This window comes from Ovis aries, chromosome 2, assembly GCF_016772045.2.
Source record: "Ovis aries strain OAR_USU_Benz2616 breed Rambouillet chromosome 2, ARS-UI_Ramb_v3.0, whole genome shotgun sequence".
NCBI classification, from domain to species: Eukaryota; Metazoa; Chordata; class Mammalia; order Artiodactyla; family Bovidae; genus Ovis; species Ovis aries.
In genome coordinates this window covers 117,175,641-117,246,062 of record NC_056055.1, presented here as the reverse complement: position 1 = coordinate 117,246,062, position 70,422 = coordinate 117,175,641, and the positions used below count along the sequence as shown (strand labels likewise).

Genomic DNA, 70,422 nt, shown 5'->3' with positions numbered 1-70,422 from the left:
CTTGTTATGTACAAATAAATAATACCAATATTCACTAGAGAATTATTTAGCTAACTTCCAACATACTAACATTAAAAGAAAAGGTAAGTAGAAACAGCAGAGGATACATCAGCAAATTTTTGACCAGCATCCAGACTTCAACAGCGCTGGGAAGTCTGGTGTCCTGGTACAACTGGAGGAACGTCCTAGGCAGCACGTCCACTCTCAGCACGTCTCTTTTGAAGACACTTCAGAAATTACGGTTCAGGGTTCCTCTTATAATTCTAGGACCAGGACTCAAACTGATATCATCATCAATCTGTGAGCAAATTGCCGCTCTGGTTTCACGTTAATGCTGCTTGTTTTGTCATGTACAACTTGGAATGTTGTTAAGCCTGGGGCTTGGTTGGCCTGACCTCCCCCAGGGGCTCAACAGTCTCAAGAGTCTTCCCCTATCTTATCTTTTCCAGTAGTCATGTATTGTGAGAGTTGGACCATAAAGAAGGTTGAGTGACAATCGATGCTTTTGAACTGTGGCGCTGGAGAAGACTCTTGAGAGTTTCTCTGACAGCAAGGAGATCCAACCAGTCCATCCTAAAGGAAATCAGGCCTGAATGTTCACTGGAAGGACTGATGCTGAAGCTGAAGCTCCAGTGCTTTGGCCACCTGATGTGAAAAGCCAGTTTGTTGGAAAAGACTCTGATGCTGGGAAAGATTGAGGGCAAGAAGAGAAGGGGGTGACAGAGGATGAGATGGTTGGATGATATCATTGACTCAACGGACATGAGTCTGAGCAAACTCCAGGAGATGGAGAAAGACAGTGAGGCCTGTCATGTTGCAGTGCATGGGGTTGCAAAGAGTCGGACACAACGGAGCAACTCAACAACAAAATCATAGCTGTGGTGCTGCAAGGCTTGCTCTCCTAGCAGACAGTCAGAACACTCACAGTCTATCTCATACAGAAGTCAGGAAGTAGACAGGTTTAGGGCCAGTGTGGTGCTTTCGTGGTGTCTCAGGCTCCGTCTCTCTGTGGCTCCTATTCTCAAAATCGCTTCATTGTCTGAGATGGCGGCTGGGGCTCCAGCCATCACATTTGTGTTCTAGATACAACCTTTCTAGAGGAAAGAAAGATGAAGGGCTCTGTCCTTTTAAAGGAGGCTTCCTGGAAGTCACGTATAACATTTATGCTTACATTTATTTGGCCAAAAATCACTAACCACAAAACCAACAAAAATTTAATGATTTAGACTTCATTAAAATTGAGATGTTGTTGTCAGCAAAAGAGTGAACAGTCAAGCCAAAGGCTTAGAGAAGATATCCAGAATTCATACATCTGGCAAAGGATTCCTATCAAGAAGACATAAATAATTCTGACAGATTAAAAAGAAAAAGGCAACACAAATTTTGAAAATGAGCAAAAGAGACATTTTACAAAAGAAGATTCTTATCCCACAAGCATATGAAAAGGTACTCCACATCATTTTTTATCTGGGTAATAAAAAGTAAAAGCCACATGAGATATCACTATTCCGCTGCTAAAATGATCAAAATGGAAATGATTGACATCAACAAAGGTTGGCAAGATGTGGAATGTGTGGGGGAAATTAGTTCAAAAATTTTGAAAACTGAAAGCTTTTTTAAGAAAAGAAACTGGAAGTTTGTTATAAAGTTAAAATGCACTTTTATATGGCTCAGAAATACCACTCTTTGGTATTTACCCAAGAGAAATAGAATCACGTAAGTAATTTAACAGCAAGTGCATTTATAAATAATTAAAGCTTAGAAACAACTCAGTGTTCTAAAATAGGAGAATGGATGAAGAAATGATGTACTTTCCTTTGTCACTGATCTACAAAAGCAGAGCGGGGACTTGCTGTGGGCCGGGTTCTCCCCAGGCCCAGCTAGGAGCAGGCAGCCCCTGCGGGCCTGAGCGGTTGTCATGTGACAGTACCTTGGCCGGCAGAGTTGGGAGTAAAGGGGTCTCAGCGTCAGGGAGGGCACGGTAGGCAGCAGCCTGTGGCCCCTCCTCCGGGGAGACTGGAGGACACTACCAGTGTCTGTGAGGAGTTGCATATTAACACACATGGTGTACAATGTGCAGATCACACAGCACACGTCACATATAACACACAGTGAAAACATGCAGAGCCGCACATGTGTAAGACGTAGCATGCCCTTACTGCATGTAAAATAGGTGACTGATAAGGACCTCCTGTAGAGCACAGGGAACTCTGCTTAATGGTATGTAATGACCTGCCTGGGAAGAGAGCCTGAAAGAGAATGGGCATATGCATACGCGTAACTGACTCACCTTGCTGTACGCCCGAAGCTGACAGGACACTGTAAATCAGCTATGCTCCAGCAAAAACCAGAAAAACACGTGCCATGCAACACATACTGTAATCATGCATAATGTGTGGCTCAGTGTGTGCATATGTGGAGCACGCAACACGGAACATGTAGCAGGGTATGGTGTATAGCACGTGACATGTGGGGTGGAACACAGTGAGCGATACACGGCAGGAAACACACAGAGCGGCCATGCGTGGGGCTCCCTGCGGCTCAGGTGGTAACGAACCTGCCTGCAGTGCAGGAGTCCTGGGTTCAGTCCCTGGGTTGGGAAGATCCTCTGGAGACGGAACGGCAGCCTAATCCGGTATTCTTGCCTGGAGAATTCCATGGACAGAGGAGCCTGGGGGCTACAGTCCATGGGGCCAAAAAAAGTCAGACATGGCTGAGCGACTCACAGTTTCACTTCTCATAACATGTAACACATATAGCCGGAGAAGGCGATGGCGCCCCCTCCAGTACTCCTGGCTGGAAAACCCCATGGCGGAGGGGCCTGCTGGGCTGCCGTCCATGGGCTCGCACAGAGTCGGACACCACTGAGCGACTTCACGTTCACTCTTCACTTTCATGCATTGGAGAGGGAAATGGGCAGCCCACTCCAGTGTTCTTGCCTGGAGAATCCCAGGAACGGCGGAGCCTGGAGGGCTGCCTTCTACGAGGTCGCACAGAGTCGGACACGGCTGAGCGACGCAGCAGCAGCAGCAGCAGCAGCACCTATAGCACATAGGGCGTAGCACACAGCACATACAGTACATGACACACATTACCGTACATGCTGCACAGCACACACGGTGTACAACACGCCTCGGGTGTAACACATGGCATGCGACAAACACACGCAGCATGCAGCAAACACACGTGCTCACGTGTTTAACATGCAACAGAGGGCATCCAGGATGCATGGCATATGCCACGTACAGCATGTAACGTACGTGGCACGAACCACTCGGCCTATAGCAGAAACCGCACGCACACACGGCGTGCAAGGCACCTGGCCCAGCCCCCCATGTGGCTTGCCCCCCACGAGGTACCTCCCCTGGGGGTCTGGCCTAAGGCAGAGTCACGTTTCTGTTGGGGGTAACTAGGCTTGTTTTGCCCCACCGCTCGCCCTCTACCCTTTATTTTGCCCTGGCCCGAATAAGCTGGGATAAAGAAGGGGGCATCTGTAACGTGGCTACAAGCAAGGGAGGCACGTCTGTCCTAGTCCCTGAAGCCGTGTGAGGTGGTCACTCTCAGAAGTGCCAGACCTCTGGCTGCCTTGCAGACCGCACCCCCGGGCTGGCCTACTCCCCCCAGCCCCCTTGGGGTTCCACCCAGGGAGAAGCAACGTGGAGAGAGGCCTTTGGCGGATGGCCTTGGAAGCAGGGTCTCGGCATGAAGAGGCAGGCCCGAAGCAAGGATTCCAGTGCAAGCAGCGTGGTCAGCAGGTGCTTCCAGGAAGCCCCAGTATGTGGAGGAGGGCGTGGCCTGGACAGAGAATGGGCTATGGGCCCGCTGGGACCTCGGGGCTGATCTTCTCTGTCCCAGAGCCACTGGTTCTCCAGCTGCAAACAGCATCTCACAGGGAGCTCCGGGCAGCCACTGCCTGCCTGTGTCTCAGCGCCACTCTGAGCCCTCATCTTAGAGCAAAAGGACAGGCACAGTGAGAGCTTCAGTCGTGTCTGCTTCTTTGCGACCCTGTGGACTCCGATGTCCACAGGGTTCTCCAGGCAAGAATACTGGAGTGGGTTGCCATGCCCTCCTCCAGGGGATCTTCCCGACCCAGGGATTGAACTTGGGTCTTTATGTCCCCTGCTTTGGCGGGCAGGTTCTTTGCCACCCGTGCTTCCTTGGAAGCCCAGTGAGAGCAGCGTTCTGCCCCAAAGCTGGCAGGCAATGTCTATACTGTTTCCTAGGCTGGTGGGTTCAGAACCAGAGTCATGGGCAAGGGTAGGCGTGGAAGGGGGGCGTGTGAGGAGAGGCCGGGGGTGGGAGGATAGGGGCACACTCAGGGGAGCCCCTTTCTTACCAACCTATGAGCAGGTGAGTTGAGCTGGAGCTGAGGGGTAAGCCTGTCATGCCCACGTCCTGGCTTAGTGCCCTCTCCCGTCACTTGGTCCTGCCCAGCCCTGAAGGGGAGCCAGGGCCTCTGCAGGGAGGCCCGGCGTGTGCAGCTCCCCTCGTCAGGGACGGGCAGCCAAACCAGCGGGAAGCAGAGGTAACTGGGCAGGTTCTGCTTCTCACCTGGGCCTGCTGAGGGCAGAGCTGACTTGGGAGGGAGTCAGGTCTCTCTTGTGCTTGGGAAAGTGAAAAACACTCAGCTCAGGAGGGCCTGAGCCAAGCTGGCTCCCGGCGCCGACCTAGGTCTGGGCAGCAAGGGTGCCAGGTGGTCGCTGCTCTGCCCTCATACCCACTTTCTCAGGGCCCGAGGCCCTTCTTGTGGAGCCCCTCTGAACACCGGCCAGAGGAAACACCGTTGCCTGTTCTGGGTTAAAAATAATCACTCCCAAAGGCAGCTTGGTTACGGTTACGTCTTCTAGACAGGAAGCTTCTGCTCTGGGAATATGGAGCAGACATGCTTTCCCCTATTCCTCCTGCTAAGTTAAACCATATCTACGTGTATATATGGAAAAATCTATCTATAGTATATATTATACACAACATACATCATCTATGTATCTTTCTATTATATCTAGCTATCATGCATGCATGCTAAGTTGCTTTTTGTGACCCCATGGACTGTAGCCTGCCAGGCTCCTCTGTCCATGGAATTCTCCAGGCAGGAATACTGGAGTTGGTTGCCTTGTCCCCTTGCAGGGGATCTTCTCAACCCAGGGATTAAACCCGCATCGCCTGTGGCTCCTGCTTTGCAGGCAGATTCTTCATCACTGAGCCAGTGGGGAAGCGCGTCTGTCTCCCATATGTTTCTATCTATCGAGGCTCTAAATGGCCAATAAAAGAAGACACAAGAGCTAAGGACTTTGAAACCCAAGGAGTGACATGGTAGTGAGTTCCTGAATTTCCTTTTTGCCTCACATATCCCAGAGTTGGAGCAGAAACCGCCAGGAACCCAGAAATACCACTGGGCATAGGCAGCAGAGTCCTAAGGAAACCTGCTGTTATAGTCAAAAGGCCAGGAAAGGGGCAGCCTCGCAGAAGGGAAAACCCTCAGGCGATAACCACCCCGTTCCGGCCAATCCTCACGGAAGAACCTGCGGCCCTGCCCCCGCCACCACTGGCCAAGGCCAAGTGGGGATCCTAGTTTACTCAAGGCCCCTGCCGGGAGGCAGGAGAAAAGGAAGGCCACGCAGGGAGCCAGGACTGTTTTTATCCCCATAGGCTGGTGATAAGCCCCCTCACGAGGGTCAGTAGTGAGGAGCCCCCTGACTCCAAGTGTCAAGAGAGGCCAGTGGGGGGACACTTGGCGCTTCAGTGAAAGGGACAAACGGATGTGTGGGCAGGCTGGGCCCACACCAGGGGCCATCGCGACCGCTCCGTGAATCATCCAGCAAGATGATGTGAAGCAAAGTTTCCAAGCCCCACATCCCTCAGCCCCACATCTCAGCTGGGAGTCCTCGGCCTTGCCTGTCTCCCTGGCTCCTTCCTGCATCAGGAGTCTGAAGCCTGAGTTACCTGAGCTCGGTGCCTGCTTGAGTGCAGGCTTTTCACGATGATGACTTCATTTTGAGACATAAATCATTCAGAGAATACCAGGGAATAGCTTGACAACCTCCCTGCCCTGTGCCCACCACCCAGAAGTGACAACTGGTATTCTTTGATACGCCTTGTTTTCTATCTGTAACACATAAAATCTTACAGACAAACTCGAAATTCCCTTATTCCTCCAGAGTCCTACCTGCTCCCTGCTCTGTCAACTCTGGGAAAATCACAGTTTTGAATTGTTTATCTCTCATTTCACTTTTGTTTTTATTTCAGCCATCTCTATTTTGACTAGGTAATTCATTCACATGTTTCAAAATTCAGAAGGTACCAAAGTATATACAGGAAAGAGGCCCGCTCCACCTGCGGAACAGATCCACGTGGGTGAAGGCAGGGCAGCCTTGGGGTGGCACACCTTCAGCTGCTGGTGAAGTGGCTGTGTTGCCCTTGGCTGGTGGCTTCAGCTGGCTCCCTCTGCAGGAATACCACCTTCAGTGGTCATGCCGTGTGGCCTGCTGTAGATAGGACCAGGTTCAGTCGAGGGTGGAGGAGTTCCATCTCTCTCTTACATGGAGTGGGCAGCTCAGAGCTTGTAGGGCAGTTCTGTAATCATCAGAGACCAGCCTTGTTGCTCTTTTGTCTTCAGCACAGGCTTCTCCCTCATGGGCTAAGATGGCTGCTTGACCTCCAGACATCGTATCTTCATCGTAGCCAATCTGTAGGAGGAAGGGTCCACTGCTTCCTCCAGTATTATTTCCTAAAACTGCGCACGTCGTCTCCTCTTGCATACCATCAGTCAGCGTGACGTGGTAGAGCCACGTGTCATCGTAAAGGGCTGGGAGGTGTAGTCTTGACCCTGGCTGGTTATGCTCCCACTGATCCATGGAGGCTGTCTTGCTTAGGAAGGAGGGGAGGAGCACAAATATTAAGGGGTAACCAGCAGGCTCTGATGACCGTGTCTGAAAATCTTATGGTGTGGAGATCACTTCCTGTGTGGAGTGCCAGCTGACAAGGGGCAAAGTCCAGGCCGTGGCAGGCGTAGGAAGTGCAAGGGCACGCCGCACCTTAAAGTCCTTCTTAGAGAGCAATGTGTGAGTTGCACAAGCCAGCTTCCACTGCATGGAAAGCCCTCTGGCCAGAGCCCCCTTGAGGCACCCCCCTGGAGACGGCATTGAGAAAGTGCCAAGCTGACGCTTCAGCACACAATATCGTCTGGAGCCCTGAGTCCTGAATCTGGGCCTGTGGCTTCTGGGGAAGGGCACGCGCCACACAGAACAAAGTGACCCGCGGAGCCCCAGCCACGAGGCTCCAGGCCGGCTCCCTGAGTCTCGGAGAGGCTGTGCCTTGAATGCTTGGCTTTTTGTTTGTTAAAGAAGTGTTTTACAGTCTCTTCCTTTCACAGAGAAATCTCAGGGTCCCGTGACAGGTCGAAGAGGGGTGGGGTGTAAGGTGGGGTGGGGTGGGGGGTAGGTGAGGACAGGCCCTTCAAAGGGAGAAGCTGATGGGGCCTGGGGTGGGGGTCCTCTTAGCTGGAGATAAAGGGGAGGCCCAGTGGGCCTCAGTGCCCCACGCCCGTGGCCTAGGCCGGGCCAGGTACTAGAGACGGAGTGGCTGGGCTGAGAGGGAGGAGAAGGAAAGGGGGCGTTGCATGACCTGTCTGGGGCCTTGGAGCTGTGTGTTTGCTGGACGGGTCAGCTGAGGTGGCCTGCCGGGATAGCCAGGGCAGTGAGCTGGCCTCCCATGACTGGTGGGCTGGGGATACCCGTCTGAGGGAGTTTAAGAACCCTGTGCCTGCTGGTGTAGGGGTCCCTGTGGCAGGGGGGAGGGGCTAGAGGGCCAGACTTGGGGGAGATCTCTGTGCCTTGTCCAAGCTAAGGGGATCACCCCAAGTTCAGGCTGCTCTGGACACCTCACAGTGGAGCTGGTGAGGACAGAAGCTGGTGGTCCTGGCCGGGCCCTGATGGCCTTCTTGACAAGGTGTTGTGGGGACAGCAGGGGGCATGCGTGAGCACCTTGCCACCCATCACTGGGGGATAGGAAAGTCCCCTGTGCCTAGACGCTTCCCAGAAGGGTGGGAAAGCAGGAGAGGATCCCTACGCACTGGTTCTAACTGGGAGAGTCTGTTAACTTGAATGGACATATTTAAAAAATTCAATCATACTTCGAAGGGAATGGGAGTTTAAAGTGAGTATATGAACAATTTCTTTAAAAAGGGCCTGTTTGGGAGCAAGTTGGGCAGTGCTGTGTATTCAGACCCCTCCTCTGGGCCTACCAGGAAACTGGGTCCCACCTGCAGCCCGAGCAGAGGAGCCCAGGGGCTGGGTGGGCTGGGCTGGAGGTGCAGGAAGTGGGGCGCCCAGCAGGGGTGGGGCCAGGAGTCCAGGTGGCGCTGACAAGGTACAGATGGATGGTGCTGTGGGCAGGGGACCTGGAAACTCATCTTGGTCCTTTGAGTGGAAGAAAGCAAGAGGACCATCCTTGGATGTTTCTGGAGCAGACCCTCAGCCCACGTGGCTTCACTCCTTGTGGGGGCAGTGTAGTGGGTGAGACTGAGTTGGTCCTGGGGAGGGTCAGGAGTCCCCAGTGGCTGGCCACTGGTCAGGGCTGACTTGTGGTTCGGCGTGGCCCCACTCTGGTGTCTTCTCTTCCAGAAGCAGGTGAGCCCTTTCAGCAACCCTCCCTGTATGGAGAGTGGCCGACAGCGGCCACTTGAATCTAAACCTGGCCTGACAACAGGCTGCTGCAGCACGGAGGGGAGCCAGACCCAGCCCCCATGCCAAGGGCAGGCCCTCTGAGCCACACCTGCTAGGGCAGGAGCTTGTGCGTAGGGGGCCTGGCCTACAGAGGTGTTAGTCAGGGGTGCTGGCCAAGGCTCCCTGTGATCTTCCCAAGGCCTCTGGTCTTGGAGGTTCCCAAGACCAGATGCGCGCTCTGGGAGGGGTCTCTCAGGGTTGGTGATGGCTCCCAAGGACCCCCGGTGCTCTGGGCGGGGAGGAAGTGAAGTGACTCAGTCATGTCCGACTCTTTGCGACCCCATGGACTGTAGCCCACCAGGCTCCTCCGTCCATGGGATTCTCCAGGCAAGAGTACTGGAGTGGGGTGCCCCTCTCATTCCCATGCAAATTGCCTGGGCAGGTCAGTCAGCACTTCCTCCCCAGCAGGAACCTCGCTCGGAGTGAGCTTGCCCCGAGGTTGGGGCTGAGGATCCACAGCTGGGGTGTCTGATGTGAAGAGGAAACAGCAAGGGATGCAGGGGTGGGAGGCTGGGCTGGGGGGCAGTGGGCTGTGGGGGTGAGGGAAGGGGAGAATGTCGGGGGGTGAGACTGAGGAGGAGCAAGGTCAGAGGGGAGGGTTGGGGGACCAGAGAGGTGGAGGGACTCGCAGGCTGCAGCCAGTGCAGGAAGACCTGGGCGTGGCCTTCACCTTCAAACAGAAAGTGAAGATACCTCTGTGGGGAGGTGTCTTCAGGACTGATCCGGCCTCTGTCTTTTCACACTCTGGCCCTGCGGGGCTGCGTGGAGCTGCCGCAGTGGGAGGAGCCCCTTGGGTTTGCTGAGGGAGGTATCCGGGTGGGCTGGAGCTGGGGCTACACAGGCCATCCACTCTGGGCTTCCTATGGGTGGGCGGGGGGCGGCAGGCTCTGCCCCTCCCCAACACTCTGTGCTTTGCTCTGCGAAGACACTTCCTCGCAGGCTCACGTGGCTGAGAGCACACGCTGTATTTGGGTCTTAAGGCACAGCTGTGTCTGCTCCCCTCTCTACCTCTCCCACGTAGGAGAGGGAGCTCGGGGGCCAGGAGGTGGCCACCTGTGCCCACTGGCACCTCCGTGGTCTCAGCTGTGACTGTCTTGTTCTCCTCGCTGCCGGCAGGGGTGGGGAGGAAGCCTGGGCCACCGGCCTTTCTCCTGCACGCACAAGGCAGGAGTACCCAGATACAGACTGGGGAAAGGGGAGGGAGGGGGGTCCTGGCCAGGGGTCAGGACACAGCCCTTCTAGAGTCTGCATGTGGTTACGCCTGCGGGGGAAAGTGCAGGGGCTGGTTTCCTGGCCCTACGCCCTCCGGCAACAGCCAGCCCCACATCTAAACCCAACGGATCCATGTCCACGGAGAAAAAGCCAGTGGGGCCTGTGAGCACATTGGGACCCAGAGATGCAGCAAGGGCCTTCCTCCCCATCCTGTGGGATTGAGAACTAAAATTTACCCGTGCTGGCAGCCAGGGAGTCACCACATCTGTGCAGCAGTGATGCCCCAAACCTTTCACTCAATCTGATCGTGAGAAAACACGCTCAGACCTTGTAAGAGACAACTGGCCTATGTTAAAACGTCAAGGCTGAGACAGATGCAGAAGAGGGCTGGGTGGGACTCTGCCCAGCTTAAGGACACAGGAGAGGCAAGACAGACAGCGCCATAAGGATCACACAAACATTCTGGACACAGCGTGGGGATAATCAGAAAATCTGGATGCGGCCTGCATATCAGCTAATATTACTATATGTTCAATTTTAGGAATATGATGTCTGTGTATGTGTGGAAGAATGTCATTTTTAGGAGGTACATACTGAAGAATTTAGAAATATTCTGGGGGTATTTTATAATGTTAAAGTGTATTTTATAACGTTAAATTTTATTTTCTAATGTTTTGAAAAAACGTCCCTGTGAATGTGCGTGATGCATGTCACACAGAAGGTGAGTGGGAGCGCAGGGTAATAAGTCATGACACAGTGTTAACCCAGGCGAATCTTGGGCAAGGTTTCATGATGTCCATGAACCACTTTTTCAATGTCACTTGCAATCTTTTAAAATTAAAAGTTGAGGGGAAATAGGCACTGAGAAATAAACACACGGTGCGGGCCTTCCTTTAAGCTGGGCTCATCTTTTCAATGGAGAAGGAAATGGCAACCCACCCCAGTATTCTTGCCTGGAGAATCCCAGGGGCAGAGGAGCCTGGGGGGCTGCCGTCGCAGAATTGGACATGACTGAAGCGACTTAGCAGCAGCAGCTTTTCAAGTCCTATAATTAATGAGCTTTTTTTGGCCATGTTGCGAGGCTTGTGGAATCTTAGTTCCCCAACCAGAGAACAACTCTGAGCCCTTGGCAGTGAGAGTGTTGAGTCCTAACCACTGGACCCCAGGGAATTCCCCAAGTTATTCTTTGCGGTGATGACAGTCACCTCTCTTACTTTCACAAAGCGAGGCGTCGTGACGCAGTGTGTTAACTCCTCTTACTGGGCCTCCTGCCCCCGAGGGAAGCCCGTCTGCTCCTGCGATTCCTGGCTCACAGACACATTTCAAAAATCAAACTGGGATGGGCACCACGCCACATGCGCGGCTATGTGACCACAGACCACACATACCGTGCTCCTTTTCAGGGTTTATTTCATCTGCTAACATTCATCTTGACCTAGACAAAAACAGTTAGATGATTATGACTTGCGTTTCCATCAACTCATTGTTTTGTATGAGTCACCAAAAGGCTTCTTCTCAACACTTTTTTTTTTTTTTAATAAGAAGCTATAAATAAATAAAGCTTTAAACGCTCCTGGGTTCAAGTTAAAGACTTCCAGTTCCCAAAAGAGTTCACAGACTCACTGCTTGGACAGTACTGCTGTCCCTGAGTCCTCCTCCGAGAAAGGGTGCTGCAGGCTGGCATGGGGCAGCCGTCCGCGCACTGCATGCTTGCCTCTGTTCCTCGGCCCTGGGAAGAGGCCAGGGGCCACCCTTTCCTGAAGCCCCAGCCCATGGCGTCGGAGGAGATGCTGCAGGCATGAGAAGCCTTCGCCTCAGAGCGGGTGTCCTGAGCAGGCAGCGATGGACGGGAGACCCCAGCAGCTGAGGGTGATGCCAGCTGGGACCCTCACTGGCACCCATCAAGGTGTTGGCTGGAGCCGGGACCACCTCCTGGATGCAGCGGGGAAGCCGAGGAGACCGTATGACTTGGGACAACAGGCCATAAGCTACAACGTTCCATTATGTACAAACAGATCCTGCACTCAGGCCCTCACACTCAGGAGCCCGCCTTGAGGAGAGTTGATGCAGCCAGGTTACTGGCTGGGTGCCAGGGGCTCAGGCAGAACAGGGCTGAGCTCTCCTCCTAGTGGGAGGCCACTGCGCAGGCTTGTGTGAGCCTCAGGGCGCTTGTGAACCTGGAGTAGGCCCACCGCATGTAAGTATCAGCAGATCCCCACGCTGACCTCACATCCCTTCAGAAGAGCCACTGAGTCACCTGGCGCTCACCTCCTCAGCATGATGTGTCCACTCTGGAGGGCTGCTGACTGCTCTGCCCTTGAACTGCAGGACGAAGTGGCCAGTGGCATAGGAAGCCCCTGTGCCAGATAAGCGGTAACGATTCTGCCTCCTGGGTAGCCACCTCATTTGACAACACCCTAACTTTCCCGGTGCTCTGGAAGGGTCCCCGCTCCCACTCTCTCACTCCACAGTAGGGCGGCTAGGGGAGCCTGGGGTGGAGAACCCCAGGGGATCTGCCCAGGAGGCTGCGGTGGCCCGTGGCCCTCACCTCCTAGAGTCCCGTATGAGTCCTCTATTGGACAGAAGAGGAGCCTGTCCACCTCAGGTATGGGGCTCACACTCAGCTCCCCAGACCTCATGTCTTACATGGACAGGGGTACATCCAGAGGTGATGCTGGCCTGGCCCCCTCGAGTATTGGAGGGATGGGAATGGGGCAAGCATTTGCAACGGACTGAACATGGCTTCTCCAATCGGCAGGGCCGTGGGGACGGGCCTGACCAGCTGGTGTGGGCAAGGGCGCAGGAAAATGCGGGGAGAGGCTGGGATGGGGGTTTGTGTATCCGGGCACAAGGAAGCCACCCAGAACTGTTTCTTCCAGCTCTTAGCTGAGAATCTGGAAGAACTATGTACCCTATCCTGGCTGTGCTGAGCCACCACGGCCCCAAGCTAGTGCTTGTGGGCACGGCCACTGCTTGCAGTGTTCTAGCCAATGGAGCTCTGACTGAAATTTATACACAGGGTTGCAGGGTGTAACCTCAAATAAATGTCCAAGTGGTGGGCTTGGAGCCAGGGGCAGTCCACTAACAAAGCCCAGAGGGTCAGGAGGGAGACCGGGGTTAGGTGGATCTCCGGATTTCCACCCGCTTCCTGTCTGAGCTGCAGGCTGGGTGGTCTGCTCAGTCATAGGCAGCACCGTCCTCAGCCACGGCCTTCCTACTCCTGGGATGCCCTCTGCCCGTGCGAGGGGGCACTGCAGTGTGGGGCTATCTCCCCGCAGCTCCCCTCAGTCTAGGGACTGTGGACAGTGGGGTGGGGGACCCCAGGAGATGTGCTTTGATCTCCTCACCCAAAGCATGAGGCCACACTGGGTTTTGACCTTGGGCTAGAGAGGGGAGTGGGCTGCCCAGGGGCTAGACTAGAAATGTCTTGGCTTTACACGAGGTGGGCCCTGACCTTGAAGACGGGTGAGCTGAGAGCTCCATTCCTGAGGCCACTTCAGAGGGCTGCCTGTGTCCCTTGAAGGCCCTCGGGCAAGGGTTTCCCTGGAGGCTGAGGGGCTGCTGGGTGGCCTGAGGCTGGGGGAGGCGGCCGTGTGCCTGGCGGGCATGCCACACACCTGACCTAGCAGGGCCGCCTTCCACCACCACACGGGCCTTTTAGTCTTCAAACCTGTGGCTTTTGTCACCATGAGGTGGGGGTCAGGAGAGTGGGTCCCCGCTCGCTCCCAGCCCTGCAGGCCAGGTGGGGTGTCCTTCCACACACTTCCCACGCTGATTTCGCCGACCCCAGCCTGGCAGAGCGGGAAGAACCCGCCCGCCTGGCTTACCCCGCGCCGCTCAGGGCGCCTCTGCCCTCCGGCTAGCGGATGCGGTCCTCCTCCCCGCGTTCCGGGGGCCGTGCGCGCCGGCCAGCCTGCCCAGCCCCGCTGCGCCCGCCAGCCGCCACTACCACTTCTCCAGGATGTGGCTCATGTAGTCCTCCGTGGGCACGCGGCCGGGCTCCTCGGCGTCCCCCCGCGGCGGCGCCTCCTTGGCCCGGTGCAGCAGGCGCTCCTCGCGGCTGCGGAGGCGCTGCTGCCGGCGCTCCAGCTGCCGCTTGTACTGGTAGCGCTGCTGGAAGAGGTCCCGCGCATAGTCGTACAGCTGCATGTCCAGGTCGTTGAGCTCCTCGATGCGCCGGATGGTGTCCTCGCCCACCTCCACGCCGCCCGCCCGCGTGCTGTTGTACTGCATGAAGGGCCGGATGAACTTGAGGTTGAACGTCCGCTCGAACAGGTACTGCGTCTTGCGCTGGAACTCGGTCAGGCCGAAGAAGGCCATGCCCCGCAGGTTCTTCTTGGCGCTGTCCAGCAGCAGCTGGGCCCGCTTGCCCTCGGGGATGAAAGACAGGTTGTAGCAGCCCACCAGGCTCAGGTCGGCCAGCATGCGCACTTGGCGGTTGTTGGCCAGGTTGTAGGGGCAGTCCATGAACTCCTGCAGCGTGCAGCCCGACCAGTCCGTGCCCTCGTAGCAGGGCGGCAGCTCCTCCGGCGTGGGCGTGCGCCCGTCGCACATGTGCAGCGACGTCTTCCACGTGGCCCCCCGCTGCACGTGCCGCCACTCGCTCAGGTAGCGCGACACAGGGTCACGCAGCAAGGTGATGTAGTAGAACTTCCTGCAACGAGACGGGGACGGGGAGGTGAGGCTGGGGTGCCCGGCAGGGGCTGGAAACACAGACACCGTCTAGGGGTGAAAGAGGGGGCAGGCTGCAGTCCTAAGTCTGACTGCTCGGCGTCTATACTGTAGGACCTCCAGGGAGTGCTGGCCCCCACATCTCACTTCTCTAACGGCCATGGCCAGATGAGAAACCCAGGTGTGAAATGTGTCATGACCTGGAAAGATTATGGACCACCACCTCTGATGCAGAGTGTGACCACCGCAGCGTCTTGTAGAGTCCAGCCCTGGTGCCCTCTTGAACCCTGGTCCAGGGTCCTCTCTAGGACCTTCTCCTGAGCCCCAGGCATCATGCCTTGCTAGGGACAACCTGACTCTGCCCCCCAGGGGGTGGAGCGTGGTCCCAAAGCCATGTGGATCCAGCAGTTTAAAGGAGCTGTTCATGGGGGCAGGCTTGGTGCCACACGGAAGGCCACTCAGAAGTCACTCACAGACCCCCTAGGTCAGGGGCTCCCATTGTGCCCACTCCATTTGGCTCCTGCAGCGGTCCAGTGGGGGAGGGTTACCAGGAGATCACCCAGCTCAGGACCCACTGGGTGAGCCATAACTTATCATTTGTATCATCTCCCAGCAACTGTTGCAACCCCCACGTCCTTCAAGATGCCATCTGCCCAAACTGGAAGGAAGGGGCATCTGTGCCACAGGCCCGTGCCTGGCCACCTGCTGTCCTGAGCCCCCACTCCCATCTCTGCCCTCCTTTGCCCATTATACCTATCAGCAGACACGTCAGCTGTTTATGTGCTGGCTTACCATCTTCGGAAAGGGGGAGCGAGGGCACTAATCAAAGTGAGCAGAGGGCAGAAGACCCCCAGATGACCCACCCCCCACATCCAGGCAGCTGCCTGCCCAGGATGAGACTGGATGTGTGTTTTCTGGAGGTGCTCATGGCTCAGAGACACGAGGAACTGGGCAGGCCACACGTTCATGGGAGGCCAGCCCCTGCCGCTGAGTGCCCAGGCTAAGCCGGCCCTGCCCCAGCCCCACACTGGAGGAAACTGTGGAGTCTCTGCCCAGAGCGAAGGTCCTCTTGCACTCACATCTGGGGTCCCTCACAAACGGGGCATCCTGCCTCTCACCCGCCAGCAGGATCTGCCCATCCAGGCCGTCCAAGCGCTAGCCTGTAAGAGTCCAGAGGAGGGGAGAAAGGACACAGGGGAGGAGGTGACGAGAGGACCAGCGAGAAGTAGAGCACTCAATCCATCTCGAGAGAAATGGCTCACCCACTGCCTTGCGAATGAATGTGGAGACCAGACCCAGGATCACAGAGACGACCCATGAAGCACGTGTTCAGAAAACCAGAATACGTAGAGAGGACTGGCTGTCAGAATGGCACTCAGTTTCTCTGTGGACCACCAGATGCTGAGTCAACGGAACAATGGCTTCAAAATGCTGGCAGGAAATGACCAAATCTCAGGTCTAGCCAAGCCATTGTCACACCAGTGAAGGCTTGGGAAATGTATTTTCTGTGACTCCTGCTCTAAGAAGACACTGGAATGAGTAGTTCATTTAGTAAATTAAAAAAAACAGTGTAGGAGACAGGAGCTGGAACCCAGGGAGATCCTAGATATCCCCTGGGCGTCCTGCTCGGCCTGTCAGGAGTAGAGGGACGGGGTTCTAGAAACAGGGGCACGGACAGATCGCCTCACACCACAGAGCACTTGTGGAAAAAAACACATGGTATGGTAGATACAGGGCAGGTCTTTGAGATCATGCGGACAAAACCAAGTCTATGAAGATGGAAGACAAACTAGGTAAAAAGTAGGGCAATCATTACATCCAGGAAAAATGAAAAGTTACATAAAAAAGAAAACTAAGTGTACTACTGGACTCAGAAGAAAAACACTGGTTTTTGAGATATTAGGATGTAAACGGTGGTTACCAATAAAAACTTGAGCTTTAACTCTCCTTGGAGGATGGGTGGGGGTGTGGAGAAGGATAAGGCGTAAGAACCTACCTCATTCACCAGAACAGAAAGCGCACCGATAATGCCTAAAGTAGCCAATCAAGAAACAGCACTACAGGACTTCCTGGGCGGTCCAGCGCCGAAGACGCCCAACTCCCAACGCGGGAGGCCTGGCTTTGATCTCTGGTCAGGGAACTAGATCCCACGTGCCACAACTGAAGATTTTACATGCTGCGACGAAGATCCCGCGTGCTGCAACTGAACATCCTGCGTGCCGCAATGAACATGGAAGGCCCTGCGACCAAGAGCAGCTAAACAAATAAGTATTAAACAAAAGAAACCGCACTAAACGTTATTTAGAAGCATGAGAGTAAAAACGTGCAGGCCATTCTCTGTCTACTCATTTATTTTCGGTTGCACTTGGTCTTCGCTGCTGTGCTCAGGTTTTCTGTGGTTGAAGGGGTGGGGCTCCTCTCGCACGGCAGTGCGCACGCTTCTCGCTGCAGTCGCTTCTCTCGCTGCCGAGCACAGGCTCTGGGCGCGTGGGCTGGCACCTGTGGCGAATGGGCTCAGCTACCCTGCGGCATGTGCAATCTTCCCAGACGGGGAATCAAACCTGTGTCCCCTGCATCGGCAGGTGGATTTCTAACCTCTTTACCACAAGGGGAGTCTGACAGGAGACTAGTGAAGAGAGCTGCAAGAGGTCCTTTGGGGAAGGTGGAAAGGAAAAGCAGACCTGTTGGTTTTTATCATAAACCTCCTGGAGCTATTTGTCTTTAAGCATGTGTGTGAATTCTTATAACTAAAACCATTGAAGTAAAACAATGAGGAAACTGGCTATAAAGACATATGGAGAGATGCTCCCCTTCATTAGGCATCGAGGAAAACAGCACCCTCAACTACAGTGGGGTACCTGCTGGAATGGCACATCAGAAGTGGGGCAATGACAACTTTCAACCACTGCTTCTGGGATGTTTACTGGGGACAGCGGACATGGAGTGACTTCACAGGAAGGCTGACGGCACACACAACCACCCCATGACCCTCGAGTCCCCTCCTAGGCACACAGGCTGGGCAACCCTTGTCCGTGAGCTCTGGGAGACGTGGACAAGACCATCACAGCACACTGCTGCTGACGGCCCCAGACATCCCCCGCAGAGGCATGCATCCACAAACGCGGTGCATTCTTCCGACAGAGCACGGCTCAGTGACAGAAGGAACAAACTGCAGCTACTCACAGCAGCGCAGGTCAATGCGATGAGTAAGATGTCGCAGGAAAAAAGGCAAATCAAGAAAACACAGAAGAGTACTACCGTCTGAGCCACCAGAGAAGCCCTGTGGTTTATCAAGCTTCTAAAGGTAAAACCAAGGAAAATACTGTTTAGGGGCACAGGAAAAGGTGATGCTAAAATATTAACAAGATGAGATGATGTGAGACACAGGAAAGCTCAAGCCAGAGGTCAGCTTTGGTCTGCTGGGGGGAGGTGGGCACGGTGGCTCCCACGGCACTGCTCACGTCCTCGGGCTTATCTTTATACTTTATTCCTTACATACATTCAGGCAACGTATGTTTGGGACATATTTCTTTTGTGTGTCCCAAACACTTTATGATAAGGAAATTGGCTTTAAAACCAAAGTTCTCCAGGGCAGCCTGCGAAGGCCCTAGAGGGCTTTGTCAGCGTGCTGGTTCCCCTCCACTCCTGTGCCAGCCAACTCCAGGAGTCTGCGGCTCCTCCCTCACCCACTCAGCCACACCTGCTAAAGGGAACAGGCAGAGGTGCCACAGGGAGGGGAGGACCCCTCAGGGCACCACCTCTGGGGACCGTGAGGGTGGCCAGCATTCTGGGTCAGTCGGGGCTGCCCTGAGGCTTGTGAACTAACTACAGGATCAGCCAGCTGTTCCTGACTCGGGGAGGAACCACAGCTCCTCTGGAGCTGAGGGTCTGGCTGCTGGCTGGCTTCCTGTCGAAGAGAGCTTTGGGGTGCAGACAGGGCCAGCAAACAGTGCACTCCACTCCCTGGAGCAAAGGGAGAGGGCCTCACGCTCAGCCTCTCTGCCTCCAACACTGAAGCTGCCCATGGAACTCAGTGGGCCGGGGCTGGTCTCCTGGGAACTGGGAGGATCCACAGTGGGAGGATCCACTGCAGCTGGGTGGGGAAGTGAGGAAGAGGAGGCGGTGGAAGCCCGTGGCCCTGCCCTGGCACTCAGGCCCCAAGGCACTCCATCAATGCGCGGCAAAGGGCATGAACTAGCAGCGTCGCCAGGGCCCCAAAGACAGCCCCGACCGCCATGCCCACCACAAGCCAGGCACAGCCCAAACCCAGACACTTTCCCCCTTTCAGGCTCAGAGGGGGCAGGGCTCTCAGAGTGCTCTGGGCTGGGAGGGGCAGAACCAACAAGCATGGGAGGAACTAATGAATGGTGCAGCTCACCAAGGGGGAGGTCAGGAGGACTTCTCAGAGACGGTGGGGACGTGGCCTTTCGTGACTTGAGAAGGGGGCAGTACAGGCTTGAGGCGCAGGCAGGGCCAGACAGAGAAGGGTCTTGTTCATTTACAGGAAAACAAGCTCAGATGGGAAATGGCAGAGCGTGCAAAATTCACATGGACTTCAAAGACAGAACATGGGACTTCAGAGAAACTTCAGGCTGTGAAATAATTCTAGCCTGCATGGGCTGCAAGCAGCCGACAGCCCGAACACGCACCTCGTGTCATGCTTCCTTGCGTTTAATTACGCTCTGTTTAATGCTTTCTGCAACCCTGGCTGTGCTGACATTTTTGTGTGCCCTGGTTCAGTGCATCCCACAGTCACAGACGTCCTAGTGGATAAGCAGTGTGTTTTCTTGGGTGCAAACACTGCTAACAAGGACAGGCCAGCTCTACAGTTTTAAGAGTCTGAGTTCTGGGACCACCCTAGAGGTCTGCTGGTTAAGACTCTGCTTCCACTGCAGAGGGCGTGGGTTCAATTCTTGGTGGGGGGACTAAGACATCTCTTGCTGCTCGGTTCAACAACAACAAAGCCTGAGTGATGGGCTCTGGGAAAATTCTGCAAGATGCAGCTTTGTGATCCTTCTTTGGAAGGTGACAGCTTCGAAGTGGCTGAATGGCAGGCGCTGGGGAGCCGACCCAGCTGCAGGGCTGGGGTCAGGGAGTAGACCTTTTTCAGTCTGTCCTCATAAGCCTGCTCCCTCCTGCACCTGCAGCGGGCATCAGGCAAGCTGGAGCCCACGTCCCAGTTGGGAGGTTGGCTTTGTGTCCCTTGCACTTTATCAATGAGGAGGAAACCAGAGCCAGCACCTGGGCTCTGAAGCAGAAACAGCCCCTCCCCTTCCACAGGTCATACCTGCAGTGAAGGGGCTTTATTTTCTCTCGTCTGTCCAAGTGTGGGTTTGACCCAAACCCCACTCCTGACCCTCCTTCTGGGAGCCCAGAGCCGATGTGGGTACACAATTCTGCGGCTGGATGAGTAATTACTCTTCTAGAAGGCAATCTGCCCTGAAGAGAAAGGCTGAGTAATGGTGAGGTTGTTGCATGTTGGTGGCATGTTGGCAGCATGGGAGATATGGACGCATACGTTGAGGGCAGACTCACATGGCAGACAGTCCCGCAGCCAAGGGCACAAGGCACAAGGCTGCTGGCATGGAGCAGGGCCTGTGCCCACCTGTGTGGTGACACCTGTGACCCGTGACCCCCACCCAGGATGGGAAGGCACTGCAAAGAGGCTCTCAGGATGGTGAGACTATGGATCTTCTCTAACATTTTATAATGAAAAACTTCAAACTCAAAGAAAAGTGAACACTCATATGCCCAAATAGGTGATTTAAAAATTTTCTTTTTTATACTTTGGCATTGCCTGCAGTGAGCACATATTACTTAAGTAACTGAAACAAGTAATAAAGGTTATAAAACATCTCTGTTGCTTGGGGTGCAAAGAGGCCATCAAAAAGGGCCAGCTTTGCAAGGTCTGTGCTCCTGTGTGCTCTGTGACAGGATGCCAGCCGCCCTCTCCCCTCCTGGGTGGTGGGCTCTGCGGGCAGGCGTTTGTGAACAAGGTCTAACTCACAGAAACAAACTCGGACCCTGAAACAAAGGTGGATTTTTCTACCTCTACTAACAGAGCTGTAGCTCCCTAATTGCACGTGAGGACACTGTTATTTAGGATTAGAATGATAACACCACCCCCCCCCCCTTAAAAAAAAACAAAACAACACTGCGTATTACTTCCAGATACACAGTCAGTGAAAAAAAAAATTAACGTATAGGGGGAATGGCTTCACTGCCACTTTTCCCCCCCAGGACGGGCTTTGGGGTTCCAGAGCAGCGAGGGAAACTCTGTGAGGGGCACCCAGCTGCAGACTGTGGTCTTTCAGGGCCCAGAAGTCTCTTCATGAGGACAAAGGCCACACCGTGAAGCCAGGATCCAGACGGTTAGTTGTTTTTAAACCACACTCTGAGAAGTCTCTGGAACTTCAGAGGGAGGATCCAGGGGAGAATTTGCCACGGGGCCTGCTTGGGGGAGCTCCCAGCAAGAAAACGACAACCTTCAGGGGATCATGGCATGAACCACCTGAGTTAATTAGCTCACCGAGCTGAGCTCCGGCTGGCAGTCAGCACTGCTGACCTCAGGCCAGGCGCTCCCCAGGGCTTGCGCCTGGCAGTAACCCCTCCTGCGGTCCCCTGGCTTTGGAAAATGCCGCATGTGGGTCCAGCCAGCTCCAAGGAGTGCATTCATGCCATAAAACAATGCAGTGCAGAACTCACGAGGGGTTTGGTGCCTTAAAAAAAGCCCAAGCCTGACCTAGCTCTGATTTCCATGGTCAGGTGGAAGCAGCTGAGGTGCGGGGCTGGCTGCCCCCTCCCCTTCCTGTCACGGGAAGGGGCCACGGGCATAGCTCCCTGGGGGCATGTCACCTCCCTCTCCTCACCACGACTGAGCAGGCAGCGCGGGCTCAAGCGAGTGGAGTCTGGTGGGAGAAGCGGTGGGCCCCACTCTGATCAGAGCGGCAAGGATTGGGCACTGGACCATTCCCAGGAGCACTAGAGTGAACCAGCTGATGGGTGAACGGCCAGCCTAAACTGGCCGGACTAGCACTCACCTCCCTGCACCAGAGCATGCCCCCGTCCTAACTGCTGGGCTGGCAGCACAGGTGGGGAGCCCCCTTCCATATGCAGGAAAGGCTGGCCCAAGGCCGTCCTTCCTGGCCCACGTGTCTGCACAGCAGCTGTGAACTCACAGCTGTTATTTTAGTCAGTTCACTGACTCTGCTTCCCAAAATACCTGGGGTGGGAGAGTGGCCCCACAGCATCAGTGGCTGGGTGCTGTGTGCAGGCAGGCAGGCCAGTTCCCGCCCTCCTCCCAGAGCCCCTATGCCCTGGATGCCCAGGGCAGACAGAACCTAAAGCTGATACCATCTATGGCAGAACCAGAATGGAAGCTCTGAGACAGGCCTGGCCCTTCACTGGTCATCCTAGCTGGATGGGTGGGGAGGTAAATGATGGCCCAAGGCCACCTGGGCATGGGAGCCCACCAGTCTTCCTTCTCCAGCAGCAGGGACACCTGGAGGCACGTGGCCTCCTGCAGGCTGGTGCCCAGCCGGTCTCACAACTCTGCTCCCTGCCCCACCTACCTCCAGCAAAGTGGGGAAGCCCTCCTCGGTTCACCCAGTGAGCTGAATTCTTACAGACAATGGGGAAAGTCCAGCTATAGGGAGTGGTGCTCACGTGGGCCTGCAGATGACTCCACAGGCTTTGGAAACAACATGGAAATCCCTGAGGAGGAAGAGGCTCACGAAGTGTCTTGTAGCCAGGTGTGGCTGTGTGACTCAGCCTGGCCATCAGGATGTCCTTAAGAGACACCTCCCCATTGTTTGGCTCCTGCTGGCTGGAATGTGGATGTGACTGCAGAGTGCCAGCAGCCGCCTTGAGCCATGAGGCAGAACATTGCTTTCTGGGGATGGTAGGGCAAGAGAAAAAGCCTGGGTTCCTGGTGTTTCCTGTGGCTGCACCACCTGCCTGGCCTGCCTACACTGGGCTCCTTTTCACACACACACACACACACACAAAACTGCCACCCTACCTTGGTCTCTGAACCTTATCCATCTACTCTAGGACCAATGCATGAGAACCCGGGCATGATCAGAGGTGAGGCCAGCCAGGTCCGAGTGTCAGAAGTCCAATAACAACTTGCATTACTTAAGTGAACTCTCAATGCTTTACCCTGGTCATTCTGGACACTCCCAGACACTCTTTAGGAAGGAAATATTCCCATTTTGCAGATGCAGAAACTGAGGTCCAGGAAGGTTAAATAGAAGACCCAGCCACAGAGCTGGCTGGTGGCACTTCTCCAGCCCCTGAACCCTGTCACCGCCTGGTGAGAACTGTTCACCTGTTGAGCTACTCTCTCCTAGAAGGCACACAGTCATATAACCTGGCGCGGCTGGTCCTGGCCACCTGCTGACCACTTGCCAAACAACAGTCAGCAGTGGCGGCATTTTAAACTAAACCATGGGCGCAATTTATGATCCATTTTCTTTAAAGAAGAGTGAGTTAATGAAGAGTCAGAATGGTCTGCATAAAGGTAAAACACATCCAGGCCCACAGAGACGATGAACTAGCAGTGCTGAGCGCAACCCCTTTCCCCAGCAGTGGGGCCATCCTCCTGACAGCTGTCCCGGATGGGGAAGAGCCGGGGCCCTGGCCTTGGGTGCCTCGCCACGGGAGCTGGGGAGGCCTCCAGACAGGTTTACTCTGGTCACAGCCTGCTTCAGCCCTGCCTCCTGCTGGCTAGTGACCCTGATGCAGGTGCAGAGCCTGGGCGGGGGCAGGGCTTGACTCTCACGAGGGTCGCGTGCCCCTGCTAAGGCAGGAGGGGTAGGGCTGAGAGCCAGGCAGCCTGAGCCCTCACCTCAGTGCTTCAGCGGCTCTGCCCCTAGGCCCTCGCTCCCTACTCCAGGGAGAAGCCCCCAGGAGCTTCCGCTTGAAGGAGGCGGGCCTGGCTGGAGGCCTAAGTGTGGCCGGCGACACGTGAGTCCACAGCTCTAGACGCAGGCCTCTCTGAGCATCTGGCTTCCAGAGCCTCTAGGATTCTGCGTCTCAAGGGATGGGACGACTTGCGGGGGCGGGCCAGTATGGCCCTGGCGCGCAGTGCGCCCCCTACCGGCCAGGGCTGGTATGTTCAGGCTGTTGGGAGGGGGCTGACAGGCTGTGTGGGGCTGCCTGAAAGGGGAACAGGGGAGGGGGGCTGTTGGCCTCCAGGCTGCGGGACCAGGGATGGGGCCGTCCCGCAAGTCCACAGGAGCAGAAGGCCCTCCTCAGGCACCCTGTGCCTCACGCCTCCGCCTGGAGGCTCATACATTGTCTTCCTACCCCTGTGGGCACCCTGGCCGTCAATGACGCCCAGTGCTGGCTCAGAAGGGCGGTGCTGGGAGCTAAGAGCTCCAACTCGCTCCCTGGGCCAGCACAGACACAGGCCCTGCCGGCGCCCAAACAGCTGTCCCGGCAAGGAGGCTGTGTATGCAAGAGACAGGAGGGTGAGCAACGGCGGCTCTGTGTCCTGGCGCTGCGATCCCAGGCATCAGACTCGGGCAGACCCCCACCTCCACCCATGTGGCCTGGGGAGGGTCACCGGCCCCTCCGAGCCTGTGACTGTGTCCAGCACCTCCCAGGTCCCTTCAAGGATCTGGCGAAAGGCTATATGTAACGGACCTCGCAGCCCAGGCAGGTATGGGTGTGTGAGCTCTGAGACTGCATCCGTCTGTGTCTGGGAGCGGCGCCCTCTGCAGGAGCCCACGGCTCCCTCGGGTAGGACTGCTCTTCTCCTCTGTCACAGAAGCACCTGCAGGACCAAGGCAGCCCCACCCTCAGGCAGCATTGGAAGGGCTGGACCTGTGCCTGTGAGACGCCCGGATGAACACCCACCAAGTGGTCAGGTGCCTGATGCCAGGGCAGGGTCAGCTGGGCCGCCAGCGGGTGGCACCTGACCTGGGATCTGAAGGACAGGCAGGAGCATGAGGGGTGGGAGGCAGCACTCCTCACGAGCCCCCAGACCACAGAGGGTAGAGAGGAGAGGTCCAGCCAGGTCGGGATGGGCACACCAAGAGCGCAGAGCGGCTCACCAAGTGCACGGGCGGCGGGGAGCGGAAAGGAGGCTGTGGTTTCAACAAGGCAAGGACTTTGTTATCACCGAGAAAAAAGGAAATTTTCGTCCTTATTTCAAAATCCCAAGTTGCTGAAAAACACGTATGAAGAAAAACAAGTCTTCCTAGCTGAGGTGGAGGAAATGTCCCAGTAGTCCCTTCCTCCTTCCCTGACGACATCCAGAGTTTCACAGGCATGTGCGCATCTTCCCTCGGTTTATACACAAGGTTAGCACAGTTTCGGGGAAGCAGAGCAGGCTGTCTCAGCCCCCAGCTCTGTGGCACAGAGGATCCAAGGAATTGCTGACCGCGCGGGGACAGCAAGGTGTTCCTGAAGGCAGGGAACACTCCTGAGTGAGCTCCCGGGCCTGCAGCCCTGACTCCCCCGAGGCAAGTGACCAGGAAGAGGGATCCCCACGAAGCCTGGCCCTTTTCTCCCAAGGCCCCTGACCTTCATGATCCCACTGGACCCTCACAAGGCCCCCTCAGGACACTCATGGGGCAGGGGTGTGTGTGACTTAACCCCCAGGCCAACACACACTGTGGGGGGGCACAGCCCTGGGCACATGCAGGGGGGAGGAGAGACCCACAGCGAGAGCTGGGTGCTGCGAGCGGCCCGCCTCCAGTCAGGCCCCCGGCTCAGTCTGCCCTTCTGCTTCCAGCCTGTGGTGCCAGTCGCTCTCGAGTCTTGGTCAGGGCGATCACCCTTCAAGAACCTCTCAGGCAACACGGCCAGCGCTGGGGGCTTGGGTGCTCTGCCTGTGAAGGCGCAGGTGAGGCTGCCTGCAGAGGCAAGCAGGGACAGACCCTGCTGTGCGGGGCAGGGCTGCACAGACCTACAGCAGGCCTCCCGCTGTGGATGCACATCCTGCCAACCCTGACACTGAGGGACCCAGCGTTGATGCCCAGCCCTGACCCCCACTCCAGGCAGCTGATTGGAGAGGCTGTGGCTGACCTGCCTGAGGTCACCAGAGGGTCCATCGGTCCTGCCCTCCCAGTTGTGGCCAAGCCTGGGGTTACATTCCACCTACCCAAGCACAGGTCTCTCCAGGATGTCCTCTCTACCAAGCAAAGAACTGACTGACTGACGGCTTTTTGGGAGCTTGTCTGCTGTCCCCAAAGCCCCCACGGTGAGGGTCAGTCCCAGGCCTGGATCGGTCAGCAGATCATCAGAAGCGGTGCTCCGTCCGGGGCCATCCAAAGGGAGTAGGGAGCCTCCCCTGCCCTCCAACTCCACCAGGCTTCCATCCGCGGCTCCTGAGCAGGGCTCTGGCCAGGGAGGTGCTGCTCAGGAGGTGACCAGCCTGGCACCGGCAGGGCCCCACGGGGCTGCCGTTCACACACGCTTGCCCCCTGGCACTTTCTGGCTTCTATTCACTCCCACCTGAACACCGTATGTGCCCACCTCGGGGTGAAGTGCAGGTGGCCAGCCTGCTCCTTCCCCGGGAGGGGCTGTGTGCCCAGTGATGGGGCCTGAGGCCTGCTGCAGAGCCTTCGCCTCCTGCCGACAGCTTGAGTCTCGGGGCCACTTTCTGCGCTCCTTGGCCTCTGCTGGTCCTCCCGTGTCCTCTGAAACGCTACCTGCAGACCCGCTGCGGCCTGAAGAGGGTGGCGTGAAGGATGCAGAGTATGGCCTGGGGGCACACTCCCTGGGGACACTCTCCCTGGCAGTGTCGGGCCCTGCCAGGGCGTGCAGCACGCATGCCCGGCTCCACCTGCTCCCATGATCTGCCAACCACACCAGCCTCTGTGCCTCTGTGCCAGGAACAAACCCCACAGCAGCCAAGAGCAGCACAGAAGGTGCACGCAGTAGGGCCCAGCTCAGCGGACACCGGCTCTGCCAGGTCACAAACAGTTCAGGGCCCAAAGAGAGCTCAGGGAGCTTGAAACCTACATCTGATGACCCCATGCCAAGCGGGACAGCCTTCCCGGGGACCCTGCAATGGCACAGGGGCCCACTTAACATACGCATGATGAGCAAAGGCGCCGCATCAGAGTCTGTTACGACCTGACGCCAGCTCTGGACAGCACACAAACTGGGCACAGAGGAAAGGCAGGGCAGAGACACAACACATGCCAAGTGTGGAGGGGGCCTGGCCCCAGGCTGGAGCTCCAGGCAACTTTTTCTTCTGCTTCCAATGTTTTGTTATTTTCCCTGTTTTATATAACCAAGCATGTATTACAGAGCAAACAAACAAAAAGATTAAAGGCCCTTTGTGCGCCTGATCTAATCTGATTCTCTCACTAGAGGTGTGAAGTCAGAGGCCTAGGAAGATCTGGGCCTTCCCGGCGGCTGTGCAAACGTCTCCAAAGCCCTGAGACCAGCAGTTAACTGCTTATCTGGGGGCCAGCAGCGCCAGCACTCATCGGGGGACCACTGGGGGCAGCCCGATACTCCCTCCAGGCTCAGCCTTCTGACCCCACAGCTGGCAGCTGGCTCCAGGCTCCACGATACCCCTCTTCCCAGATGAATCCCCCTGGTCCCCTCCCTTGTGGCTGCACGAGGGCTTTGAGCAGAGAGGAGGGGCTGGCTTGCGGCCCCTGCTCCGTGCACACACGTTCTCCCACAGGAGCACAGGGGCACAGGGTGGAGCAGGACTGACGGTCTGACAGGCTCTTTGGATAGGAACTGCTCTTCCCTGATACAGAAGCTCAGAGGCTAAGCGGCACGTGCTCCAGACAGAATCCACGTGATGCCCACACTGACTCAGCGTCCTGTTTTCCCCTGCGGTGTGGTCTGTGTGCTCCCGGGGGGGCGACCACCCGGTAGCTGGGAGGGTGGCCACCTCAGCAATGAACCTTGGTCCCTGGTCCTTTACAGAACAGGGACCCCCCGGGCCACCTTAGGAGCCCCTCCAAGGGCTTCTGTGGCCGGGCCCCACCTGGCACTCACTTGCTTTATTCCTGCGACCTCCGGGGCGGGCGCCACTGTCAGACAGGCAACCTGAGGCTCAGGGGGTCCTCAACCAAAGTCCCTCAGTCACGAGAGCGATAACTGGTGTGTGTGTGTCTGCCACTGACCCCGGATGCAGGGTCTCCAGGAGGAGCTGGGGCAGGATGCACCAGGAAAAGGGGTCCCTGCCTGCCGGGAGCTCAACCCCTTAACTGCTACGTGGCCCTGATAGGCAACCCGAGGAACATCTCTGTACCCATTTCCTCACCGTGCAACACAGACTCCACGCCGTCCCAAGGACCCCCACCTGGCCAGAAGGCAGGAGAGGAGGGCCACAGGAGAGGAAACAGCCAGAATGAACTCACCTGCTCTTGCCATCCGTGGGTAGGGGCGCCAGGAGAACGTGTGTGAGAGAGAGAGAGAAGCCGTCAGTCAGAAATAGAAAACTCACAAGCAGCCCCATAAGCTTAAAAAAAAAAAAAAATCAAAGCAGTAGTTAAAAATCTTCCTACAGGTTTTCGAGTCCCGAGGAATGTCTGCAGCCTAGTTTCACACAGTTCTGCCAAAACGCAACAGAACAAAACCAAGCACAGACACACACACACATGGAGACACAGGTACATGCAGACACGCACACAAGTGCATGGATACACACAGACCCAGCACAGGCACACACAGACGCACACACAAGAGAACAGGGGCAGTACACACTTCCACATGTGTGCCGAAATGCCAGACACTAACAGCAGTGTCTTTCTAGGGGAAAGGTTTAAAGTTTCACTACTATTTTACTACTCTGTAGGTCTGACATTTCTCAAAATAAAAAGTGAAGGGACAATTCCTACACAGAAAATTTCTACCAAATTTTACAAGCAGATTACTCAACTTTATGCAAACTCTCACAGATAATAGTAAGGAAACGCACACTTCCACCCCCAGCTCATTCTATGAGGCCAACACAACCCCAATATCAAAATCAAACATACACAGGAGAAGAAAGGAAAATTGAAACTCTTTTCATTCTCAATATAGATGTAAAAAAAACTGTAAACAAAAATCTTGTCAAATCGAATCCAGTAGAGCATATAAAATATGACACTATGACTAAATCAGGTAATCCCAGGTATGTAAGGATGATTTAACACGAGAAAATCCACACATGGATTTTCACACCAGCAGATTACAGACATCAACAGATATGTAAGAAGTTACGTAAAATTATGCTGCTGCTGCTGCTAAGTTGCTTCAGTCGTGTCCAACTCCGTGCGACCCCATAGGAGGCAGCCCACCAGGCTCCCGCGTAACTGGGATTCTCCAGGCAAGAACACTGGAGTGGGTTGCCATTTCCTTCTCCAATGCATGAAAGTGAAAAGTGAAAATGAAGTCGCTCAGTCGTGTCCGACTCTTCACAACCCCATGGACTGCAGCCTAGCAGGCTCCTCCGCCCATGGGATTTTCCAGGCAAGAGTACTGGAGGTTAAATTACTATTCATGATTAGAAGAGAATTCCTATAACCTGAAAAAGTATCCAAAAGAACCGAGAATAAACATGGTCCCAGTGGGGAAAGAGTCCGATGCATTTTCTCTACGACAAGAAATGGGGCAAAGAGGCCCCTCCTCTCCTCGCTGCATCTCTCCAGTCTAATGATGAAATGACAGGAAGGAGTCTTTCTACCGTGTCTCTGCTGAGCACCTGTGTGCAGGCTTCACCCTCAGAACCTGGCTCGGGGAGGGGGCTGCTTTGCACGTCCAAATCTCTCTGCTGGGACCTGGACTGACCCACAGGTAGGGTCTGGGTTGCTCTTGGAGGGCTGAGGGTTCTGGAGACTTGGGGCAGCTCTGCATGCTCCCAGTGCTGAGCCTCCTGGGGCCTGGACCTTGGGCAAGGAGGGCCCCTGCCCCAGGTGAGCTCAGCAGATGCATCAGCTGCCTGAGCGCCCGCTTCTGAGTGAGCTCAGTGGGCTGGTTTCTGGCCCCGAGCCCCTGGCTGTATGACCTGGGGTCTCCAGAGACTGCTGTGTCATCTGGAGCAAGTGGCCCAGAAGTGCCCCTACGGCAGCAGGATGTGGGGCCAGGTCTCTCCAAGCCCATTTCCTGCTTCCTGGCGCCGGCCCTCACTGCCTCAATCGGCCGGCCCTTTCTCCATTTGCGGGAGGGATGGGTGTACTCAGGAAGCACAGGAGGCACATGGACCGACCGGAGGGGACAGCCCCTGCGAGGATGAGTCCCAGCTGCTCTGCCCTAAGCTCAAAAGGCTCTGGCCCTGGGGCCTGCCTGCACTCCATCTGGTTTGGCTGAGGGGCCTACAGATGCCGTCCTGCCCAAGTAGAACTGTGCCTCCTAGGGGACAGTTCTCAGCGCTCCCTTCCCTCCATCTAACTTCATCATGGCCCAGGGTCACCTGGATCACTCCCCTCGACCTGCCCAGGTGAACCCCCGCCAAGCTCCTTGATCCCAGGGTGGCGGCAGGGAGAGGCTCTGACCCAGAAGGCCCCTGCATGCCCTAGCAGAGGAGCCCTGTCTCTCTGGGGTGGAGGGAATCAGCTAAGGGAGGCTGCCCTGGGCAGCACTTGGGGGAAAGAGCTGCATAGGAAGAGCCGGGCAGGAAGCCGGCAGGCTGGGCCGAGCAGGCCCCAGGTCCTCCCCCCGCACAAGGACGAGCTCAGGTGAGAGGGGTGAGGCCTCAGAAGGGCTGTCCCCAGTCACTCACGTCTGTCCTGCCCTAGAGGCCGAGCCCGGAGGGATTATGGCTCCCCTACAACCACACACTCAGGCCCAGCAACTGAGGCGGGGACACCCACACCACGTGCTGACGAGGAAGCGCTGGGCCCAGGCCCACACGAGCCTGGATACAGAACCACCCAGGGTTGGAGCCTTGTACTAAAGGCAAAGAGTGTTCGGTGTCTAGAAGCTCAGGGGCCTGCTTCCGAGGAGAAGCCAGGCCAAACCGCCCACCAGCAGGGCTCTCTAGGTCTGGCGATGGGGCAGGACAGGGCGGATGCCAGCACCTGATCTAGCACCCTATCCCTGGTGGGGGCACTGCCAGTCTGCCCAGAAACCCCTTGGTATGATGCCAACGTGAACGGGCAGTAGCAGAACATGGGTCCCTCCGGGCTGTGGGCACTAGGCAAAGGCCCAGGCTGTCCTGCAACACAGGGAGCAGCGTCTGAGTAAGCGAGCAGGGCCCCGGGTTCAGGGATCTCCCAGGGCTGTGGGTCAGGGCATGGCGTGTGACTCACTGGGCATGGGGGTGGGGTGGGGGGCAGTGGTGGGTGGGGTACAGTCAGCCCACAGGCTCCATCTGCAAAGGACAGCTTGACTCATGTGGGACAATGCCAGACACAGATCCCAATAAAGAGTGTGCGAGGGAGGCAGCCTGGCAGCGGGGCTGTGGTCAGGGCTCTGCCTGGCCCGCCAACGCCTCTGGTCACCGGTGCTCCACTTCCGCGGTAGAGGACACGTCCCAGCACTGACAGGCTGCCCACCGCCCCACTGTGGCAGCAGGCAGGACCTGGGGCCCCCTCCTGGCTCAGAGGCAGGGTGCGGCTAGCACGACGGATGTGAGGAGGGAGAGGTCACAGCTCAGGCCTAGAGATCAGGGCACTGGGGGCCCCGACGGCGGGGCGCCCACCCCTTCAGGGCCTCTCTAGACAAGTCCAAGGGGCTGCAGCACACGGTTATCCACCCCCTCCGGAGGGCAGGCCACCTTATCTGCTTCCCCCAGACACGCATGGTCGTCCCAGCGTTCCCCTCTGGTCATGTCTGTCTCCCCAAGGTTCAGGGCGGGCAAAGCCCATGGCCAAGGCCTGCCTGTTGGGCTCCGTGTGGGCCTGGCCTGCTGGGCGCTTGAGGCGGGGCTATGGGGAGCCACCCCCATTGCTGCTGACCTAGGCCCATCCCAGCCCAGGTCTTCCCAGCCCTTCCAAAGGACACAGGTCTTTTTTAGGACCGGGGTCCCTGTGCCGTCGGAGCCCACTCAGCCCATCAATACCCTCGGAGCTGGGCTGACAGATGGAGGGCAGGTCCCACACGCCTGCCGCAACGAGCGTGGCTGATGGCTGGCTTCTTTGTGCCAGGGCCCTGGGGAGGGGGCTCCCTCAGGGATCTGAGTGCAGACTCGCCTCCTTCCTCTCTGGCCCCGTGCTCTTCACCCACTGTGACACTACCTGCTTCTCCTTCCCAGCTCTGACCCCACTCCTGCCCCAAACAGTCCCTGGAGACTACCCTAGACGAGCCTGGGGACAACCAGGCCCAAGTCTGGGGTCCTCTGTGTGGCTGCAGGTTCCTAGCTGTGCATGTGCGGCCTGGTTTTCTGTCTCAGGGGCCCTGGCTGAACTGCTCCCCTGCTCAGTAACCCTCCAGGCTGCTCCTTCTGCCCCAGGAGGCAAGCCCTCTGTGTGCAGCAGGGACCCCGTGTGAACCAGGCACCCAGCCCCCAGCTGCACGTGCACCTCCGTGCCAAGAAGCGCTGCTCCCCAGTCCTGTTCCAGGGACCCTCCTTCTCCCCTTCTTTCCCCTCAGACCCTCCCTGCCCTCGCCCACCTCTCAGCCATGGGGTGGTTTTTTCCTTCTCCTGGCCTGTCTCCCACTAGCCTGGCCCATCTGCCCTAGTCCCCAGGGCCAGCACGGGGCCTGGGCAGAGCAAGGATTCGGAGAATAACTCAGGCTCCGAGGCTGGAGATGAAAGTGATCAGGGAGCCTGACGCTCACTCCCTGAGGCCCCGAGCAAGAGCAGTGAGCTGGGGTGGGCTCGGCCACCATCGTTCACCCATCAGGTAGCTTCTGTGCACAGAGGAGGCGGTTAGGACAGTGGATCCCAGACTTCCCAGAAACCACGCTCTCCGACTCCTAAAGAGGAAGGGTCCTGGAGGCTGAAGAGCGTCAGCAGCAGGAAAACCATGGGCCCCCAGGCCCTGGGGGTGGACTCCCTGCTGGCCAAGAGCACATGTCAGGCTGTGTGTAGCCTGCGTGGAGAAGCAGGGTGGGCCTGGGGGTGGACGGCACCCATGGGACCCAGACGAGGGCGCTGCAAGATGGGGTCTGAGTGCGTCCTGAAGGGCAGGACCACGGCCCCTGCACGGGCTCTGGTACCCCCGCCTTCTGTACATGACAGTGGACCCCACAGGGGCTCTGCAGGGAGGGTTGGGGACCCATTAGGGGGCTGCACTGCCCGGCAAGCTTGCCAGGCCCCAGGAGGACTCGGAAGTGGGTATGCGCACTTTGGAAACGTCTCATGAGGAAGGAGAGAACCATGGCCCGAACTGTGTCTGGACGGTTAGCCAAAGGGCTGCGGCCTCCAGGCCTCCAGGGCGCTGCCATCCCGCCTCTGTGCACCCAGGGCCTCGGCTGCCGAGTGACAGCCTCCGAGGCAAAGGCCACTGCGCTGCCCTGATGGGGCGTGAGTCCTGGTGGGAATCAGGAAGCAGGAATGTGAAGGCAACAAGCCTGCGGGAGCGGCGCCGTAAGTATTCTGAGCCCTGCGCCCAGGAGAGGGGCAGCGACAGCGCGGTGGCCTGAGGCCCCCGAGCCACGAACAGCCTGATGCAGTGACGCTGCGTGAGCCCAGGGTCCCCAGCACCCTCGAGCCTGCCCAGCATGGCGTCCCAGGGACAGACGGGCAGAGAGGACACTGGGGTGGCCTGACTCAAGAAGCCCACGTGTGCGCGACCGCAGGTCACAGGGAGAGTGCAGGCCACCCACCGGAGCAAAGACACAGCCGTGGCCCGGCATGGGCTGGGGCCTGCCTGCCACACAGGGCAGGGGTCCCTGGCCAGGACGGGGTCTGCTTAGTCTTCCAGCTGTCCTTAGACGACCAGACGGCCACGCTGAGCCCGGCAGAAGCAGAGTAGCCAGGCTGGGATTCCCAGGGTGTGCGCCTGGCCCCGCCGTGGGTCCACACGGAGATCACCACAGGGCCAAGCACACCACACAGCTGCCAGTCGTCAGCTCAGAGCTGGAGCCAGCGTGGGGGGACGTACCCCCTCCTCTTTGCACCTACCCAGACCCTCCACTAAACACCTGCCCCCAACTCCACACAGCACTGTCCCCCCCACCCTCTAGCCTTCCCCAACTTCCAGGCGCATGGAGTTTGAACTTGGCTTTGCCAGACTCCTCCTGAGGCCGTAAGCAACTCCCGTGCCATCATTCTGGACCACATTCTAGACTGTCCTGCCCTAGGTCACGACCAGCCAGTCACCAAGCAGCAGAAGAAGACATGTTGGCAAGAATGTGAGAAACTGAAACTTTACGTATGTGCATTCTTGATGGGAAAGTGAGGCAGGATGGCGGGTCCCGAAAAACATTAGACACATAGTTATCCTGTGGCCCAGCAGTTCCACCGAAACAACGGAAAGCAGAGATGCGGACAGATACTTCTGCAACCATTCCCAGGAACAAGAGGTGGAAGTAAGCCAAGTGTCCATCAAACAGTAAGTGGAAAAGCAAAGCATGGTATACACACACAATGGTGCGCTGGTCAACCTGAAAAAGGAGAGAAATTCTGTCACCTGCCACACATGGATGGACCTCGAGGACATCATCTTCAGCAAAATAAGCCAGTCACAAAAGGACAGATGCCATCCGATTCCACTTACATGAAGACCCTTGAGGAGTCAAGTTCACAGAAACAGAGAGCAGAAAGGGGGGCCGTCAGGGCTGGTGGACGGGAGCGGGGAGTCTGCTTAATGGGTGGAGCTTCAGCTGGGGGAGCCAGGCAAGTTCTGGAGGCGAATGGGGGTGCTGATGGCTGTACAAGAGTGTCACTGCACTTAATGCCGCTGAGTCCACACTTAACAACTGTTAAAATGGTAAATTTTATGTGACGTGTATATCACCACACACACACACACACACACACACACACACACCCCCCCCCCCACCCCTCTCCTCCAGTGGAGTGTCTGCTCTCTGTACAGCCACTCCAGAAAGCCTCAGCGACGAGGTGACAAGTGGAACTCGCCCCGTCTAAATCTGCCCCCAACCACGGTTGACGGGGCACATCCTCAGCTCTCCTGGCGGGGGGTGCACAGCACCAAGATGAGCCCAGAGCGTGACCTTGCTGAGAATCCCGCTTCTGTTCTTTGGCTGAACAGAGTGAGGGGGCAGCAAGCACCTGCCTCGTCTGGTGGGGACAGGGGCACACAGCCACCCTCTGCACACCACGCCAACGATGGGGTCCCTAACCCCGACTGCCTGTGAGGTGGGGCTCTGCTGTCCCACCCTCCTGACAAACTAACTAACTGGGGCTCCAGGCCTCTGCCCTGCTGGGCGGCCCAGCACTCTCAAAGCCAACGCGGCACAGACCTCAAGCTCAGCCCAGGGTGGCAGGGAGACAACTGGTAGCCCTTTCAGGGTCCCCTGGTCTCAAACCTATGACACAGGGGTGGACAGAGGGGATGGTGGGCAGTGCCCGCTCCTCTGGGACCCCCCCTGGGTGCCAGGTACCCCAGCAGGCCATGCCTCCTGCCCTCAGGGGTACCGAAGAGCAGCCCTGGCCCCGATGGACAGATGGAGAAGCTGCGGCACAGACTCATCACATTTCCCCGAGAGTGCACCTGGTGAGAACACAGAGCCCTTGAGCTAGGGTGCCTCTGAGGTCACGACCTACTCCATGCTCAGGTCCTCAACCAAGAGCTGGGACCCACAGAAGAGTTCCGGTGGCCTGGGCCTGACTTGAGGAACCCCGACTGTCGTGGGACAGAGGCCAACAGGCAGGGGGCTATGGTGGAGAGAAGCCCATGGCCTATTCCCGACCTCCGGCTCTGCAAACACTGTCCATCTGCCAGGCAGAGTCTGGGGGGCTGTTGCAGGGGGCTGCACACCCCACCTTGGGGCCAGCAGTCCTGCTGGCCTCTTCATGCCCTCCACACGCAGCGACCACATTTCCATTTCATCATGAACCAGGCCAGGGCAGCGAGGGATATCAGGCCCCAGCCAGGCGGGGGCTGCCCGGCTCTGCCTGGCAAATGGACTCTAGGGCCCCTTCGAGTAAACTGTGACCCTGATTTCTCACAGCTAATTCACAGGCCCCTCACCCCAGTCACACTTGCCTGAAACCAGGACAGATGTCGTCAGCCAGGGGCCCTACTCCTGGGAGGCAGGAGAGAGGCAGGCAGCTCCGGGGCCCAGCTGTTGAGGAGTCTGGCCTTTCACCCCTAGAGGGCCTCCTGCAGAGCCCAGGCCCAGGTCTCTGGGGGTAGGGGGCTGAGGGCTCGGCCCTACTTTTACGACAAGAGCGAATTTTCCATGAACACACTATTTCCTTAATGTCCCGGCCTGTTCTGAGGTGGCAGGGACGAAGGGGTGGCCCAGCCACGGAGTGGAAAAACCACTCAGCTCTTAAACATGGCTAGCGGGAAGGAATCAAATGGGAGAAAATGTCTCAAAGTGCCAACCACTTGGAAGGAAAGAGGAATTCTTGTTCCAGGGTGTTTCTGAGTCACCACTGGCCCTGCAGCACAAGCTGCGGCCAGGCGCGTGTGCGGCTGTGTGACTACCTGAGTGTTCGGGCGCCCTGCACAGCCTGTGGTCAGTCCTGGGAGGCTCCCAGCCCCTTACCCTGCCCTCTCCCTGGGGAGGGGCGCGTGTCCTTGAGGAATTCCGGCCCCAGCCCGAGGTCGCTGCTCCATGAGTTGGAGCAGACATCACAAAAAGGGCTTCTGAACTAGAGCAGGGCATGCCATGCTCCCCACAGCTGCGCCTGTCGGGGCTTACCCTGGAAGTGTGTAGGGCAGGCATGGGGCTGGGAGCTGGGTGCAGACCCAGAAGGATCAGCCCAGGAGCTGCCGGGTGTGTGCACAGGATGTAGGGGGAGGTGCTGGCTCTGACCTCAGGAACACCAGTGTGCAGGCCCAAGGCTGTGGCCCTGCCAACGAGAGCCTGGCCCCCTAGCGTCCTGCAGCACCTGTGGGAACTTTGGTGCTGAGTGCCCTCGGGATTCAGCTCCCTGCGTCTCCCCAGCCAGACCCACCGAGGTCCCAGCTGGGCCTGAGGGTGGAGGCGGGGCAGAGTGCCAGCCCGTCCATGTGCCCACCATCCTCTCCCTGGGTAAAGTCGATTCCCAGTCAGTCAGAAAAGACTCTCGCCTGGCCCCTTGCAGCACGCAGTGTGGCCAGAGTGCTGAGGCCTCCCCAGAGAGGCAGCGTGAGAAGGAGGCCCTGTCCGGGCGCCACGACTCCCAGGCAATTCCTGAGCTATGATATGTATTGCTGTTTTAGGGAGAAAAATGGAAAGCAAATATTAAAAAAACTAGTTTTCAGGCCCAACACAAAATTATCCACAACCCTGAGCTTCCCTTTTGCTGTATGTGGGACAGAGTGGACTGGCTCCAGGCACCCTCAGATGCCACCAGGACGCCGGCTGCCTCCCTGTGATGGCCTCTTTCTTGCTCGCTGCTACCTGGGCAGGCCCGGCAGGCCATCTGAGCACGGCCCCTGCTGAGTGACAGCTGCTAAGGGGCTGCAGCCATGGGCATGGATGGGAAAGACGGGATCACACCTATCTGGACACTGGGTCTGAGCCTGGGGGCCCTCGGCAGCTCCCTGACTGTTCCGTGCCTCCACTTCCCCACTGGTAACAGGAGAACTGCAGAGGCATCTCACGGTCTACCTGGGGCAGTGCCCGTGGGTCCCTGCAGGCCAGGGCCAAGTGCCCAGAGTCCAGCAGAGCCACTGGGGGTGCAGGGTGTGCGTGTGCAGGGACCCTGACTGGGTGTCACTTGGAGAAAACCAGAGTGCGGGCTGGCAGTCACCACCTGAGGGGCCAAGGCCCTTGTGCTGCCCGGGAACTCGAGGGGGGCTGCGAGCACTATCCGACGGTGGTGCTGGATGCCGTGAAGCCTGGGGCCTCCTACTTCTGGATGCCCGTCAGACACAGCTGGGGGCCAGGATTCCACACCGGCACCCTTCTGGAGACTGCATGGAGTGAGCGTTCAGTCAAAACTTCCTAAACGAATTTAAGGACTCAAAGAGGTCCATGCACAGAGCCCCAGGTGGTCGAGGCGACAGCCGGGGGCCCGCAAATCTCAGACTCCTGTGCCAGCTGACTCTGGGGTCAGGGGTCAGAGCTGGGGTGGACGGGGCGGGGGGAGCGACCGAGTGCCACACGCAGCGCAGGCTGTCCCCTGGGCTCTGTGCTAACACCGACCCTCTGAAGGGCAGTTCCTCTGCAAACGCTCTGCAGGAGGCCCACCCCTGCCTGCCGCCCCCTCTGGCCCACGGTGGGGGCTGGGCTGTCAGCCCCCCTCCCCGCCCAGCAGCTCTGCGACTGCCCCTCCATGCCTGGCACCACCTCAGGCTGCCTCTGGCCAAAGACAGCAGGGCTCTGGCGGGGGGAGGGTGACAGAGGCTGGCACACCGCCTTGGCCCTGCCATGTGGGGTGCAGCCCGTGCCCTGTGGCAAGTCCTGTCTGATGCCCACTGGGCCCCCTTTTGATCCAGTGATTGGGGGTCCACTTCGGCTCTGGGGCAGCCCTCCCACCCCCCACCATCCCGTTGCCTGTCTCTGACCCACTTGTCTGAAATGTGACCGCATTTGACTTGATAAAAACAGTATTCTCCGCTGGGCACTCTGCCAGCCAGGCTTCCAGGAAAGCAAAGGACAGACCTCTCCTTACAGGCCTGGGCTTCCTGAGGGATGGTCTGAAAGCAGGAGGCCTTGAATTTCTGCAGGGTTCAGACCGCGGGCCAATGAGCAGCCTTCTGTCTGGGCTTGTCTGAGTGGAACACGCTGCCTGGACCTGCCTCGCTGCCGACCTGCTTGCTAATGGGGGGTGGAACCTGTGCCCAACCTGTGGTCTCTCCTTTGGGACAAAGGCTGGGGGGCTATAGCAACTGGGGGAAGAGGACTCAGAGTGGCAAGGCTGGGAGGCTGCATAGGCGAGGCTGCGGTGCCCAGGCAGGCGGGAACTGTGCGCCCACGCTGTGTACTTGCCTGGCAGGGCCCCTCCTCACAGGTGACATCAGAAACCTCCAAACCCCTGGAGCCCATGTGTTCTGCTTGCCCTGGTTCCACCTGCCTGCAACCTTTGGGGAGCAACACATCAGACTTCACGGCTCAGCTGCTTCCAGAGGGTGGCTACTCGCCCGGCTGGGCCAGAGGAGGGGGCTCAAAAGTCACCAGAGGACTCCCCCAGGATCCTGTAGCATCTTGGGCTGCTGAGAAAGCCCACCCTCAAAGCAGCCACGTCTCCCTCCATGACAGGCAGGCAATGTGGTGAGTTTGAGCCCTATAGGCCTGGGTGATGCCTGGCTCTCCCCTCTCGGGGGACCCTCCCCTCTCCCTGCCACTGGGGAGAGGTTAAGAGGAAACCCTGGGGCCACAGGCCAAGCATGAGTCCCAGCCCTGTGATGTGTGACCGTGGGCGATGAGTCATTTAGGCTCTTGGTGCCTTGGTTTCCTCATCTGCAAGGGGAGGGCCCTAACGGTGAGGCGGGAGGGAGGCAGGCCTGGCGCCCAGGCTGCCTGTCATCACAGCCACTCTCTGTCCCCGGACTGTGCCCTCTGGGCGAGGACACCTGCTCCGCCTGCTCCCAGCACGAGCACAGCACCCTGAATAAGCGGGGCACACAGGGAACTGGGCTTTCCCCAGCCCCTGCCTCCCCGACCATGGTCGGGCTGGAGGACTTCCTCCCGCTGAGTAGGATCCCCGAGGATCCTACTTCACCAAGGGCTTGGAGGAAACTCTCACTGCTTTGAGACAGTGAGCCAGCCGACCCCACCTCCTGCAGCAGTGATGCAAACACAAAGCCTCCATGTGCACAGGCCCTCGTTTTCCAAGGACACCAACGCTCCAGGGAGGTAAATATTTACATGTGAGCCTTTCAAGCGCATAACTCCGAGGGGAGATGCTCGCCCACTGCCCACGGGCCGCAAATGCCTGCTGTGCTTGTTCGCGGGGCCTAAGAGCTCTGTGGTGGCTGGAGCTAACTCTTAGATGAACGGTGTGGGAGGTGGTCCAGGCGGTGGCCAAGTTGGGGGTTGCATGCCAAGGCTGCCCTGCCCCAGGTGCCTTTACAGGAGGATGTGGGAAGCTCTGTCATAGAGGTTCATGCTGGGGTTAGGTCCTGGGGTGTGGCTGCTGCAGATGGGGGACCCAGCTGGAGGTATCGCAGGCTGGGGGGTGCTGGAGTAAGGCCTCTGGGAAAGCCCTGCCCAGTTCCATCAGGAGGGGCGGGAGGTGCCACAGCCTCAGAGCACTGGGCTCCAGCTCTGGTTCTGGCGGCAGGATCCTTCTTCTAGCCAGTTCTCACCGGGCCCTCACAAAGCAGAGCTGATGGGTGTGAGATACGGCAGGAAGACCGCCTGTTTGGCTTTCTGGGCTTGTACAGCTGCTGCTCTGGGTGCTGCTGAGGACAGACTCAGATGAGGGTCTGGGGCCTCCCTGCTGCAGAGGGGACGGCTGGTCAGCCGGGCACCTGTCTGCCCACTCACCCTTCCAGGCCTCTGGCTGGCTCCCCGCCACAAAGGGGTCCTGGAGGAGTTCCGAGGTCGGCAGGAACATGCTCCTCCCTCCCCGGCAGGGGAACTTGGGGCCGTCGGCACGAGGACAAGGACACGTCTGGTCCATTGGGCCCCTCCGGGTCCAGGCACCAGTAAACCAACGGCCAGGCCCACAGGCTGGTCAGGAGGAGAGCCCCGGCAAGCAGAGCACACACAGGACTTCGTACCAGGACACACAAAGGGGACGAGCCACCTCCTGGGGAGATACAGCCCAGAGACGTGAGTAGGTGAGCGGCTGGAGGGAACCTCTGCGGCCAGGAACCACACAAGGGGATGCCCATCTCGCCTGTCACGGGAGAAGAAGTGTGTGCTGAGAACACAGTGGACCATCTCACCGGTTTGGCAACTCCTCACAAGCCAAATGGTGCGGGCCTCTGGCACGGCTGGGGTAGGGAGTGGGGTGGTGTGTCCGCGGAGCCCGTCTGGGGAGCGCTGGCCACGTCCAGCAGCGCCAAGGATGGGCCGCCTTCCCTTGCCTCACTCCTGGGGACACGGAGGGTGGGCAAGTCTGGTCACTGTCACCTGGCCTGCGAAACGCGGCCCCCATCTCCTCTTGGAGCAAAGCACAAGGAAGAGGATGTGTCTAGACAAAGCCGGGAGTCGACGCACCACACACGCCGTCATGGGGCCGCACAGACAAGCCGCCCCAGCAAGGCTGCGCGAAGGGAGGAGGGGCAGGCCGAGCACAGCCTGACACAGGCTCCAGGGTGTGTAACAGCCCGCGGTGCCGAGCGCTCGCCACAGGGCCGTGTCCACACTGAGTGAACGTGTGGGAGGGGCGCAGGTACGACACGGGACGCCGGCCGCAGAGCGGCGGAAGGCAGCGTCGGGGCACAGCACTGCACGCGGCGGTCGCCAGGGGAATGCACAAGCCCGCCGCTCCGCTCCTGTCAACGACCGCGCCCAGAGCAGACGGGGGCCAGGGAGGGGGACGGACCACCGAACCCCTGGGCTCCTGCGGGCCAACGGGGAGAGGAGCAAGACCTGGGGGCCCAGCTGGCCTTTCTGCCTCTGCCTGCACTCTCCACTGAGCTCTTCCTGGCTGGGTCTCTAGGGGTTTCAGGGGGGCAGGCAGGAAAGTTGCTGCCAACACAGACCAGACACCAGGCCTAACCTGCACTGTCCCCACAGGCCATCATTACAGACAGGTGGGGGCTCTGTGGCGATCCAGGGAACGAACAAACCTTTTTGTTAAGCGGGCACAGGCAGGGAGGTGCCCAGTGCCACAGCCTGGGTAGGCAGGAGACCCCTATGGCAGAAGCAGAGCACGCCTAGGTCATCCTGTTAGAAGGCCACTGATGCCTGTGGACAGCCCAGACAACTGCCCAGACTTTAGCAGCTGGCCCCTAAGCTGTCCCCGATGGGGACAGGAGCCAAGTTCTCAGCCGCTTCTGAAGGGCTCTTTCCTGTCCCCAGAGAGAAGGGATATGCTATAGCCTCTTGTAAAATATAACAGAGCCCCCAGCAATAGGCACAGTTCCAAGTCCTTACCTAAGAGGCAGGCACTGTCGGCAGACCCATGTTACAGATGGGAAAATCAAGGCACAGAAGTCAGAGTTGGCAGGTGACAGAACTGGGAATTCAACCTAGCTGCTGTGGCTCCAAGCCTGGGCCCCCAGCCTGGCTCTGCCGCCACCCCTGGTATGGAGCTGGAGTTCCCTGGTGGAGGCAGGGCCTGGCCTCCGGCTGCTCCCGCTCCCCCACTGGTGGGCAGCTCAGGGATGACCTGTGTCCTTCCTTGTCCTGGAGGGCAGAGATAAGCTGATGGAGTTGACAGCCTGCTGGGGAACAGCACACTCCACTGAGTCCTCCACTAGGCGGGTCCACTAGGCGGGTCAAGAAAATGATGCTCAGAGCCGCATGAGGATCCAGGTGGGGAGTGGGGCCAGACCTGGAGCCCAGACTGGTCTGACTCAGGTCGTGTCCACCTGGCGCGCTGGGGCCAGCACAGACTTCTGTGGAGAGGCATGGCTTGCAGAGAGGCCCGGGGCCCAGCTCCTGCCTGTGACCAACAGGCAATGTGCATCTCCCACACCACTGACCCGCTTCAACTCTACACCTTTATAAACCGGTAACTCCAGAGTTTTTATTTTTTTAGTTACAATTAACACATTTCCAGACAATTACTGATTTGCTGTGATCCCCCGCCCCAGGCCCCTTGGGGCCTTTTAAAGTTCTCCACTTAAAAGAGGCTTCTGCGCTGCTCACAGGGGACTCTCACAGACAGCCGGATGCTCCCACAGGGCCCCAGGCCCACCCTCCTTCCACATTCGTGCAGCGGGAAGCCTCTGACAGCCCCCTGCACAACTGAGGGCCTGGACCTTGCTCCCGGGCACTGAGGCTTGCATGCATCCCTGGGCTGAAGAATTCTGTGGGGTTACCAGTGGCTGTGGCTTCAACAGGACACACACAGTCTAGGGCTGGAGGGCCCAGGGGCCATGGGCGACAGGCTACTGGTTTCTCTACAGACTCAAATGATAAGCTTCCCATCCCTATTTTAGAGATGGGGAAACTGAGCCTCAGACAGTTGTTTCTCTGTGCCCACAAGACCCACCAGCTCCAGGCACAAGGTTAGAGAGGATCCAGGGGATCCTCTCTCCTCCTCTGGGTCCCAGTCTGGGCTGCTGGGGCCCAGAGCTATGGGCTGGGCTTCCTGAAAGGAACCCGAGGGCTGAGTCCCCACATACCTCAGGCCCTGGAGCCTGAGCCTCGGGGCACACAGAGAGGGCGGCCTTGCAGAACTCGGGGTGTGTCAGTCCCTGCAGGCAGCCCTGGTGAGCCAAGGTTCCGGACCCTGGGTAGCTGGCTGAGTGACTGAACAGGCCAACAGCCGGGGTGGGGACAGGGCCTCCAAATGGTCCAGCTGTCCCGGGGAAGCCTTGAGAGAGATGCACATGGGCAGTGCTACAGGAAAGGCCGCTGGCCAGCTGGGGAGCTGCATGGCCTTAGCAAGGCTCCCAGCACCCAGAGCCAGCTGGGAGCCTGGCTGAGGGCTGTTGATGGTGGTGGGAGCACAGGGCTGCTCGGGATAGTTTCTGCGTCCCCATCAAGGAAAACAGGCCCCGGGTCGATACGGAGGCTGGGACAGGGTGTCTGTGGTCCTCAGGGGCTGAATGCCTCCTTCCTGGGCCCACCTGCTGACCCTGAGATTCTCCCATGATACCCACCTGGGTGGGTGGGGAGGGGCAGTCCGGGAGCAGCGGTGGGGGTATGTTCACACAACACTTTTCCAAAATAACAGGCCCTGTAAGCTGGGGACTTGGGACAGTGCCACACCAGGAAGGGGACACTTCACCAGGGAGGGACAGAGTTCAGGCCGCATATCCCGTAGCCAGACGTGACAGGGCCCTTCTCCACGCACACCGCCTCCCTGTCCCCAGTGCCCTCTTTCCTTACCACCTGCTTCTGGGACTGCTTCTGTGGGTCTCAGACAATGCAAGTAACCTTGGTTCTAGAGCACTGCTTTGGTCTGTTCTCCTAGTGGCCCTTCTGCAAAGCCCCGTGCAGAGGTGCCTCCTCTCAACCCCTCAGACACTGCAGGTCACACCTCCTGTTGTCACGACTCACATTCCTATTTTTGTGATCAGGAGTAATTTTTTCTGTTATGCAGAAAAAAAGGTCCAAATACCAACAACCCCACCCCACCCAAACCAAAAAAATAAGAGAAATCAAACTGACAGCAAAAATGTAACAGCAAGAGAAAGAGTGAACTGAACTCTGGAACACTCAGGACTAAGAGTCTTGAGAGACGGAAACCCTGCAAACGTGCCTTCTGCCTGTGAGCGCAGGCCAGTGAGGCCAAAGGACAGGCCCCCAAAGAGGAGAGTGGGTGGCCGCGAGATGGATCTCGCTGTAAACCCCCGCCAGGGAGACCGCTGTCTGGAGGGCCCACAGCCCCTTCCCGTCCTGTCTGCCCCACAGGCCCGCTCAATGAGGTCCTGGCCTGAATGCCACAGCCCTTCCAGCAGGCCCTTCCTGCGGCTGCAGGCCCAGGACCGTGCGGGGAGGACCTGGTCCCCAGGACAGGTGGTGGGGCACTGGCTTCACTGGGCTGCGAGCCCCTGTGCTGCGCCTGGTCTTAGCTGCCTGCCAGAGACAGGAGCATGTGGCCTGATTCCCTCCTTGCTGCTACACAAGTCAAGGCTGCCAGACGTCCTCCGATAAACGGACAGCCCAGATCTGCACTGTAAACTGCCTGTGTCCGCCCAGGGTTTGGGGAGCCCACACCTTCTGCCTGGGTGGGATGCCCGACAGCGGGCAGTGATTCTCACCGCAGTCAGCCTTTCCGGGTCGGGGCACCACGGTGGGGGGCGGTGCGCAGGGCACACAGGCCTCAGAACAGACAGACATTGGGACGCCAGCTCCCTAACTCTTCTGGGTCTCGACTTCCTTGCGAGGGAATATAGGGGCAACCATTATGCACTTGCTTTGTGGGAGTGGGGGAGCTAAACAAGATGACCCCCCCGCCCCGTTCCAAATACCCACTGAGCACTCAGGGGACAAGAGCCAACGTCTCGTCTATACCCATCCATCTGCTGACCCTGGCTTCCCAGACTTGGGCCCTTACGGCCCATCACCCGCCCCTTCAGCCCTGCGTGGCAGACAGCTGCACCCTTGCTCTGGGCAGGGGTGAAATGCAGACATCTGTGACCACACAGACTGGCATTTGGGGTGTCCACACCCTCCACCTCCACAGTGCTGCACCGCCCTCAAGGGCGCACTTGTCAGGCAGGACTTCCCAATAAGAACTAGGCACAGTTCAGCCATTTAAGGGAGTCAGCTCTTTAAACCCAGAACGCATTTAATATCAACGAGACGGGCACTCAGACACCATTCCTGGCTGCAAGATATAGCCTTTCTGAGAAGCGATGTAACATATACGTTGAGAGCATTTAAACATTCACACCGTTCACCTCAGAAATTCCACTCCTAGGAAATTCCAAAGGAAATCAGGGCCATGCGAGATATTTTATTTTATGGACAGGGGTGTCCACTGCAGCATTACTTAGGGAGCCAGAGATGGGAAATCTGCGCACTCAGCACCAGAGAGCCAACAGTGCACCCAGAGGCGAGTCACCGGCAGCCGATAAGCCACTAAGATTGTAACGGCACGGGATATTGTCTACAGACAGTTCACACTACGGTTCTAATTATAATGAAAACAATAGGTATGCATAGAGAATGGGCTTCCCAGGTGGCTCAGTGGTAAAGAATCAGCCTGATAAGCAGGAGACCGCAGCTATAATCCCTGGGTTGGAAAGATCCCCTGGAGAAGTGAATGGCAACTCACTCCAGTGTTCTTGCCTGGAATATTACACGGGCAGAGGAGCCCGGCAGGCTGTAGTCCATGGGGTCGCAGAGTCGGACAGGACAGCACACGCACATGCATAGACAATAGTCATTTTCCTTTTTTCACTTTCCTCCTGATTGTCTACCATAATCATTACTGTATAAAAAGAACAAAAAAATGAGAGAATGTGGGATTTCCCAGGCAAGAACACTGGAGTGGGTTGCCATTTCCTTATCCAGGGGATCTTCCTGACACAGGGATCGAACCCTGGTCTCCTGCATTGCAGGCAGACTCTTTACTGTCTGAGCCCCCAGGGAAGCTAAGGATGATGAGACCAGGCCCCAACCGACAGCCCGCCACTCTCCAAGGGCGACAGCAAACTTCTCAGTCCTGCCGCCGAGAAAGAGACCCTGACTCCACAAAGACCAGGGGCTTCACCAGTGCCTGGGCCCCAGGACTGTGCCCACTGGGAAGGTTCTCTGAGCTGGGGGGGCAAATAAGCCCCCCGCCCTGTGTCCAGCCCACTCTGCACTGCTCAGGGGAAGCAGCTGGGAGAACAGAAAACCCTAGTCCCACACGCTCTACGGTGCTTCAGTGACAATAGAGTTGTCGAGCCCGATGGCTTCGCAGGCCGGGCACTACTTAAAATGATTGCCAGAAAGTCATCTAAAAGTTTGTCTTACACATTTGCTTAAAAAGAAGAGGTTTCTTTTCCCGAGGAAAATCTAGCTCTGAATGTCTTGACCTTAGATTCCTTTTGTGTCAACCCCAGACCTCTCTGGGAGACTCCCCCGGGGGCCAGTCCCTGCCGCATGCTCCGGTGCCTTCTGCTCCCCTGCAGGCAAACGCAGACGTCGTCTTTTGACCTCACTAAGGCTATGTGAGGCAAGCTGCAAACTGTCGGGTGCCACGGCAATGCTCCAAGCTAGCCTGTGTGGGGCCATCGAGGTTCCCCGGGAACCGCAGTGCACTCGAGGCTGACTCCTCGAACCTGACTCGCCAGAGGACACTTCGGGGAGGGGCAGGCTGAGTGCAGCCCCCGGAGGGCCTGCAGGACCAGGCGGTGAACTTTCTTCTTGTCAGATTGGGCAGCACCGATCTGGCCTCTGGCCGGTGCTCAAATGCCATGGACATGCCAGGATGGCAGATGGAGAGCGGCCCAGGGCACCTCAGGAAACAACGGCGCAGCCAGGGAAGGCTTCTTGGAGGAAGGGGCAGCAGAACAGAGGCTGGGGGGAGGCAGAGCCACAGGACAGTGGCAGGGAGGGGGGTGTGCTGGGCAGAGGGCCGCACAGAGCCAGCTGCCAGCACCAGCAGGTCTCTGAACCCAGAGAGGCCTCTGGGACGGTGGAGGCAGTGTGAGTGGCCAGAACGAGGCTGCAGCAGTGACACGGAGATGCCTCCTTCCTGCCCGGAAGCACAGCTTCTGCCGGGGAGGGTGGTGGGAGCTCAACCAGGGACTTCCGGGGCGGGGGGGGCGGTCCCTACTGCAGAGACCCCATGAAGGTGGCCCAGAAGCCACACTCGGGTCCCCAGGGCCCTCTGGCTCCAAATGAAACCTGCCCAACTTTAGGGACACGTCCAGGGCAACTCAGGTGAGATCCTGACCACGGCTCCTCTTCCATCTCCTCTGGGGTCACTCTGGCCCTTAGGAGCGCCCTCCTGACCCTACAAGGTGACAGGGGAGCAAGGGGTGCCGAGACGCTCTAACCAGCGTGGGCCTCGGCAGCGCTTCGCCACCAGCCTGCTGCCATAGACAGCCACACCTCTGAGGCCAGCCCTCCCTGGGGGCCTCACAAACATTCCTGGCAGGCGCCAGCAGGTGTGGCAGTTCCCACCGCGGACACAAGACCAAAGAGGGAGCTGCCAATGCTTGTTCCCACACCTGTGCCTCTCTGCCAAGTCAGGAAGCACTCACAGATGCTGGAAGTGCCACACCATATTCCAGCAAAGCGCTGGAAACCCATCCATCTCCATTTGTCACCTCGACGCATGCCCAGCTCAGAGGCACCCAGGCTGATGACGTGCGGCAATGAGGCACGGGAGCCGTGAAAACCCTCACTTCCCTGCACCACAAGCCCCAAACACCGCAGACACTGGCACCAGGAACTGGGAGAGGCCGGGGGAGAGCTCCTAGAAGCACACCTCACAGCAATGAGACATCTGGCCACCCTCCACCCCGCCCCTGACCCCTCCGCCCTCGGCCCGGTGCACAGTGCTTGGCTCTCGGGGCTAGAGAGGAGGGAAGAAGGGCGCTTGCCCAGGGCCAGACCCCAAAGTGCCCTGTCACTCCTCAGTTCACCAGTCAGGTGGTCATTCCAAGCACAGGGTGACATCTGAGACTCCTGAAACCAGGCACCGCTCAACACCAGGCACTCCTTGGAGGTTGGGCACTGCCCCTGCCCTTCTGGGTGCTGGGTCCCTGGGCAGATGAGGGAGCTGCACCCTGACCCCCGAGCTCTCTGGCCCAGCCCCAGACTCGGGGAACACAGAGGCTTGTAAACACACAAAGCAGAGATTTCCCTGGCTTCTCCAGGAAGCTTGTTAAGAAAGCCATCTACCTAGCACCTGGACCGGAACTGAAGGGAGTGGTGGGAGAGAGTGACAAAGATTGCCGGCAAGGCTCCGTCACCTGCCTGGAGGCACAGCCCACTCCCAGAGCAGACAGCAGAGGGCGGGCCGCGCCAGGACCCTGGAAACCCCTCCTCCAAGGCCAGCCGGAAGCTGCTGAGCTCAGCAACTTCCCAGTGTGGCAGGCAGCAGGCCAACCGCGCACGGAGTCTTCCATTCCTGCTCCTCGAGTCCACCTGGAGGAGGGGGCGCCAGGCATCCCTCCCTCCTGCAGCACCTGGAGACTCTAGCTGGCTGCCCCACTCCCCCCACTCCTGTCTGTGGGGTGGCTCGGCCTGTTGCTCTGGTGGACAGGCTCTGGAGAAGAGAGACCAGGGGCCTTTCACCCTGATGAGCCAAAGGGAAAATCAGCCTCAGAAGATGGGGCTGTAGGAAAGCGTCCTGGTGGCCAACTAGGGCCGAGGGATATGTCTGCTGGGCAAGCTCGACTCAAGCCTCTCGACAGTGCCCAGAGGGAGGCCGGCACACTCTCCCCTCCAGGGCTCTCTCTAGCTAATTCCCTCTGGCAGATGGGACTCTTCTGACTCCCACTCCTGACTGCTACAGGCAGAGAGGTGCCTCTGTGTGTGTGTTAATCGCTCAGTCATGTCCGACTCCTTGGGACCTCATGGAATACAGCCTACCAGGCTCTTCTGTCCATGGAACTGTCCAGGCAAGAATACTGGAGTGAGTAGCCATTCCCTTCTCCAGGGTGAGAGGTGCCTACCCAGGCCTATTTGGGCTGCTCAGTGTCCAGTTCTGGGGGCCTACGGTTCTGGCGAACAGGATGGATGGGCAGGTAGCTGCAAGCCCCTGTGCTCAGCTCAATCTAGCACAGAGGGGCTGGACCCTGGGTAGCAGCGGGGGGCAAGGAGGTGGTACAAGGCCGGGAAAGCGCACCTGTACACATCAGACCAAGTGCTGGGCAGCCATCAGTGCTTTCAAGACCCCAGACAGGCTGACCGGTAATTCACGTAGCCTTACATGACCCAGCAGGACACTTCTCAAGCTGAGAGCTGCTGCTGGTGTGGGGACAGCCAAGGGAAAGCGGCAAGATCCCTTCTCTTCCCCTCAACTCTGACAGCCTAGGAAACACTACAGGAGAGGGACTGAGTCGGGCAGGGAATCCAGAGCTGGCCAGATACCAGACCTTCATCTTCCAAACACACCCAAGACCTTGCACTTTCGACCCAGGAGTGCTAACAAACAGCTACCCAGGTCACACAGCGCCCGAAGCCCAGCCCTCGCACGACCGCAATCTTAAGGCAAACATGGGACATAAACAAAAGGCAGGCAAGACGACCTCCCTTCTGGCCCTTCCCGCTCTAAACGTCCTAGGGAGACAGCCCCACAGGGCATGAACACAAACCAGAGAAAAAGAGATCCGACTTTAACCCTTGGAAACCCTGCACCGTGGGGAGGAAGGGTGTTTCCGGCTAAAAAGTCCTTCCCATGAAAGCTGTCCCTGCGACAGGTCAGCCCTGTGTCCCCAATCTCTCAGGGGAGGTGTCTGGGTGCCCAGGTGCCTCCAGCCAGCTCAGCTCCCCTCAGCCTGCCCTTGGCCTGCTTCTGCTCCTCTTTCACAGCGAGTTTGCCCCTAGTCAGGGCCCAGCTCGCAGGGGCGGGGCGGGCAGCACCGCTTCCTCCCCGCCCCCAGCCCCAGGTGACAATCGGGCCTTTGTTCCACCTGCACACCTGGGCTCGGCAGCTCCTCCCCAGCCCTCTCCAGGCAGGCTGGCGGGCCGGGGGTGGGGCGGGTGGCCCGCAGGTGCAGGGGAGAGGCCCCTCACTTCTCTCACTTTCGATTTGGGCGCGACAGCCGCGCGGGGAAGCCCGGTGGGCTACACGCGCACAGAAACCCGCAATCCCGCCCGACGACACAGGCCAGCCTGGACGCAGAGCTGAGGCCTGACAGGTGAGAGCCCGCGGGCAGGGGGCAGTGACCCCGGGAAGCCCAGACGCCGCGCGGCCCGGCGGGTGGTGGGGAAAAGTAAAGAGGTGCCGAGCACGCGGGGAGAGGGGGCATGCGAGCGTGGGGAGCACAGCGGGCCGCGGCAGACGGACTGCGGGCTCGGGAGCCCAGAGGTAAGGAGGCGGTCCAGAGGGCTGCGGCGAGTGGCGGCCCCGGGAGGGCAGGCGTGCAGGGCAGGGAGCGAGGGGCGGGCCCGGGGGAGCGGCCGCGAGCCGGCACCCCGCCGTCCCGGCCCGTCGGTGGACGCTCACCTGGGCGTGCGCAGCGCGGCGGGGTCGCGGCGGTCCAGCACGCCGGGCACGCAGTTCGTGAGCTCGGTCCAGTCGGCGTGCAGCCCGCAGCTCCAGCCCGTGGAGAAACGGGAGAAAAGCCAGGTCTCGCGGCGGTTGGGCCGGTAGCAGGTGCACTTTTTCTGGCCCGGCCGGCAGTCGCAGGGCACCTCCAGGCGCACGTTCTGCACGAGGTGGCGGCCAAAGGTGGTGCCGCCCGTTTTCTGGATGTGCAGGAAGACGATCACGTCGTCGCCCTTCATGTCGAAGTGCAGCGAGCGCTCCAGCTCGCGCACCGGGAAGTAGTACTTCTTCTCGTAGTGCGGGTCGGGCGTGGGGAAGAGATCCAGGTCGTCGGGCGGCGCGCGGCCGCCGGGCGCGCCCAGGCTCAAGCCCGGGCCCGCGTACTGGTAGAGAATGAGCATGAAGCACGCCGAGCCCACCACCACCAGCAAGAACTTGCTGGCGCGCTCAACCATGGTCCTGCCGCCGGCGCGCCGCCGCCGCATGTGTCACCATCGCCAGCGGCCCGGGCGCGGGGCGCGGGGCCTGGAGGGCGGGGGGCGCGGGCGCAGCTGCTCTGCCGCCGCCGCCGCCGCCCGCGCTCCGGCCCGGCCCGGCTACTCGGCGCCCAGGCCGCCCGCAGCGGCGCGCGCCCCGGCCCTTCGCGGCGCCATGGCTGCTCTCCGCCCGGCCCCCGCCCTCCGGCCCGACCCCGCTGGGCTCCGGCTCGGCTCCGGCCCTGCCCCGGCTCGCGCCCCCTGCGGCCCCACGCCGGCCACTCGGCTCCGCTCCGCGCCTCGGCCAGAACGCTCTGCGCCGCCCCGCGCGCCGCCGCGTCTCCGCAGTCCGCCGCCGCCCCGCCCAGGCCCGCCCCCGGCCCGCCCCCGCCGCGCCTCTTGCCGTCGCCGCCCGAGTGGATCCTCGGCCCCGCCCCCAGGGGTCCGGGGCTGCAGGCGGGTCCGAGCCGGCGCTCGGACGCCGGTCTCTGGCCTCAGCGAGGCCCATCCGAGGCGGGTGGCGAGAACCGGGAACTGGCTGATGTCCGCAGAGGCGTGGGGAGCGACTGGAGAAACGTGTAGCGGGGCGCAGATGGCCCTTCTGGGCTGCGTGGGGGGCGGGGGCTCGCGGCGACGGGTTCGGGGGGGGGACTGAGTCCCCCTGCCCGCTTCTCGGGAGGGAACGCCTTGACTTTGCCAGCCGGCCGCTTTGAAGTTCCAAACGCGAGGGGTCGGGGGCTGGATGGACTTGGTGGGATCTGGGGGCGGGGGGGCAGGGCGCGGGTCGCGGAAGGAAAAGGGAAGGTTGGGGGCGGGGAGCCTGGGGTCCACGGCGGCCGTCGACCTTCCTCCTCTATCCCGGCACCCCGGCTTTGGGACCTTGACCCGGAGCCCCTCGCGGAGCGATGCTGAAGTGTGCGCGGAAGACTTCGGGCAGCCTTGTGCAGTCTTTCGCTGTTTAGCCAACGTGCATTTTTTCCTCCTAGTTTAATTATGATCTCAATGAGAAAGTTATAAAAAGTGGAGCCAATATTTAAAGTTGTGAGCGCCCACAAAAACATTTCAACTTCTGGCTTTGGCACATGGGTCAGAGGGTCTGGCTGCTGGGCCTTTCCTGTCCGTGGTGGTGGCCCACCGCCCCCGCGGGCCTCTCTCCTGGTTAGCCCAGCCTGCCCCCACGCCTTCCAGCTTGGGCCCTGAGCCGCACACCCTGCGCTTTCCCCGGAACCACACAGCCTGGTCCTGACTGGGCTCAGACGCTCTGGCGTCTTCATGGAACAGGAAGTGCGCCAGATTGCGAAATGACCTGTTGAGAGTCTCTGCCCTGCCTCGCTGAGGGCGGGCGCTAGTGTTTGGACTCAGGTCCAGTGGTCTCAGAACGATTCCAGCTGTCAGGCCTGGGTTCAAATGTCCGCATACACCTCTGCCAGGGCCTTCCCTGGTTTCTGTGATGTGGGTCCTGAAGAGGCTTTGTGAGGATTTATTGTGTCAATCATATTGCAACGAAACTGTTGAAAATAGTAATATATGAAATCACACCAGAAATCCCTTCTGGAAGCAAACCCAGAGAACTGGAAAACCAACCACTGACACCCCCAAATCCAACTAAGAGGGGAGTGTGCTATTTTCAGAAGGGCTGAAGGCACATCTGCTCTGCTGCAGCACTCTGAATACAATACAGGGTGACCTAGGGCCCACTGGGAGTGTGGTGGGGTGGCCGGTCCCCAGTGTGACCCAGGGCCTCAAAATCCCTGCCCCCTCCGTAGCTACTTTCAAACTATCTGGTCCCGGAGCCCTGTGGGTGGCCTGGTCAGCCTTCTCCAGTGAGGATCCGTTCTTGCCAGGAGTGGAGGCCGGCGCAGCGGTGAACCTGGGGCCGCCTGCCTGTCTCCAGTCTCGTGACCCCGTTTTGGCCTGAAGCCTCAGGAGCCTTCCTGCAGGACCCGGGAGGTGGCAGTCCAGACTTGGAGGGCAGCGCTGACCTGGGTCCGCCCAGCGGTGTCCTTACCCAGACGCCAACACTCTCTCAGGTGGTGAATAGTGATTAAGGCTGCTCTTTATCCAGAACCACTGGGTACCAGTTACTGTAGCTGTGTCGCTTCTGATCCCATCAGCAAGTCTGCAGAGAAGACCTTGACACACATTTTACAGAAAAGAAGGCTGAGGTCCGAGAGGTGAAGATGTTGGCCAAGATCTCATGGGTGGCCGGTGGTCTTTCTTCCTGACCCACGAGAGCAGGGTGTACAAAACCTGAGCAAAAGCCTCCCCCTCAGGCACCCCGCTCCATCAGCCCTGGGTGTCTAGGGCCCCTGTGGAGATCCCAAGTGTCCCTCAGGCCTGGCTGAGCTCCTTTCTTGTGAAGTCAGCAGAGCTGGGATTCTGATCCTGGCCTGTCTGGCCCTTACTCACCCCTACACTCCACTCAGCTCCTGAGATCAGGGGCCAAGGCTGGAGTGGGGCTCAGAGAGAGGTCTGGAAGGACCACTTCTCAGCTCCTCATGGTGATCTCTGCTGCCACATGGGAATATGGTCCAGAATGTTCACAAGCAACCTGGACTGTTACCGAAAGGCCACCAAACCATCTGTGCTTGGCCTGTGGCCTCATCTTGTGACAATCTGATTGTTCCAGTGGAGAAACTGAGGCCCAGAGAGGGTAGAGAGTCCCAGTACAGGGTCCCCAGTGGGTGGTTGTCCTGCCCAGAGCTGCCTGACCCATGGGTTAGCAGCTCCCCCAGGGAAGCTGGAGGCCTCCCTGGCGGCTCAGTGGTAAAGACTCTGCCTGCTAAGCCGGAGACAGGAGTTTGATCCCTGGGTCAGGAAGATCCTCTAGAGAAGGAAATGGCAGCCCACTCCAGTATTCTTGCCTGGGAAATCCCATGGACCAGAGGAGCCTGGTGGGCTACAGTACATGGAGTTACAAAGCGTCAGACATGACTTAGTGATTAAACAACAATAGGGAAGCTGTTTAATCCAGCTTTGTTTCTGCCGGGATGGTCATAGGGAACTCCATATTTAGCTTAGAAGCCCTTTCTTCGTAGAAATTCTCTTCAGGGGGAAGAAACTCTTCCTAGATGGCCATAGGATTTTACTGTTTTCCCCTTTAAGTGCTGCACACACGTTATGAGAGCCCACGGCTGTCGGGGAGTTTCTCCATCTCAGAGTTGAGTCAGAGGAGCCGTGGATGGAGTCAAGTTGCTTCAGTGACTCAGTGGACCTTCGGGAAGGGATGGAATCCAGACTTTCCCTCTCCCCAGCCTAAGCCTCATCATCCCGGTCATCCCCTGACAAGCTGGCAGAGACACGCACACCAAGGGGCAGTGTGCGTTTTGTGTGAGGTTGCAGCATCGCCAGGTGCCTGGCGCTCAGGAGCATCCTCCTCAGCCACTGTTTCCTTTGTTTCCGCACTTGATCAGCTTGGTAGCCAAGATTCCCCATAGTTCTAAGATCGGGTATGAGTATAAGGAGGGCTAATAAGTTTGCTGGAGGCAGCGCCCAGCCTTGAGTATTTTCAGAGTTCAGGGAAAAGTAGTCGCCGCCCTCCCGTCTGTGACTTTCTTTGTCCTCTGAATATTCACTTCATAAAGTCTTTAATGTATAATTTCTGGCTTAATGTAGAAGAAAGGGGAAAGAACATGGCTAATGGTAGAATGTGATGATCAAATAAAAACAAGTCACTGTACGTTTGCTTTGGGAAAGTGCAAGAAGTGAGACGATTCAGGCTTTAGGAATAAAATGTAATTTCCTTTGAGCCTAAAATAGCCTTAAGAATCCAAACGCAAGCTTTCCCTCCCTCGCTGGCGTGCGTCCTCAGAGTCTGAGAACCAGGAGATCAATCTACGGCGCCCCTCTCTCCCGGGCTTGTAGTTCCACCGAAGGGCGCGTGGGGGCAGCGTCGCGGCCGCGCGCCCGCCTGCCGGCCGTGCTCAGCATTGACATTGCGGGACAGGGGGATTTTCCACACTTGATTCCCTCCTCTGTCGGCCGGTCGCCTATTGTTGTTTCTGAGGCGGGTGGAGGAAGGCAACCCGCCTGTGTCCTCAGACCCTTCTCCGGGATTGGCCCCGCTTCCCACGGAGGGGCGGAGAGAAAGCGGGGTTTGTCTGGGGACAAACTATTAGAGCCGACCCTGGATCGCGGTGGAATCGGCGTAGCTGCGGTTGACCCCGCCTCGGGGGACAGGAGACGCCTGTCTTGACCCCAGTGGGTCTGGGTGGGTGGGGGCGCCAGGGGCTGAGTTGGGCGTCTCACGGGCACTCTGGTTTAACCTCGCCTCTAAGAAGGCGTCTCTCTGCAGGGGTCCCCACTCTGCTTGCTCCATCTGTGCCTCCAATCTTGGCCCCATCTACCCTCTCCCCTGGTCTGAGGAGTCCTTCCTGCCGGTCTAAGGTGTCCTCCTCCAGGAGCCTTCTCACCTGCCCCTTACACCGCAGGGCTGTCCCCTTGTCCAGGGCTGGCTGGCACTGCAGGCTCTGCGCAGTACCCCCTTCCTTTTATCCCAACCCAGGGTTATGGGTCGAAGGGCAGTCCCCACCTCTGCCTGAACTTTGGAAGCTTTGGGGCCTGTCCGATCTGGGGGAGGGGCGCCCGAGAGCCGCACTCTCTCTTTGCGTGTCCTGAGTGCTCAGTGGCCAGTGTCTGGAGGGCAGAGCAGAGCCTGACAAGCAGGACTCTGTAAATGCCGTTCTGAGATGAAAATGAATTAGTCTGCATCTTCTCCGTGCCCCGAAAGCTGAAGTTTGTGAACTAGCTGTGGCCCGGGGGAGATGGGTGTGAGTGACTCTTCTGCAGCTCCTGCCGGGGTCTGGGCTGCTGACAGCTCCTGCCTGGGAGCTTGGCCTGCTCCTCTGCCTGGTCCCTGCTGTGTAGAGGGGACTGATGGGGGTGGGGGGGGGGGGGGGAAGGCAGGGACCCACCTGGCCTAAGATCCATTTCTGAGTCTCCCTCCCCAGCTGACCCACAGGACAGCTGTGAGGCCCACCCTCCTCCCTGGTGGGCCCTTCGTCTGCCTGCCTCAGGTTGTGGACAGGGCCAGGTCCAGCCAGCTTGGGGAGGCGTGGATGGGCATCACATTATCCTGAGGGCATTGTCCCGTTTCTTCTATGTGGAAACTTCTCATAAAGGGACACACCTTTGGAAATTCCAGGGCAAAGGAAGGGTGCCGTGAGAAGTGTCTGTGTGTCCAGCTCCAAATGGGACCTCATTCCAGATTCATATGATTTTTTTCTTCCCAGAAGGGGCCCTGGCCTAGCTGGTGTCCGGGGAGCCGCCTGGAAGGGCAGTGAATATCCCCTGGGGGGACAACGGCCCTTTTGAGGGCAACATGGAACAGATGGGGGTGAGCCCCCAGGACCATGGCTGGGGGCCGGGGCATGGGGCGGGGGTGAGGGAGGGTGTGTCCAGGGCTGCGATGCCTCACAAAGCTGGGGGGTGTGTGGTCAGCACCCTGCACTCCATGCGAGGCTTGTAACCAGCTTGCGGCTCTCTGTCACCAGCTCAGCTAGTCACCTCTCACTTAGCGTGTGCCCCTCACCAACTTCTCTGGGAGCCCTGTGGGGGTGTGTTTCCCACTTTGCCTCAGCTGTCCTTCCTGCTGGATAATGGCCTGCTCCTCCTGTCTCTGTCTCTTCTTTTTTTAAAAACAGATTCTTTTGTTACTTTAGGCAGTTATTTAAGATTCACCCTCCTGATAGATTCAAGTTGGCGTGACATTTGGTTGATTTTTCTAGTGGCAGCTTCTCTCCGTGACAGGCCCAGGGCCGTCAGGGGGGCCTTGAGCCGGGGTGGGGACACAGCAGTGGGGATGCTGGCAGCTTTATGGAGAGGGCGGGGTGGCAGCGAGGGCCCCTGGGCTGCTGCTAGTGTGGGCGGCCTGCCCCAGCGGTGGGTGGGGAGGGGGCTGGCCTGTCCTGGAGGCTGGACACTGGAAGGCATGGCTGCCCTGTTCCCCCGAGCCAGTGGCTGGGACCTGACTGGCCACGGTGCCCGCTCCCGGCTCTGCAGTGACCACCTGTCTCTCTAGATGGGAATGTTCTTGCCACTCATTTCTCTCTCTTCACTTCTTTAACCCCTTCCTCCACAGAGGAGTGTTTTGTGACCCAGGCCTAACCAGGCCCTGGCCGAGGGGTTCTGAGCAGCTAGTAGGAGGCAGGCGACACCCCTCTGGGCACCACAAGAGGGGTGAGGGTGCTTTTCCCTGGCCACAGCATCAACTTCAACTCTGTGGCTGCTAGGGGGCAGGGGTGACATTGTGGGTGGGATGAAGTGGGACATCCGCCTGGATGAGGCCTGGGCTGTGGACGAGGCCCGGTGGAGGCTGCATGCAGCGGGTGGTCAGGAGAGGGGCCTGCTTCTGGCTGAAGCAGGCGGGTGGAGGCTGCATGCAGCGGGTGGTCAGGAGAGGGGCCTGCTTCTGGCTCAAGCAGGCAGCAGAGCCTGGAAAGCACAGCACAGACCCGCTGGCCCTGGGTGGTCAGCCTGCTTCTGTGCCCAGAACCAGCCCGACCAGCCTCTCAGGCAGCTTCTCATGGAATCTGTCAGCGCACACAGCAACTTTTCAGGCAAGTCTGGCTGTTGCCCCCATCTCTACAGATGAAAGTGAGACTCGGGGAGGCCAGGCCAAGGCTGCAAGGCCAGCAAGAGGAGGAGGCAGGCAGGGAATGGAGGGCTTTCTTTGCAAGGCAGGGAGAGGCTGCCCGTCAGAAGAGGAGGCCTGGGGAAGGGGGCCGCCTGCAGACCCTGGCTGCCCTGGGGCTGGGTAAGAGTCTCCTTGGGGACTTTTGGCTTTTGGGTGACCAAGGCTTGGGACACTCCTTCACTCCTCAGGCTTGTCCCTTGAGGCCTCCTGGGCTGGGATCCCAAGGAGGAAGGTCTCCACCTCTGCCATATAAAAACAGTGGGGCTTCTAGGAATCAGAGTGCTATGTTCACTTCTCAGCTCTGTCCAACCACCTGTGTGACCCAGGGCAGGTTTCTTAACCTCTCTGAGCCTAGATGACTTCATAGGATTGTCGTAAGGAATAAGGGAACTAACATACATCAGGGGCTAAAGATCCAGGTAAACACTCCGTTGAACTCAGACCACCAGCTGCTCTCATGTGCTGGCTTCCTCTGGACATTATCTTATCCAGTTCTCTCAGCTGCCCTATGCGCACCATTGTACCCTGGCAGAGAGGGTCCCATCACGGATGGGAACCAGTGTAAGTACCTGGCCAAGGTAGCAATGTTACCTTCCTGGTGAAAACTGTGGCTAAGGGTCCTATCACTTTCCCACTTCTGGGCAGCCAGCCCTGGGAGAATTCAAGAACTTGGTTCTCGGTTGGGGTCCAGCCTTCCCCTCCCCCTGGGCTGGCCCAACTCTCCCTGGCTTGGCAGGTTTGGGACTCCCGTGTTCCCTCCCTGGGACTCCACCGAGTGAGCCTCCAGGCTCTTGTTTCCCTCACACAGCCTCCATCACGTCCTCATGGGAATAAGACGTTTTGAATATGTTAACACACCCATCTCATTTGCACCCTGTGGTCCTGACATCTCTCTCCTTTGCTGGAGGCATCCTCTTGCCTTGGGCAGTTTGGGCATACAGGAGGAATCTTCAGCTTCAGAACTCCAAAATGAGGCTTTCTGACTTTGCACCTGGCCAGTTGGCTTGATGGAGAAGGAAATGGCAACCCACTCCAGTATTCTTGCCCGGGAAATCCCCAGGACAGAGCATCCTGGCCAGCTATAATCCTTAGGATCTCAAAAGAGTAGAACACGGCTTAGTGACTAAACAACAAACAAGTTGGCTTAAAAGGCAAACTTCACTGAGAGACACAGATGTTCTAAATCTTTTAACTTTAACATTTCAAGATGAAAGTAGGTGTTTGTGAATGCTGAGGTGTCTGTGAGGGGCCCAGTCACTTCGGAACTGCTTGGTAGGGTAGTCTGCTCTGCAAGGCAGCCCGTGCCAACAGGGGCAGGCCCCAATAGGGTAGAATTTGTTCTCCTAAGGAGCCTTTGGTTTCTTTGTGGCTGAGAGGGGGCCCAGAGGCCTCTGGTGCCCCTTCTAGGGATATAGAACTTGACAGTATCCCAGAGCAGGGTGGCTTCCCCTGGGCCAACTGGGGCCAGGCTCTTTTGGTGACAGGCAGGTCTGGGGCTGCAGCCAGGCCCATGCCCATGCATGCGGGGCGCCCCACCAGCCTTCCCTTGCAGGACGGTGGCCAGATCCACCCCAGCAGCCAGCCCGCTTCCTGTGCATCTCTTGTGCTCTCTTGCTCTGGGCCTTCCTCGACTCCTATGAATTCAGAATTCTGAAAGAATTTACTTGAGCCATGCAAGTAGAGATCAGGTTGTCCAAAGGGAGGGTTTGAGGGTCACAGTATGATGAGAGACACAATTTGAATGACTTATGGAACGTGCTTTTAATATACTGGAATATGCTTCTGTGGAGAGGGAGTGCCCATGAAACATGATGGGTGTGGGCTGGTATCTGTAGATGTTGCTAACTGATGAGCAGGAGCAAGTTCATTATACCATGCTCTCTACTTCCGTGTGAATTTCTACTTTTCAAAAACAAAAGCTAAAAATTAAAATAAAGACTTAACGATGATTGGATCAGACTAGAATGACCGGGTGGGGCTAAATCAGGGGTTCTCTGCTGTAACCCTGGCATGGGGCTGTCAAGCAGATTGGAGCAGATGGAGAAATCAAAAGCAGTGCTTCAACTTCTGGTCTGGACCTGTTTCTTCCTCCTGCTTCCTGCTAAGTACAGCTACGAACCCTGGAAAAGCATAGGAAACCACCTAAGGGGGCTTCTGGGAGGTGGAAGGGGAGGGTAAGCTAGTGTGAGACCCCGGGACTGGAGGGCAGCACAGGGGAGGGCCGCACACAGACCCCCTGTGACAGAGGAAGGGACCTGGGCTTGGGATGTCCTGCCCCAAGACTGGGAACATAAGGAGCCTGGATGGGCTCATCCTGCTCCCAGAAGACTGGCGGTGGGCCGGTCAGCACCAGGAGGAGAGTCACTGGGGAGGTCCCTGACAGTGAGCGGTCAGGTGAGATGCTCTCCTTTCCTGCTGGGCCTGCACTCTTTCCCGTCCTCCCCACCAGCCCACAGTAAGGGAGAGCTGCACCTCCACAAGGGACCCCACCCTGGGGGAACCCCATCTGCCTGTCTTGCATCAGCAGGAACCAATGGGAGCCCCAGCAGCATGGGTTTTAACAGACCGAAATAGTCCTGTCAGGCTCTAAAAAGCAGATTCTTATCGGAAACCCAGGCCATAATGGTAGGCCAGAACCTCCAGGCTAAATCTAAATTGGTGACTGCTGTGGTGAAATATAGGATCATATAGTCGCCAAACATGATAAGGAAAATGTCAAGAATATCATAAAAATCAGGCATCATACAATGAATCAGGAAAATCACAACTTGAATATAAAAAAAAAAAAATCAGTGCCAACTCAGGATCAGATGCTGGACTTGTCTGGCAAGGATTTTAAAGCAGTGACCGTAAGAATGCTTCAACAAGCAACTACGATCAATCACCAAATTCTCTTGAAGCAAGTGAAGAAAATAGAAAATCTCAGCAAAGAAATCAGTTTTAAAAGCTATACCTGAAAAGCACAATTACAGAAAATTTTTTAAAAGTCCACTTGTTTCGGTCAGTACTACAGTTTGATGACAGAGGTTAGGAAATCAGTGAATGTGAGGACAGAACAATAGAATTCATCCAATCTGAGCAAAAGAGGGAAAATAGACCAAAACGAACAAACAAAACACCCCAAACAGAAAGCCTCAGGGACCCACTGAACGACAAGAGATCCAGCCTTCGCATCATGTATCGTTGGAGTCCCGCTGGAGAAGTACAGTGAGCTTAAGAGTACTTGGAGAGATAATGACGGAAACATCTCTTATTTGTCAAAATACAAAAACATACAGACTCATGAAGCTGAGTGAGCCCCAAATAAGAGAAATCCAAAGTAATCTGTGTCAAGACATGTCATCATTAAACTTGTGAAAATAAAAGTAAATTCTTTGTAGTGGTCAAAAAGAACCTTGCTTTTTTTTTCCTTGGGATTTCCTGAAACTCATTAAAAAACAAAACAAAACAAAACACTTTTCCTGGTTATATTGGTGTTTCATTTGATTTTGAAACATTACTTCTAGGTTAATGAGTAATACATGGTGATTGCAAGAAAATTAAGCATGTTATTTATTAAAGAGAGAATCACTACAATCCCACCACTCAGCAGACACCACCATTCGTGTTTCGATATTTGTATTTCCAGACTTTTTTCTATGCACACAAATGCATATGAACAAACATTTTAGCTAAAATGTAATCATAAAATGCATATCATTCTATAATTTCCTTTTCTACCTTAAAAACATATCGTGAACGTCTTTCCTTGTCAAGAAGCATGCAAGTATATCATTGTTCTTAATGTAGAATTTCGTTGTGTGAATAGACACAATTTCAATAACCACACATGTTGAGAGTGTAGGCTACCCTGTTTTATATTTTATAATATAAATACTAAATATTTATATTATTTTCTCAACAGTAAATAATATTGTGATGAACATTATTCTATGTATATCTTGGTGCATTCATCTGATTATTGCCTCAGAAATTCAGAAATTTTGAATTTTGAAGTCAAAGGATACGTGTAGTTTAAGGCTTTTGATAACGGTCCTTAGGTTGTCCTCTAAAGAGTTCTGCGCATGAATTTTTCTGCCAACAGTGTGTGAGAAAACAGTGTGGACTTCATCATTGTTTGCTCGACTTCAGTCCCAGACAGGATGCTTTCCTACCGTTAGAGTCTAAGTGTTCCGAGCGTGTCCTGCCAGCAGGGGCTCATCCCTGACTTGACTTGCAGATCCCTCTTGAAATAGTTTTTCCTCGAAAATCCGAATAGCCCTCACTGTCTTCAGGTCTCTCCCGAGATACTGTTTGATTAGAAGTGCCTTCCTGATTCATCTCATGTAAAAGAGCCACCCCTCCCCCCATCATCTCCTTTCCTGTTCTTTCAGGCCTCCCTCCCTGTCCCCTTGTCTTGCCCATACCTGGCCCTAAGTGCAGAGATTGCCAGTTCACCCTTCAATTCCAGCTCCCGGGGGTACATACAGATGGTGCATGTAGAAGATGCTGAACAGATATTTATTAAATGCAGGACTCGTTATTTTCAAACTGCAGTAGGCTGACAGGTGATAAATGGTATCTCACTGTTTTAATTGGTATTTATTCAAGTACTATTTACAATGAGCCGTTTTCATTCTTTTCGGTCATATATATTTTTCCTTTTGCAAGTTACCCATTCATTGAACAGCATTAAATACTGAAATGAAAAAAAAAAACAAAAACCAAAAATAAAAAACCTTTTCACCCCAGATCATACAAATATTGAAGTGATAATGAGAATATTGTGAACAACATTATGCTAGGAATTCAACAACTTAGATGAAACTGACAAATTCCTTGAAAACTGCAAATTACTGAAACACACAAGAATAGAAAGTCTAAATAACCCTACGTCTATCATAGACATTAAACTTACAATTAAAAATTTTCCTATAAAGAAAACTCTAGGCCCAATGGTTTCTTCAGGAAATTCTATCAAATATTTGTGGAAGCACTGTCAATCTGACAAAACTCTTTGCAGAAAATAAAGGAGGAGGGAATGTGTCTCAAATCATTTTATAAGACCAGCTTGACCCTGATACCGAAACTTGACCAAAAATTATAATTAGACTAATATCTCTCATAAACATATATGCAAAAATTCTTAGCAGAATATTAGCAAGAAATCAGCAGTGCTAGAAAGAGCACCATATAATGATCAAGTGGGGTTTATGTTAGGGATAAAGAACTCTATCCCTTTAATATTAATTACAAAATAAATCAATGTAACTCACCACCATAAAGTGATGAATAAAGAAACCTAAATGACTAAAGGATAAACAATGTATCATTATTTTTAAAAATGCAGAAAAAATGTGATAAAATTCAACATATATTCATTATAAAAGAATCTCTGCTACCTACAAATAGAATGTCTTCAATCTTATAAAGAAGGCATACTAAAACTACACAAGTGAGATTAAAAATGTTCAAAAACAACATTAAAATACCTGTGAATAAATCTGATGAAAGATGAACATGACCGTCATATTGAAAACTGCACAAACATTGTTGAGAGAGGTTAAATAAGGGTCAAGGTAATGGAGAGATACACCATGTTCATGGATCAGAGTTCACAGTATCAAGAAGATGCCGATTTTCTCCAAATTGGTTTATGGGCTCAGCACAATACCAAACAAAATTCCATGCAGTCATTTTGGAGAAGGCTGATTTTAAACTTTATATGAAAAAGTAAAGGATATAGATGAGCCAAAGTATCTTGTAAAAGAGTAATAGGAAAGAGGCGCATACTTGGTTTTAGAACTTCCAGCTGCAGTAATCGAGGGGGTATAGGGTGCCATAAGGCTAGATGAATGGATCCATGGAACAGAACAGAGAGCTGGGAAATATACCTATGTAATGTGGTCAACTGATTTTTTAAAAAAATTTCCTCCTTTTCTCCATGCCCCAAACCTTAGTATTCACTATTTCACTTTCTGTTACTGAGTTTGGATTTTTAAAAGAATACACCGCATATAAGCGAGGTAATACAACATGTTTGTGTGTCTGGCTTATTTCACTAGCGTAATGTCCTCCAGGTTCATAGATCTTGTCACAAGTGACAGGATTTCCTTCTCTTTGAAGGCTGAGTAGCATTCTGTTTTGTATGTGGAGCACATTTTCTTCATCCATTCGTCTGTGGACGGATATTTAGGCTGTTTCCGTATCTCGGCTGCAGTGAACACAGGGGGCAAAGGCCTTTGTCTTTCAGTTAATTCTTTATCAAGGAGCTAAATTAATTCAAAGGGGAAAGGAACACATTAAACATATGATGCTGAAAGAAACCAGATATTTGTATAAAACAGTGCCACTCAGAAAATAATTCAAAACTTCATCTAAATGTGGACTTAGAACCATCAGTCTTCTAGAAGGAAAACAGGAGACTGTTTAAGACTTTGAGGAAGACAAAGACACTGACCGGATTAGCACAAAAAACGTGAACCATAAATCAAAAAATAATAACCGGACATCATCAAGAGCATCTAAAGATTCTATAAGAAAAAATTAGCAGGCAAGCTACAGATGAGGAAAACGTTAGCATGATATGGATATCTGATAAAGGATTCATATTTATAATATGCGCTGAAGAATTCCTAAAAACCATTAATATTCAGACAATCCAAACTAAAATGGGCAAAGAGTTGTAGACAATTCACGAAAGAAGACATATAAGCGGCCAATAAGCACTTACGAGATGCTTAATATTAGTAGTCATCCAATAAAAGCAAATTAAAACCACGCAGAGTTCCCACTATATACCTGCTGCTGCTGCTGCTGCGTCGCTTCAGTCGTGTCCGACTCTGTGCGACCCCAGAGACGGCAGCCCACCAGGCTCCCCCGTCCCTGGGATTCTCCAGGCAAGAACACTGGAGCGGGTTGCCATTTCCTTCTCCAACCAGTATACCTACTAGGTTAGCTATAACTTCTAGATCAGTATATAGCAGTAACTGAGAATATCAAGTGTGGAGTAACTGAAACTCTCGTACGTTATACATGGGCGTGTAAAATAGGATGGCAGTTCCTTATGAAGCTAAATAAACACTTATGACCTGGCAATTCCACTCCTAGGGACTTAAAAAAGCCTTGCACATAAATGTACCTTACAGTTTTATTCAAATTACCAAACTCTGGAAATATCCAAACTCCATTCATAGGTGAATGAATTAAACAATTTTGTTATATAGTTTTGGAATGCTACTTACCAATAACACGAACTATTGACATACATATCTCTGTGGTTGAATATCAAAAATACGCTGTGTGAAAGAGGCCAGACACAAAAAGTGCATATGGTATGTTTCATTTACATGAATTTCTATAGCAAGCAAAACTAGTTTCTAGTGACAGAAATCGGAGTGGTAATTGATTGTCAAAGCGTGTGTCAAAAATTGGCAGTAAAAGAGCATGGGGAAGCTTTCTGGGGTGATGGAAATATTCTGGAACTTGACTTGGCTATTTGAAACTGTCAGAATTCTTGAACTCGAAGGTGAATATCTGTGCATTTGGTTGTATGTAAAAGATATATCAGTTAAAAGAACAGTACGGCCGAGAGAAATTTAGATACTTAATTTGTATTGCTGCTATAAATAGAATGCTGGTTTTTTTCTGTTGCAGTTTCTCATTGGTGCAAGCAATTTTATAGTTAAAATCTACCAAACTTTAGGTAAATCGTTCCCATAGAATTTCCTTGATGTCAAACATGGTAAGGTCAGCACCCACGTGTACATGTGTGTGCGCGCACACACACACACACAGATGCACATGTGCATATAACTGTAGACGAAACTCACTTTTGAATATAAGTGTAAAAACAATAAATAGGAGAAAATTAAATCTAGTAATACTGAACCATGACAAAATAGGACTTATACTAGGAATACAAGGAGAAAAAGTTCATGATTCTCTTAAAACACACGCAAAAACCTTCTGCAGAGGACGTGACATAGGATGGTTAGGAGACGAGCTTGACGTTTTGAGGTGAGTGAGCAGGCACGGCCTCTCTGCTCGCAGGGCGGGCCCCGTGGGGCAGCACCTGGCGTGTAGTAGATGCTCAGTCAGCGCTGATCAGACAAAGAAATGCTGTCAGCGGTGTGTGGCCACGCGGCACGCTGGGCATCCCACGAGGTCGTCTCTGTAGCCACACCCACGCTCTCCTCATGTCTTTCTAAGAAAACTCTTAATCCTAGCCAACCATGTTTGAAATCAGGCTGGTAAAGCAAGGGCTTTCCATGGTCCAGCTCACCAGATCCAGGCGTGTGCCATCCCACTGCTGGTGGTGTGGGCAGTGCTGGGCTGGTCAGGGTGCTGTGGCCATTCACCCCAGCCACGTCTGGTTTCACTGGCTGGAGGTGTTTGATGGAATGGAGAGCCCACCCGCTGAGTGGTGGGGACCCTGGGGGCACTTGTCTAGAAGAGAACTATTTAGGTGGTGAGACGGGTCCTTGAGCACCTGCGTGGGCGGGCACCGTCCCTAGCAGCCTGAGGGGCACCTCCTCCACCATCCTCCCAGCGGCGGCCCTTCTGTTGTCCAGCTCAGAGAGGGGACCACCAAGGCCCTGGGTGACCGGCCCACCTGTGCGAGTCTGACCGCAGTACTGTTGCAAGGTGTTGGTTTTGTGTGAGGACGTGAGCTTGTACAGTTGAGGACAGGATGTTGGGGTGAGGGGAGAGAGGGATCGTGGAGAAGTGGCCTTGATTCAGGCCTTCACAGGGCACATCCTGGGCTAGTGCCTGGGGTCAGGATGTCAGGACTGTGGGGCCGCGGCCACCGAGCCTGCCCACTCACCCTGCCTGCGTGCCCTCTACACACCTGCTGCGGACAAGCCTGGGAGCAGGGCTCATGGGGTTCCCCCACCTACACTTCCACCATGGGGAAAGCAGCTGGCAGGCAGGGCTGGCTGCTGGTCTACCCCTCGCCAGGTGGGTGGCCTGGGAGACATCCCTTAACCTCTTCTGTAAATGGGGAAAACAGTAACAATGTAGTTACCATGTGTGCCAGCCATGATCTAAGTCTGAGCACAAACACCCTGTGGTCAGCAATGCTTCCTGCATTGCTTTAGAAATAAAGAAACTGAGGCTCAAGGAGTCAGGGTGCCTGGCCAAGGTCACCCAACAAAGCTGTTCCAGGACTCTCTGGGTTCCTGTACACCGTCAGGTCGGGGAGCAGATCTCCACCCCATCCACCACCCTCACCATCTCAGCCTGCTGCCCACCCCTCCAGGTTCTGATGACTACCTGGGCACCTGGGGCCAAAGCCAGGGAGGCCAGCATCTGCATTTCCACCTGTACCTGGTCCTTCTTTCCTTGCCACCTCTACCGCCCTCCACCAGCCCCTCTCTGGAGCATGAGCCCCTCTCTTGCCATCAGCAGGGAGCTGCCCCTGCACCTCTTGTTTCACCCCCAGCGAGTGGGGTCTTGCTGTTCTTTCTCACCAGCCCTGGCACCACCCACTCTGGAAGAAATGCCCCAGCCCTGGGAGTTCCCCAGGCATTACAGACTTGTAGCCATGGCCTTGAATAGCTGTGTTAATTGGTCTCAGTTGTTGGAAGTAAATTCAACACATCACCAACTGGAATACCACAAAATTTATGTTAAAAAATGGAAATTGTAAGGAACTGGAACATTAGTGGCATGCAAATATATCTAAGTTGTAACATCTCTTTCTAACACAGACTTTCAGCATTTTCAGCCAGTGAATTTTTCTCCTTGAACTTCATTTGCTCTGTCCTGCCTTTGATAGAGTTTGTTCAGTCCTTTGTAAAAGAAAAAACAAATCAAATGGCTGTTTAATGACCCAATGGTTTTATCACTTAATTCCATAAAAATGCAGTGTGAAAGCTTTAGAGTCAACTTTCACCGACTGTAGCCTAGACAAAAGGGTAGTGTGAACAGCTGCTCCTACCACCAACGATGCTTATGGATCATCCGCTTCTGGAACTTTCTCCTGGTGGTTTTTAATATCAAACCCAGAATCAACAAAAGCTTGTGACTTTGAGCCAATTCGGGTGGAATTTTTGACAAGTCTGAAGTATTCACTTTTTATAAAATTTTATTGTTTTCAAATAAGGACAACTTCCTTATGTAAGCCAATGACCAACAGTAGACTTCTTACCTGAAATTTTATATTAAGTTTGCCTTCCTACTAATTGTATAAATATTACATATGCTCATGCTTTCATGGTGATTGTGAACATGATTGAGGAGTGTGCCTTTATGAGCTGGTTAAATATTACCTCCCACTGTTTTACTTTTAATAACACTTTTTATTTCTTTAGCAGGTCCCTAAATCCATCATTAGTCAAGAAACTTTCTGCCCATCCTCTGTTGTTACACATGAGTCTTCTGGAAGGAAGTGTCCCAGGGAGAAGAAGGGTATCTGTAAGAGTCAGAGGAAATGAAGTGTGTGGGGATTATGGAAGACCTGTGGATAGCCAGGAAAACTGGACCTTCGCCTCTGGGGCCAATTGCGAGAGGGTGCGGCTTTACTTTCTATCTTCTAGCTTTTTGTTTCACACTGGACTGCAGTTGATTTGTAACATTGGGTTAGTTCCAGGTGTACAACAGGGGGTGGTGTCATCTGCATAACTGAGGCTATTGATATTTCTCCTGGCAATCTTGATCCCAACTTGTGCTTCATCTAGTCCAGCATTTCTCATGATGTACTCTGCATATAAGTTAAATAAGCGGAGACAATCAACAGCCTTGATGTACTCCTTTCCCGACTTGAACCATGTCCAGTTCTAACTGCTGCTTCTTGACCTGCATACATATTTCTCAGGAGGCAGGTCAGGTGTCCTGGTATGCCCATCGCTTCAAGAATTTTCCACAGTGTGTTGTGATCCACACTGTCAAAGGCTTTGGCATAGTCAATAAAGCAGAAATAGATGTTTTTTTCTGGAACTCTCTTGCTTTTTCAGTGATCCAACAGATGTTGGCAATTTGATCTCTGGTTCCTCTGCCTTTTCTAAAATCAGCTTGAATATCTGGAAGTTCATGGTTCACATAGTGCTGAAGCCTGGCTTGGAGAATTTTGAGCATTACTTTACTAGCGTGTGAGATGAGTGCAACTGTGTGGTAGTTTGAGCATTCTCTTGCATTGCCTTTCTTTGGGATTGGCATGAAAACTGACCTTTTCCAGTCCTGTGGTCACTGCTGAGTTTTCCAAATTTGCTGGCATATTGAGTGCAGCACTTTCACAGCATCATCTTTTAGGATTTGAAATAGCTCAACTGGAATTCCATCACTTCCACGAGCTTTGTTCATAGTGATTCTTCCTAAGGCCCACTTGACTTCACATTCCAGGATGTCTGGTTCTAGGTGAATGATCACACCATCGTGATTATCTGGGTTGTGAAGATCTTTTTGTACAGTTCTTCTGTGTATTCTTGCCACCTCTTCTTAATATCTTCTGCTTCTGTTAGGTCCATACCATCTCTGTCCTTTATCGAGCCCATCTTTGCATGAAATGTTCCTTTCAGTTCAGTTCAGTTCAGTTCAGTCACTCAGTCGTGTCCAACTCTTTGCGACCCCATGAATCACAGCACGCCAGGCCTCCCTGTCCATCACCAACTACTGGAGTTCACTCAGATTCACGTCCATTGAGTCAGTGGTGCCATCCAGCCATCTCATCCTCTGTCGCCCCCTTCTCCTCCTGCCCCCAATCCCTCCCAGCATCAGAGTTTTTTCCAATGAGTCAACTCTTCGCATGAGGTGGCCAAAGTACTGGAGTTTCAGCTTTAGCATCATCCCTTCCAAAGGAATCCCAGGGTTGATCTCCTTCAGAATGGACTGGTTGGATCTCCTTGCAGTCCAAGGGACTCTCAGGAGTCTTCTCCAAGACCACAGTTCAAAAGCATCAATTCTTCGGCACTCAGCTTTCTTCACAGTCCAACTCTCACATCCATACATGACCACAGGAAAAACCATAGCCTTGACTAGATGGACCTTAGTTGGCAAAGTAATGTCTCTGCTTTTGAATATGCTATCTAGGTTGGTCATAACTTTCCTTCCAAGGAGTAAGCGTCTTTTAATTTTATGGCTGAAGTCACCATCTGCAGTGATTTTGGAGCCCCCCAAAATAAAGTCTGCCACTGTTTCCACTGTTTCCCCATCTATTTCCCATGAAGTGATGGGACCGGATGCCATGATCTTCGTTTTCTGAATGTTGAGCTTTAAGCCAACTTTTCACTCTCCTCTTTCACTTTCATCAAGAGGCTTTTTAGTTCCTCTTCACTTTCTGCCATAGGGGTGGTGTCATCTGCCCTTTAGTATCTCTAATTTTCTTGAAGAGATCTCTAGTCTTTCCCTCTCTATTGTTTTCCTCTATTTCTTTGCACTAATCACTAAGGAAAGCTTTCTTGTCTCTCCTTGCTATTCTTTGGAACTCTGAATTCAAATGAGTATATCTTTCCTTTTCTTCTTTGCCTTTTGCTTCTCTTCTGTTTTTCAGCTATTTATAAGGCATCCTCAGACAACCATTTTGCCTTTTTTCATTTCTTTTTCCTGGGGATGGTCTTGATCCCTGCCTCCTGTACAATGTCATGTACATAGATTTTCAGGCACTCTATCTATCAGATCTATCCCTTCAATTTATTTGTCATTTCCACTGTATGATCCTAAGGGATTTGATTTAGGTCATACCTGAATGGTCTAGTGGTTTTCCCTATGTTTTCAATTTAAGTCTGAATTTTGCAATAAGGAGTTCATGATCTGAGCTCCCAGTCTTGTTTCTGCTGACTGTATAGAGCTTCTCCATCTTTGGCTGTAAAGAATATAATAAATCTGATTTTGCTATTGACCATCTGGTGATGTCCATGTGTAGAGTCTTCTCTTGTGTTGTTGGAAGATGGTGTTTGCTATGACCAGTGCGTTCTCTTGACAAAACTCTTGTTAGTCTTTTCGCTTCTTCATTTTGTACTCCAAGGCCAAATTCTGTGACTCCAGCTATCTCTTAACTTCCTACTTTTGCATTCCATGCCCCTATAATGAAAAGGACATCTTTCTTGGGTGTTCATTCTAGAAGGTCTTGTAGGTCTTCATAGAACCGTTCAACTT

The 70,422-nt window shown here is 55.7% G+C and overlaps 1 protein-coding gene across 1 annotated transcript; it reads right to left on the bottom strand.

The window, feature by feature from the left end:
* Nucleotides 1-11,324: 11,324 nt before the first annotated feature.
* HS6ST1 (heparan sulfate 6-O-sulfotransferase 1) lies at nt 11,325-51,030 on the bottom strand. The gene is made up of 2 exons (XM_027964665.3): nt 50,197-51,030; nt 11,325-14,586 (listed from the first exon to the last, which is right to left on the bottom strand). Exons 1-2 carry the CDS (start codon nt 50,721-50,723, stop codon nt 13,878-13,880), a joined length of 1,236 nt encoding a protein of 411 aa, XP_027820466.1. The 5' UTR covers nt 50,724-51,030; the 3' UTR covers nt 11,325-13,877.
* Between the last annotated feature and the right edge of the window lie 19,392 nt (nt 51,031-70,422).

Coding starts and splice junctions, on each gene's coding strand:
- HS6ST1 (XM_027964665.3), bottom strand. CDS start 50,723: ATGCGGCGGCGGCGCGCCGGCGGCAGGACCATGGTTGAGCGCGCCAGC. Junction 14,587..50,196: donor GCCGCGCTGCGCACGCCCAG/GTGAGCGTCCAC, acceptor GTCTCGTTGCAG/GAAGTTCTACTACATCACCT.